This window comes from Gossypium hirsutum, chromosome A08 (genome assembly GCF_007990345.1).
Source record: "Gossypium hirsutum isolate 1008001.06 chromosome A08, Gossypium_hirsutum_v2.1, whole genome shotgun sequence".
NCBI classification, from domain to species: domain Eukaryota; kingdom Viridiplantae; phylum Streptophyta; class Magnoliopsida; order Malvales; family Malvaceae; genus Gossypium; species Gossypium hirsutum.
Genome location: NC_053431.1, coordinates 87,079,666 through 87,151,754, shown reverse-complemented (window position 1 = coordinate 87,151,754; position 72,089 = coordinate 87,079,666). Strand labels below are relative to the sequence as shown.

The 72,089-nt window shown below is 35.1% G+C and overlaps 1 protein-coding gene and 1 non-coding gene across 2 annotated transcripts; one reads left to right on the top strand and one right to left on the bottom strand.

Moving 5' to 3' along the window:
* Positions 1-35,561: 35,561 nt before the first annotated feature.
* On the bottom strand, positions 35,562-36,405 carry LOC107961408 (probable receptor-like protein kinase At4g10390). Its single transcript, XM_016897577.2, has 2 exons — positions 36,051-36,405; positions 35,562-35,923 (listed from the first exon to the last, which is right to left on the bottom strand). The coding sequence occupies exons 1-2, from the start codon at positions 36,403-36,405 to the stop codon at positions 35,562-35,564; spliced, it is 717 nt and encodes a 238-aa protein (XP_016753066.2).
* Positions 36,406-51,470: 15,065 nt separating this feature from the next.
* On the top strand, positions 51,471-51,577 carry LOC121205908 (small nucleolar RNA R71). The gene has a single exon (XR_005900981.1). It is a non-coding gene; the product is annotated as a small nucleolar RNA R71 (small nucleolar RNA).
* The last annotated feature ends 20,512 nt before the right edge of the window (positions 51,578-72,089 follow it).

Genomic DNA, 72,089 nt, shown 5'->3' with positions numbered 1-72,089 from the left:
CAATATCATACCAAGTACTACATCAACATTTCATATGCTACTCAACATGATATTTGAGGCATTTTCCATGGATGATTTCATTCTCGTTACATTCATGCAACTAAATGACATTCCCTCTATTCCACGATAAATCTTATGTACGTGACTTCAAGTATAATTATCACATAGGTTCAAGACTTACCAAGCAAAATTCCAAATATAAACATAACGTCTATTAGCCACAAACTCAAGACACTTACTCGTTCCGCTGTCCGTGATCAACTCAATAAGGTCGCACCCTTAGTGTCAATAGTGATTCAAAAACATATAGTAAGTCCGCACACTTAGTGTTATATAATCGAACTCGTACACTTAGTGCTATACAACTTGAACCCGCACACTTAGTGCTATACAATTTGAACCCGCACACTTAGTGCCAATTTCATGATCATAAATGTTTACACCCGCACACTTAGTGCCGAAATCAACAACTCAATACATCTCACCTCCTTTCTTTTTCATTCAATACTTTCATCACCCCATGCATACATGTATATATATATTTATCATTCCATTCAACATAATTACATAGACGTTATGACCATTTAAATCAATACAAAATATATGCTTAATGACTTACTTGTGTTGGGTAAGACGGTTCCAACTCGGCTACTCGATGATCTTTTCTTTGCCTTTGCTCGATTCTCCTCCTTTAACTCCTTGAGCTTAATCAATAAATCAACTAGTTTAACCGCCTTGCTAAATATTTACAATCCAATTACACATACATATGTATGTTAGTATATTCGGCAATCACCCTTACTAATCACCCATTTAGTCGATTGTAGGGAATTAAATATAATATCTCTAGGATGTACTCTACATGGCCGAATATACCATGTTAGTTTTTTAACATTTCCTATGTAATTACATATAGGTTTTTACACCTTAAGTTTCACACATTTCACCTTTTAATGCCTATTGCTCATCCCTTTGATCTTAACCTAAATGACAACTCCCTCTCCCCATATCTCAACCGAATTATCCATAACATCAAGACTAAAATTTTGCACCTTGAACTTCATACATTTATAAAAAATTCCATAACTCATTCGGCCCTATCAAGAACCATTTAACATGCTAGGAAAATAATCATAGAGGAAGAAATTAACATTCTCAATAAACTCACCTTTTGACCGAATGTACAAGGAGCCTCTAAACTACTCATCCAAAATCTCTACCCTATTCTAAGACTTAGTCATTCGGCATATAGCCCAAATCACCATAAAAAATCTCAACTTTCTTGACATTACCAAGAGTGCATCCACAATTTAGCTTAGCATATTATAAATCCAAATCAACAAATTCAAAGCTTACCTCCTATAGCTAAAGATGAATGCCGACTTGCTCTAGGTAAGTTCCCCTTATTTTTCTTCCTTGTTTCGGCCTTGGCAAGATGGAGAAGAAGATGAACACTCCTCTTCCCTTTTTCTCTTTTATTCAATTTTATTATAATTATTTTAAGCCATTTGTTAACTAAACAAAACATATTAAATTAGAATAAGTGGAGCACCATCACCCCTTGGCCGGCCACTCTTCATCTTTTGGGTAAATTGACATGCAAAACCACCCTTTTTGGTACATGCACTAATAGACCATTTTAAATTAGCCTATCATATCTCACCATGTCTCATATTGATCCCTATTTAATAATTTCTCATGCAATTGGCAAAATTAGAGAATGAAACTTCCACATACTCATGTACACACATAATAAGCATAGAATATATCAATTAATTATTTTTATGACTCGATTTTGTGGTCCCAAAACCACTTTTCGACTAGGGTCACACTAGGGCTGTCACAGTATGGGAATCATAAGAAGCAAAATGTGGGTTTTAAATTTCAGACTACTTTTGTGGCTAGTGTGGGAAATTTGAGATTTGTTAGACCCGAGTGCCAACGACGTGGTAGAAGTCACCTTGGTCCATGTATAACTAACGAATGTTACCAGTGTGGTTCTCCAGATCATTTTATTAGAGACTGTCCCGAGAGAATTGTGAAAGAAAAATTTTAGAGGAAGATCTTCAAGAAAAGGTGGGAATAAGGCAAGCAGAAAGAATGTAGTTAGAGATTCAGCATTTAAATCTGAAGCTAGAGCTCCAACTAGAGCTTATACCATAAGGGCGCGTGAAGATGCTTCATCTCCCAATGTGATCATTGGTATTTTCTCTCTTTATGATATTAATGTTATTGCTTTGATTGACCCTAGTTTCAGGACCACAAATCCGAGATAGAAATAATTATTTTATTATCATTTTAAGGTCTATGGCATGATTTCATGATTGTGTGAAAATTTCGTTTAGAAATTTTATCGATAGAGGGTCCAATTTGATATTTAGGACTAAATTGTAAAAGTTGTAAAATGTGTGTTCTGGTTCACAAAGGTACTAAGTACTTGTGAGTAATGGGTTTTTAAAGTAGAGGTAATTGGATAGTAATTAGACCATTATACTAGTTTGGACAAAAATACCTAAAGGAAGATAAAACACCATAGTTTTTAATTAAGGGCATTTTGGTCATTTAGTTATTAAAATGAATTAAAAACAAAATTAAAAGCTAATTTTTTGTCCATCTTCAACCCCTTGGCCGAATTTCACATGAGGAAGACATAGCTAGGGTTTTTCAAGCTTCCAAGCTCGATTGTAAGTCCATTTTAGCCCCGTTTTTAATGTTTTTTTTTACGTTTTTGGAGTCCCAGTAACTTGATTAAGCTTATTCTAGCAATAATTTAACCTAAGGTTTATATTTTGAAAAATACCCATAGGTGAAATGTGTTTATTTTGATGTTTTATGGTAGAATATGAAGCTTGAAATTCTGTTAAACAACTTTTTCTAAGCGATTTTACGTGAAAACGAGTAAAACGACATAATAGGTAAAAATACCTAATGTTCATAAGTACATGTTAGAGTGAGAATTTGATGTTGTCATACAAGGGAAAAATGATCAACATGTCATAAAACATAATAAAATAGGATCAAGTTTAATTTCCGAGCCTTGGGACAAAAGTGTAAATATGTAAAAGTTTAGGGGCAAAAAGTAAATTTACCAGATTTTGAGTCAAGGACTGTTTTAATAAATTTGAGTATTAAATAAGCTAAATTTGTTATTTTAGATCAAGGGAAACAAGATTCGAGTCGTGATCGAGGGAAAAATAAAGTTTACGAGGAATAGGCTTGATTTCTAACATTTTGTACCGAGGTAAGTTTAGGTGTAAATGTAGTAACATAATTGCCATTTTAAGTAATTTAATGTTATTTACATGATATGATGATTATTATCATGAAATATTATGCTTTGTGGATTACTATTTAGTAATATGCAAATTATGTGAGCTACTTGATAAATATGAAATGCTATCAAGTATCGGTTCTGACATTCCGTGGAAGACAACAAAGATGTGTAATTGAGGAAAATCTCATTTGAACCTTGGGAATAGATTAGGATACAAGTGACATGTCACTAGGATATTTGAGTTTCGAACTCGTTGAGTTGAGTCCTAGTTCACTTATGGATGCAAACGCCCGAGCTCGTTGAGTTGAGTCCGAGTTCACTTATGGGTGGGTTACATGGTAGCTTGGCTACATAATTTCCACAGGCTATTGAGTTTGTCTAGCTGCAGGTATGGGACTTATATGCATGCAATCCGTGTATCCAAATTATATTCCGATGTGTTCAATGGGTGAATCTTAAGTGAATAAGGAGAATACTTAAGACGAAGGTGACATGTTGGTAAGTGTGGTGTGTAACGCCCCCGTACCCGAGACCGTCGCCGGAGTCGAGCACGAGATGTTAACGGACTTAATTCATTAATTAAACAGCTCAAACAATTTATTTTAGAATTTCCAGACAAGCTGGCTAACTGCGTCACAGTCGCTAAAAAAATTCATATCTCAAGTTACAAAACTTAAAATCCAATTCCATAAATTTTCCTTGAAACTAGACTCATATATCTACTTACTAATTTTTTTCTAGAATTTTTTGTCAGGCCAATTAGTATAGTTTATTAGTTAAATTCTCCCCTGTTTCAAGGTTCGGGTACTCTGACCCCTGTGTATTACGAATCAGATATCTCCCTGTACAGAGTTTCAATGACTATACCATTTGTTTCTCATAAAACTAGACTCAATTAGGAATCCATACATATAAAATTTGAGTCCTAATTATTTTTACAAAATATATGGTGAATTTATAAATTCAGAATAGGGGATCCAGAAATTGCTCTGACCCTATTTCACCAAAACATAAATATCTCATAAAATACAACTTTTTTACCTATTTTGTTTCTTCCACATGAAAATAGATTCATTAAGATTCAATTAAATATTTTATTCATCATCTAATTCTATTTCTACTATTTTTAGTGATTTTTCAAATTCACGTCACTGCTGCTGTGTGATTCTGTTTTATATCCAATTTCACCATTTTATGGATTTCCATAGATTAGTTAACATATAAAGCATACGTGTTATCAAATATAATCTCGATTAGCCACTCCAATAGCTAATCATTCTCAAACATTTCCATGCCATCCATGAGCTATATCATAAGATTATATACACAAAAGGATTATAATGCTATACATGCCATATTCCCAAAATATGCAAGCCACCATACCGAGATGGTTCGTTGATAGTGTGAGCGTGCCTCTGACCGTCCTAATCTCCAAACCGCCTTGTCAAAACTACAAGGAATGGAAGAGAAGGAGTAAGCATAAATTCTTAGTAAGTTCACATGCAAATAACAAATAACTTAACAAAGCAATTATACCAACCAACATTAGCATAATATCACCAAAACATATATCACATTTCTATTCATCATTCATCGTCTTACTACATTATTGTTGTCGTATCAAGTCTCAACCCGAGGGTTAAGTACATACCTGTCCAAAGTGCCCATTCCACAAAACTTACCAATACGTCACTTGCATCTTGAGTATTCTTCCATTTCACTAGAGTTTTACCCGTTTAACACATCGGAATATAACTTGGATGCATGGAAAGTTTGCACATAGGTGCAACATATGTAGCCAAGCTACCATGTAACCCGCCCATAAGCGAACTCAGACTCAACTCAACGAGCTCGGGCGTTCGCATCCATAAGTGAATTCGGACTCAACTCAATGAGCTCAGATGCCTAGTTACATCTCACGAACTCAGACTCAACTCAACGAGTTCGGACGTTCGCATCCATAAGTGAACTCAGACTCAAGTCAACGAGCTCGGATGCCTAGTTACATCTCACGAACTCGGACTCAACTCAACGAGTTCGGACGTTCGCATCCATAAGTGAACTCGGACTCAACTCAACGAGTTCGTATGCCCAAATATCCGAATCTATTCCTAAGGTTCAACGAGATTCTTTTCAATTACACATTTCGATCGCCTTCTTTGAAATATAGAAATCAATATTTGCTAACATCTCATACTTATTAAATTGTTCACATAATTTGCATATCACCAAATAATAATTCACAAAATATCATATTTCATGATAATAAGTATCATGTCATATAAATAACATGAAATCTCTTAAAATAAAAATTATGTTACCTTATTTACACATGAACTTACCTCGTATGCGAAAATGGTCATTTTTACCATTTTGTCCACAACTTGGTATTTTGCCGATTTTAGCCCGAATTTCGATTTTCCTTGCTAATCAAGGCTTAAAAGTGTTGAAACCCTTGCTATGGTGGAGAGCAAAATTCAGCAACAACTTATGGAGAAGATGATCATTTTTTTGTTATTTTTCTCATTTTATTTCATTTAATATCCAAATGACCAAAATGCCCTTCCTTACTAAACTTTCAAAAATTCCATGTCCAATTTTTGTCCATAAACTTAGAAATTGGTCAAATTTCTATTTAAGACCTCCTAATTAATATTTCAAAGCAATTTCATACTAGAAACTTCTAGAATGCAAGTTTTACAACTTATTCAATTTAGTCCCTAACTTCAAATTAAGCACTTTATGCATAGAATTTCTTCACGAATTTTCACACAATCATGCAATCATATCACAGACTTCAAAATAATTATAAAATAATTATTTTTATCTCGGATTTGTGGTCCCAAAACCACTATTCCGATTAGGCCCTAATTCGAGATATCACATGGTGAATGAGAAAATTTGGACAGGTATGCGCTTAAACCCTCGGGTTGAGAACTTGGTATGATGAAATAGTGGTAAGATAGTAAATGCAAATGTAACATGAATGTCTTGGTGATATTTATACAAATGATGTTTTATGTTGGATTGCATGATTATGTTACTTGCTATTTACATGTGAACTTACTAAGCATTTATGCATACTCCCTCTTTTCCATTCTTTGTAGTTTTGACAAGCCAGCTCGAAAATTGGGAATGATCAGAGGCTCGCTCACACTATCCTTGGACCATTTTGGTATAGTGGCTTATATATTTTGAGTATGGCATGTATAACATTATAATCATTTTGTGTATTTGATCTTATGATATGACTATTGGGTGGTAAGGAAATGTTTGGTAATGATTAGCCATTGGAATGGCTAATTAAGATCATATTTGGTGTTATGTATACTTAATGTGCTATCTAATCCATGGAAATTCATAAAATAGGTGAAATTTTCTATAAAACAGTATCATACAACAGTAATGACGTGAGTTTAAAAACTCACTAAAAATAGTAGAGACAGAATTAGATGATGAATAAAATATGAAATTGAAGATTATTGAGTCTATATTCATATGGAAGAAACAAAACAATAAATGAGTTGTATTTTATGAGAAATTTGAGTTTTGGTGGAACAGGGTCAGAGCGATTATTGAATCCCCTATTATGACTTTAGAAATTCATTAAAAATTGTATAAAAATAATTAAGAGTTATGCCTTATATGTATAGATTCCTTGTTTAGTCTAATTTTAAAAGAAACAAACAGAATAGTCATCTAAATTTTGTATAGAGAGAAAAGTGATTCATAGTGAATAGAGGTCAGAGTAGTCGAACACTGAAATAGGGGAAACTTTAACTAATAAACTATACTAATTGGCCCGACCAAAAATTATGGAAAAAAAATAGTAAATAGATATATGAATCTAGTTTCAGGAAAAATTTACGGATTTAAATTTTGATTTTGTAACTCGAGATATGATTTTTTTTGCGACTGTGACATAGATGGGCAGATTATTACGAAAGGTAAAATAAATTGTTTGGAATTGTTTAAGTGATAATTTAAGTCTGTTAACGCCTCATGCTCGAGTCTGGCGACGGTCTCGGGTAAGGGGGTGTTAAATAAAATCCGAGCATCAGGTACCATCGGGATTACTTCAGCTGATTATGAGACCTGAATGGATATGGGATCGAGTCACGATGGATTTCATATCTGGTTTACCGTTAACACCGAGCAAGAAAGATGCAATCTGGGTTATTGTTGATAGATTGACAAAGTCAGCTCACTTTATTTCGGTCCGTACAGATTACTTGTAACACCCCTATCCCGTATCCGTCGCCGGAATAGGTAAAGGGGCATTACCAGACTTGAAACTCATATCCGAACAGTAAAAATTTTGAATATATATATATTTTTTTATAAAGAACGTTCCTTTAGGTAAATACTAAAGACAGTCAGAGATACAATTTAACTGCTATAAGTACACATTCAAAAGATGCCATTTTCGCATGGCTTATAAACATTAACCAAAATATTCTTCGGCTACTGGTCTATTCTTTACATGCCATAAAATAATTCAAAACGTAACAGTAACAAGCAGTGAATAGTGATAGTGTGACTAGTTGCTGACGATCCCCGAGCCTGTGGCTTCCAAATGAGATCTATAAAACAGAGGAAACAAAGTAAATGGAGTAAGCATTACAATGCTTAGTAAGTTTTAAGCAGTGTCAACAGATAACAATCAAATTATAACATAGTTGTTCGTATTTTTATTTCAGTCTTCCTTCGGGCATACCATCCCTTTACCGAATATGCCCATCTCATCATATATAATAGGCAGATAAATTCTTACTTGATAGTGATCTCTTATAAACATAGGTACATTATATATTTTCACCTAACTTTCCACATTTACCAAACGCACAATAATCATAGAACAGTCTTATTGCTTTACTCACATATGCATCACATAACGACCTCGTGATTTAGTCCAAATCAAGCTTAAATATAATCTCAAAATACATACCTGACCAGCTTAACGCATTGAACGTATTTATTACCAATTGTTACTGTGAAGTCGTATAATCTTATGCTTTACTCGAATCTTCAGCGAAACCTTTAGCTCGAATAGTCCCCACACGTAGTTATCGGGTCTTACCCGGACAAAATCTCCACACATAGTCATCGGGTCTTACCCGGACATAATCTCCACACGTAGTCATCGGGTCTTACCCGGAATATATTTCCAAGTTTCATGTACATTTAATCACATGTTACAACATTCACATCGACTGTCATATTTGTAATTCATTTGCCTCATCAAATATCTAACAATACACACCTTTCACATTTGGTCATTCGGCCACAATACACACACATCTCCTACATATTTCACACTAGCCATTCGGCTTTACCACATATACATATCTCATTCATATTTCACACTAGCCATTCGGCTTTACCACATATACATATCTCATACATATTTCACATTAGCCATTCGGCTTTACCACATATACATATCCCATACATATTTCACATTAGCCATTCGGCTTTACCACATATGCATATCTCATACATATTTCACATTAGCCATTCGGCTTTACCACATATGCATATCTCATACATATTTCACATTAGCCATTCGGCTTTACCACATATACATATCTCATACATATTTCACACTAGCCATTCGGCTTTACCACATATACATATCTCATATATATTTCACATTAGCTATTCGGCTTTACCACACACATATATATTTATATTGTACATCAATTTCAGCAATAGCTTATAAGCAACTCAAATAGTTTCATCAATGTTTACAACAAATTCACATATTCACTACAAGCTGTTTTCCTGAGCAATATTCACTAAATTATTTATAACTAGAGCTAAAAAACTCAAAATCAATTGCCGTTAATTTTCTCTGAATATAGACTCATATATCTTCCATACATAAAACTTTCAGAATTTTTGGTTTGTCTAATCAATACCAGATTTTTCTTAAAGTTTCCCCTATTTCACTGTTTGACTAATCTGACCAGTCTACACTACGAATCAAATTTCTCATTGTACAGAATTCAAAATATGTTCTATTTGATTTCATTTGAAACTAGACTCATTAAGGAGTCTAAGCATATAAATTTTATCTTATAAACATTTTTGTACAAATTATAATGATTTTCTAAAAACAGAATAGGGGATTTCGAAGTCATTCTGACACTGTCTCACACAACTTTAAATATCTCTTTATAGGAAATTTCTTTGCTTACACGGTCTCTTTTATAAGAAACTAGACTAATTAAGCTTTGATTACATATTTTATTCAGCCTATAATTCCATACCAACAATTTATAGTGATTTTCTAAAATCACGTTACTGCTGTTGTCCTAAGCAAATTATTACAATTTGCTCTTAAATTTCCAAGTCTAAACACTTATGAACTTACCATTTGAGTTTAAGACATATCATGGCCACATCATATCTTATTAAATCAACTCATTATGTCCTATTATGATTGAATTTACTCAACGTTTAATCACTTAAAACTTACCTCGGAAGTGGTCGATGACTAGATATCCACGGCTATTCGTTTACTTTCTCTTTTCCCCTATCCGACTTTGATCCTCTTTGCTCTTAAGCTTAAGTAAAACAATAGATTTGCTTAAGTACTTAACTAATATTATTCACTTAACAATCACATTTGGCAATCACATATCATTTAATCTATATCTAAAACAATAGATTTCAATATGTATCATATTTAATAAAACATGCCATGACTCGATTTCATGCTTATTTAATTTATATCTAATTCACATTCACAAGCAAGGAGTCACTTAATTTATCATGCTTCCTTATACATGAATTTAATCATATTGCCGAATGTCCTTATGTATACATGGTACATACATAAGGCATATATATATATACCTATATATGACCATACAATTTAAACATTTAATCATAATCGGCAAGCTTTATTTCAACTATTTAAGGTGCAAACATCAATTAACAAACAAACATTATCAACCCATTTTTATTACACGTTTTCCCCAACTTAACACCCCCAAATTATCAAACTTTAACAAGTTTAAAACTCATCTAATGACCATTTATAAACTAAGGCATCAACCATTCAAATTCAACTCATCACAACATGACCGAATACACATTTCTCCTACTTCCATTCTAAATAAAAGTTTATCAAGCTTCCATCTTCATTTAACTATGTACCATTTAGAACTATCAATACTTTACACCCTTTAACAAATTATAATCAATTGCCAAATGCATCTTTGACAATTTAAACCACGCAACTCAAATTCTTACAATTTAAGCTTAGAAATTTCTATTCATGTAAATTTTAGCAACATGGAGTCCATTAAACACTCCAAAATTCCATTTGAACAACAATTGTTCAACCTTTTAGCATAATTTCAATCTGGACAGCAAGCATTATTTAACATTCAGGCTGTTTTATTAGACCATCCGAATAGCTTAATTAACACTGATTTATAGCCCCTTGAACAATGAATTAAACCCATTCGATTAGCAACAAAAACTAATATTTAACAACCATTGTTTTCTTTTATTTCAAACATGCAGCAGACCAATTCCTCCACATATTACAGCACATTCAAATCAGCATTTACATGCTGGAACAATTTGTTTTCAAGCTGCAGTTTCCAGCAATCATTTATGCATTTAATTGTCAAATTGTTACGTCACTACTAACAACTGAAACTTAGTAAGAATAACATAATATTTTAGCTATTAGACTCAATTTATCAACCCCTAATCGGCATGAAAATAGAACCATTAATTTGTTCAAATTTTGGACAGCATAACGAAGGCACAAAATTGGACAGTAGTAATTTTTACAACTAATCAAAGAGCTTTTCTTTTCTACAACCCGTATTCATGCCTTCCAACCACAATCCATCATCATTTTTCTTTACAACAAAGTTAAAGATAGAGGGGAGCTTAGAAAGCTTACCAACTTAGGATACAACTCTTAAACAAGCTAAATCCTTAGTTTTCTTCAACATGCAAACTGTCTCCATTTTTCTTTTTGTTGCAGCCCTCTTCTTCTTCTTCGATGGATTACCGAGTTACTTGAAATTTCAGCTACCTAACTAGCTAAAATCATAGTTTTTCCTCCTTCTAGCCATCTTCTAAGTCAAAAATTAAAGCAACCCAACTTTCTTCTTCCTCCCTCAAGTCACGGCAATGGAGGAGCAAGGGTGAGACAACTTTTGTTTCTCCCCCCATCAACTAGTATTTTATTATTTCTCCCACAACATTTTAACACAAAATGTTTATAATATGTTTTAACCCATAGCATGGCCGACCACTACCTAACATTTTGGGTAATTTGACATGCAAGTACAAGCATTTCCTAACATGCATTAATAGATCCTTATAGATTAACCTATCACATTTCAAAAGTGTCACACATAAGTCCTATTTAATAAAATTCACTTTCAATTAACAAAATTCAAACATGAAATTTTCACACATGCATATATACATATAATAAGCATTAAGTATGACGGTTAATTATTTTTATGACTCAGTTTTATGGTCCCGAAACCACTTTCCGACTAGGGTCACATTAGGGGTGTCACATTACTCGCTCGATAAGCTAGCTGAATTGTACATTACTCAGATTGTAATATTACACGGGGTACCTATTTCTATTATTTCGGATAGAGATTCGAGGTTTACATCACGGTTTTGGAAAAAACTACAAGATGCATAAGGTACTAAATTACATTTTAGCACTGTTTTCCACCCTCAAACGGATGGTTAGTTGGAACGAATCATTCAAATATTTGAGGATATGTTGAGTTGTTGTGTTCTCGAGTTTGAGGGTACGTGGGAAAGATACTTGTCCCTGATCGAATTTGCGTACAATAATAGCTTTCAGTCGAGTATCAAGATGGCACCATATGAAGCCTTGTATGGTCGTAAATATCGTAGACCTTTGTACTGGACCGAGCTTTGTGAGAACAAGATATACGGGGTTGATTTGATGAAAGAGACTGAGCAGAAAGTAAAAGTGGGCAGTGAAAGTTTGAAAGCAGCGTCAGATCGCCAAAAATCATATGCGGATTTAAAGCGTAAAGACATAGAATTTTAGATAAGAGACCGAGTATTTTTTAAAGTCTCGCCATGAAATAAAATTCTTAGATTTGGTTGCAGAGGCAAGTTAAGTCCGAGATTTATTGGGCCGTATAAGATTGTAGAGCGGATTGGGCTGATTGCGTATAGATTACTGTTGCCACCTGAGCTAGAAAAGTTCCACAATTTTTTTCATGTTTCTATGCTCCAACGGTATAGATCCGATCCTTCTCATGTGGTTAGCCCATCCGAAATTGAGATTCAGTCTGATTTAACTTATGAGGAAGAACCGATTCATATTCTGGCTCGCGAAGTGAAAGAGTTGCGAAATAAGAGAATCTCATTGGTGAAAGTGCTTTGGCTTAAGCACGGGGTCGCGGAAGCAACTTGGGAGCTTGAGAATTCAATGAAAGAACGTTATCCAAACCTATTCATCGGTAAGATTTTCGGGGATGAAAATCCCTAAGGAGGGGAGAGTTGTAACAGCCCGATTTTGACTCTAATCTGAACGGTGGTTTCGAGACCACAAATCTGAGTCGAAAAAATATTTAAATATTATTTTCTGTGCTTAAAATGTATGAATTTGCTTGTATGAAAGTTTTATTTCAAAAATTTATCGTTTAGATGTCGATTTGATAAAAAGGGGTTTAATCGCGTAAAAAAATGAAAAGTGATTGGTTAATTATTAAAGTGTCAAAATTGCTTTGTTCTTTAAACATGGAGTCTTTATGTTGCAATTTGTCCATGAATAATAATGATGGACGGTTTTAATGCTTATATTATAAGGTTTTATATTTTGTTAATAAGGTTAATTTAGTAAATGTTTAATACATTATATTAAATAAAACATAAACTAAAATGTTATCATGCATTATTTTGTTCATCAAAGCCGAAACTAGGAAAAGAAAAGGGAAAGAAAGACCAAGCATATTCGGCCATTGTTGAGTCAAAATTCAAGGTATGTTTGAACTCGATTTTTGATAATTTTTACGTTTTTAAGATCGTTGCTTCGAATACTCTAAGACCCATGTAAGAATTTTTTTTAATTGATGAGATATTCATGAGTTACCATTGTTGATAGTTTGATAGATTTTGTGTTTAAAGATAGAAAATAAAAGATATGTGTTAGATTAACAAAATTTTTATTAGAAGTTTTGATGGAATTGAGTAATTAAGGCTAAATTGCAAAAATATTAAATTGAAGGGGTAGTTTGTATAATAGGTGAAATGTGAGGACTTATATAAGCTAGAGGAGTATTCGGCTAGAGCTTGTTGTTTTTAAATTTTATGTATTTGATGTGTTATGAATTTTTGGACTATAATGTCAAAGTGTGAAAAATAAGGAACAAAATGTAAATTTGCTCATTTATGTGTTTTGGGGTTTAATTGAATTGAATTTTATTTGAATAAGCTTAATTTGAATTTGAATAGATCAAGAACAAAAAGGATTGGGTTTGGATCAGGGAAAATAAAAAATCATTGAATTATCGATAATCTTTGTTTGTCGATATCCGAGGTAAGTTATTAAGCATATACTTTGTATCGATTTAAACAACCATAATATCTATGTAATTATGCTGAAATGAATGGTATATATATACATGTAGTGATGAAATCATCGAATGTAAAAAGAAGTGGGATGTATTGAGTTGTTGATTTTCAGCACTAAGTATGCGAGTTTAATTGTATAGCACTAAGTGAGCGAGTTTGATTATTAAGCACTAAGTGTGCGAACTTACTATATATTTTCGAATAACTATTAGCACTAAGTGTGCGACCTTATCGAGTAATCATGGACAGTGGAAAGAGTAAATACTTGGAGTTCGTGAGGAATAGCCGTTATCTTTATGTTCGAAATTGAGCTTGATAAGTCTTGAACCTATGTGGTGATTATATTTGAAATCAAATATATAAGATTAATTAGGGAATAGATGAAATGCTATTTAGATGTATAATTTAAATGAAAATAAAATGATATGTGGAAATGCATTAAATATCATATTGAATGTTATATGAAATGTTAATGATGACTTAGCTATTCGAGAGCATCTAATGATAAATGTGTGAATAGCTTTGTGCTAAAATCATTTTGAAGTTCGAATTAGATGGTGTTTGTGTTTGGAAGATATATGTTATATTGCAGAATGAAATGAAGTGTATTATGCATATATATTATGCATATATATTACATAATGATGGAATGCCATAATGTATTCGGCCTTGTATTTGGAATTGAAGAAATGCTTTATGGTTGAGTAATTATATATTGATTTTAGTTGAATCATAGTATTCGATTAAATGGTATTTGAGATATCAAGTTAAATTTTAGAGTTTAATGGCTTGTAACTTACTAAGCTAAATTAGCTTACACTGTGTTTGGATAATTGTTTTTGATTTATAGGTTTTGGTAATCGTTACGTGCTCGGGGATTGTCAGTGAAGCTCGTCATACTATCGTCTATAATTTGGTACCCTTGAAAGTTTAAGTTTAAACTTATGGCATGTATAAGCTATTCTATCTTTTGCATTACTTATGAATATTCTATATTAGTAGATTTAAGCCTATTATATATTTGACCAAGGTCTAAAATTATTTAAAGTTATGTTCGTGCTATAAATTGAATGAGGAATAGGTTTTGATGGTGGATTAATATTGGTTAAATTAAGATATATGTCTGGTAGAAGGAGTTGGTAATAAAATGATAAATGATATGGGAATTGAATACATTAGTGGTTGGTATGTGATCTTAAAATTTATTGTATTAAAATGGTCAATGCGTATGGTTTGTAATTAGCAAATAGGCATGTTTAGTCTTTAAATGATTTGCCAAGTATGTTTTATTTTTATAATAGCCATTTTTAATGTTGCACATTGTTTGAATAATATGCTATGTGAAATGTTTTATTTGGTTAATTAATACATGTATATAATTACGAAGTCAAAGAATTAATATTGATTTGAACTCGTTTGAACTTGGGAATTATAATTCGTGCACACAGTGTGATTAATAATTTAATATATTTATTTTACGAATATGATCTATGGAATTATGTGATTTCATGAATACTATGTTTTCTTCGGTAATACCTCGTAACCCCTCCGGTGACGGTTACGGGTTAGGGGTGTTATACACGGACTGTCACACGGTCGTGTGCCACATACGGTCACACCACACAACCATGTAGCCTATTTAATTTGGTACAGGTTTGTCCGACATGGTTTGAGTTTGTTACACGGCCTGAAGACACAATCGTGTGACCTTATTTCAAATTGCACACAATCTACGACATGACCATGTGACCCTATTTCGAATTACAGATAGTCGAGCACATGGTTTGGTGACATGATCATGTGACCCTAATTTGGAATTGTACATGATTTGCCATACTACCATGTCCCAGAGCCACACGGCATGCGCTATGTCACACGGTCTGGCCACATGGCCGTGTGACCTTTTTTTTATTTTTTTCTACATTTTTCTATTTTATTTCAAATTAGCCCCTGATCATTTTGAAATGGCTTTTAGGTTCTGTAACATCAATATAAGTTATAATTTACAAATGTTATGAATGATTATTGGTTTTCAATATTTGATATTTTAAGTTAATAATTGAATGGTTTTATGCTGTCATTTGATTAAGTACATGTAGTAATACTCTGTAACCCTAATCAGACGACGGATATGAGTTAGGGGTATTACACTTAACAACTCGATCGTCGACTTAACATCTAATGGCAATCTGGGACTGTAACACCCCATACCTGTAACCCACGTCTGAGCGGAATACGTGGCATTACCTAACTCGTTCTTATGCACACAAACGTTCCCCAAGTCACCAAAACTTGGTCCAAATTAGAAATTTTTCAATTTCTACTTTAAACTTCTCATTATGGGCCTACGAGTCCCAAATCGACCATTGAAAACTATTCGAGATCAACCCGGGTCCTTAAACCATCTATAGAAAATTTGACTTTGAAACAGGGCAGACGCCCGTGTGGAAGGGCAACACGCCCGTGTGGCCATTTCAACATGGTCATGTTGATGGCCTGAGTGGCTCACACGGCCTAAGTAATATAGGGACACGCCCGTGTCGTCCACCCATGTGGAATTAATTCTAAATGCACACCTACAGGGGTTTTCACACGGCTTGGCACACGCCCATGTCCCTGGCCCATGTCCTTCACATGGCCATGACATGCCTGTGTCCTAGCCTGTGTACGAAAACATGGACATTCTGTTTCTAACGTTAGCATCCTCACAATGTCACACAACCAAGGCATATGCCCATGTGCTAGGCCGTTTCCATCACACGGCTGAGACACATGGCCGTGTCTCTACCCATGTGTTTACTACCCTGTATATTGACTTGAAATTTTTACGTGTAGGGGACACATGACTGGACCACAAGCTCATGAGGCGGACCATGTGTCACACACGGCCTAGACACATGCCCGTGTGTCAACCCGTGTGGATGATATAAGGCTATTTACCAAGCCTCTTTGCCACCCTTACTTACACAACCTACACAAAAGTAGCCAAACCAATATAAGAATAACTTATTTAAACCAATCAGCCACAATAGACTACATATCAATTAAGCAATTACTCATTCATGAGAGTAACTTCATTTACGTATATCAACATGAATATTTTTCATCATTTAAGGATTAATACAAAACGAAGGGTTTCCAACCCAAGCCAACACGTTTGGCTAGCTCTCAATGACACAAATATAGTAAAGTCTAAGCCTTACACATGCCATATTCAAAAATATAAATCAAACTATACCAAATGCTTCGATTGATAGTGTAATCGATATCTCTGACTTCTTTTGGTCTTTGAGCTAGATAGGCGGCACTCCAAGAAAATGAAAAAGGAGAAGGAGTAAGCATAAAACTTAGTAAGTTGTACATAAATAAATATACAACATAACTTTACCATCCATCAACAAGTATCATAATACACAAGTGGCATAAGTAAAACTTACTCATCAATATTCAATACATCTCATATAGCATATATTGAGCTCACATTTCATACATACCATATAGGTACCTATACCACTCATAACACGGTTATACTTTCCTTGTTAACTTGAAATCATACTTTCATCGTTGATCCATTTGGAACATTATCAGATACTCATTTAGCCTCAAATAGGGGGTCAGGTGATGATGCCATGTCCCAGACATGGTCTTACACAAGTTCTAGCATATCTGTGCCGATGCCATGTCCCATACATGGTCTTACACTGACAAATCTCGTAGCTGATGCATGTCCCAGACATGTCTTACACTGGTTTACGTCTCGAGGCTGATACATATCCTAGACATGTCTTACACTAGCACTCATCTCAATGCTGATGCCATATCCCAGACATGGTTTACACAGCTTACACAAATGACCCAAAATTCATGGCATGAATATTCGATTTATTTTCTAAGGTTCAATCGGGAATTCTACTATCTCTATTCTCATCACATTTTCTCATTTCCGCAATTAAGCAATTTATGCTATAATAATTTCAATACAATTCAAATACATATATTATTAATGTAGTTGTACTATTTACATACAACTTACCTCGGATTACAAAATGTGGTGACTAGTCAATTTAGTCGATTTGTTTGGCTTTCCCCCGGTCTAGGTTTGGATTTGGAATTTCTTGATCTATAATAACAAAATGCACTTATTTAGTTACTTTATCAATCTAGGCACTCTACAATTCATAATTAGGCAAAATGACCAAGTTGCCCCTAGACTTTTGCAAAATGACCATTTTACCCCTAAGCCCAAAAATCGATTTTTATCATATTTCTTATTATCTTAAGTCTAGAAAAACCCTTTTCACTCTTATAGAAACTTCAAATTCCCACGATATCACACATTTATCATTTATTTTACAACTTATGCAAAATAGTCCTTTTAGGTGTTTTCATGCTAACACCTTTCACAAAAGTTGTTTATAACACACCCAAGACTTATTTTCTTCCATAAAAACTCAGAAAACATTAAAAATCCTTCCATGGCAAAACCCTACACTTTTAATCATTTTTCAAAATAGTAACCTCATTTGAAAGCTCATGCTTCAAGGGTCTCAAAAATGCAAAAATCTTCAACAAAAGGTCGGAAAATCACTTATTTTTGAGACAACTAAGTAGCTGAAATTTCAAGCTCCCAAAAGCCTTATTTTTTATGGTAAAATCGGTGAAGAAGGAGAGGTGAAAGAGATGATATCATCCTTTGATTATTTTATTTCTACTTTAGTCAAAAAGTCAAAAAATCAATTACCTAACACTGAAAATTTTCAATACATTGTCCCCTATGGCCGGCCACCCTATTTCTAAGGGTATAATTTCCCTTTAAAGGCCCCCAATATTTATTCCCTACCTATTTGACCCTTTAGCTATCAATTCAGGACATTTTCACTTTATGCGATTTAGTCCTTTTTCGTAATTGGGCTCACAAACGTTAAAATTACTTCACCAAATTTTCCATCCATTAATATAACCATGCTATAACATCAAAATAATAATGTAATAATTTATTTGACTCCAGATTTGTGGTCCCGAGACCATTATTTTGACTAGGCCCTAAATCGGGCTGTTACAGGGGCTCAAGTGTGACAGCCCAAAGTTGACCCTAGTCGGGAAGTGGTTTCGGGACCGCTAAACCGAGTCACCAAAATGTTTGAATGTGATACTTATTGTCTAGAATATGTAATTATGAATGTGTGAAAATTTCAAGCTTCAATTTGGTTGATTTCATGTGAATTTAGTTAATAGGACTTATGTGAGAAAATTTTAAAATGTGATAGGTCAATGTGTGAGGACCTATTAGTGCATGTGGACAAAGGGGGGGACTTGCATGTCAAATTTCCCCCCCTAATGAGTAGTGGCCGGCCATGACAAGGAATGATGGGCAAAACATGTCATGAAACATATTTTGTTAATGGAAGAATAAAATAAGGAGTATGGGTAATAAAGAAATGGAAACAAAAGAAAAAAAAAATGTGTGGTTGCCCCCCCATTGCCGTGAGCTAAAGAGAAGAAAGGAGAAAAATTTGTGTTCATCCTTTCTCACCTTCATTTAGCCTAAATTAGAAAGAAAAACAAAGAAAAAAATTTCTCATCCTTTGGTTCATCCTTGGCCAAAAATTTTAAGGAGGAAAGAAGAAGAAAGGTGAAGAGATTCGGCCATGCATGTAGCTAGGCTAAGGCATGTTTGATGATGTTCCATGAGATGCATGCATGTTTTAGTTGTTAGCTTGAGTTCTACCTAGCCCATGGTCTAAATCTTGCTATGTGATGGAAATGGCACTTGACCATGGATGCATCATTCTTGGTTGATGTTTGATGTTGTGGTGATGAGGCATGAGGATGAGTTAAGATTCGGCCTAGGTGGAGGTTGTGTTAATGCCATTGCATGCAAAATATGAAGCTTGTTAATGATGCATGTGATGATGGCTTGATGATTCTTGAACCTCCTTTTTAGCATTTTTGTGTGAGCACATATGTGCATTGGTTGCTAAATGGAGAAGAATCGGCTAGCAAGATGTGTGCTAAGGCCGAATGTAACTTTGCATGTTAATGAGCAATGCACGTGTTAAATTGATGAAAAGGGGGAGGATGCTTTACTAGTGTGTATTAAGTGTTGAAATCGACCCCGAAAATAGACATGCATATTCGGCCAAGGGGAAAGAAATTAGCTAATATGTTGTGTTGATGCATGATTTTTGCATGTATGAGACTTTAATGTCTAATGTATAAATATGGGCTAAGTGCCTTGTGTTCATCTTTTTGATGCCTAAATGATGAAATCAATTTATTTGTTTGATTAAGCTCAAGAGAAAAGGGGAAATAAATCCGATAAAGGGAAGGAAAAAGTGGTTGAATAGCTAGCGGAATCGTTCGACAACACCCGAGGTAAGTTCTTGAGTAAGAGAGCTTAAATTACAATGTGATTAAATCATGCTCTATGTGTGGCTATTGAGCCGAATGTGCAAGGACGATATGTGCCTTGTGTTTGAGTTTCGCAAATGAAAATGAAATATGAATGTGCATGATTAATTGAATGCTGTCCGGGCTAAGTCCCGAAGGCTTTGTGCTAAGTGAATATATCCGGACTAAGATCCGAAGGCCTTTGTGCGAGATACTAAATCCGGGTTAAGTCCCGAAGGCATTCGTGCGAGTTATTAAATCCGGGTTAAGTCCCGAAGGCATTTGTGCGAGTTGTTAAAACCGGGCTATGTCCCGAAGGCATTTGAACGAGGAGCTATATCCGGTTAAATCCCGAAGGTACGTGATTTGGTAATGAATGAGCTTGCTGTAAAATTCCAGCGAATACTCGAAAAACATCCCAATATGGGGATATGTTACGGATGTGTTGAATTTAATCGAGCCCTTACAAATAAATGTTCGCTCAGTTGATAAACGAGCTACCGGCCTTCGGCTAAGTTAGTCTATTGTGTATGTACATAAGGGTTGTGAATGTTGTGAAGCAAGTTTGATATCGGTAAATTGCGTATTATGAAATATTCCATTTAGCTAAATGTGTGTTATTCTTTGTTTATGCTGGAATTTCTTGCTCAAAACTTACTAAGCATAAATTGCTTACTTCGTTCCATTGCTCCTCTGTTTTATAGATTTTTTTGGGTTCTCCAGCTATCGGACTCGGGATCTTGACGTCGAAGTCGCCCACACTATCAAAGGCTCTTATGGGTACTCTTTTGGTTGAATTTTGATATGGCATGTATAGGACGACCCATTGTTGTTTTTCGAGTACTTTATGTGATGTATAAGTTTTGGATAGCCATGTGAAAATGGCTTATATGTGTTTAAGTATAATGTTATAATCATTTAGTGTGGATATGCTTGACAAGGATTGGCCACGGGGATGGTTAATCACTTTCATAAATTGTGCTATGTATGCAAAAAGGGCTAGTTGAACCATGAAATAGGTAAAGCCTACCTTAAAGGTAGATGCTGACAGCAGCAGTGACGTAGATTTGGAAAATCACTAAAAATAGTAGGAATGGAATTAAATAGTGAATTAATTATGTAAACAAACCTTGAAGAATCTACTTTCATAGGAAAGTAACGAAACAATCATATGGACAGTACAGTAAGAGATATTCGGGTTCTTGTGGAACAGGGCCAGAACAGTTTCTGGATTCCCTGTTCCGCCTTTGGAAATTCACTATAAATTGACCAGAGATAATTAGGGGTCATACCATATATGTATGGATTCCTCTCTGAGTCTAGTTTCCATAGAAACAAACGGCATCAGTATTGAAGCTCTGTGCAGAGAGATATCCAAGTCGTAATGGGAAAAGGTCAGTGTAGTCGACCCCTGTAACATGGGAGACTTTGACTAATAAACTGTACTAATTGGCCCGACCAAAAATTCTAGAAAAAAATACATAGGTGGGGAAATGAGTCTAGTTTCAGGGAAAAATCACAAAACTGATTTTCAAGTTGTGAAACTCAAGATATGATTTTTGAAGCGACTAGTACTCAGACTGGGCAGTGTCTGGAAAAATTTTTCAAAGTTTGTTAACATCTCGTGTCCGACTCCGGTGTCGGTCTCGGGTTCGGGGTGTTACATTTTATTGGTATCAGAGCTACGGTTTAGTCGATTCTAGGACTACCGTAATGTTTTGGGTCTAGCTATACATGCCATTTTATGTGATTACTTGATAGTGTGGTGATTTCTGACAATTGTAAATGTGTTTATTTATAGTAATGGATCCCGATCGTGACCGAGAGGTAGCTGATGATCTTGAGAGTGTAGCGCCTGCTCCCGCACAAGGGACAGTGCCGGCAGACTCTCAACCTAATGCTAGTAATCCGAATGATGAAGCTAGACAAGCATTCTATAGCGTGATGAATGATTGGTTTAACCAATACATTCGAACTAATATGGCTGTTCCACAACCTCCATTCCCGACAAATACTACCCCCGCACCTACAATACCACCGGTAACGGACCAAATAAGGTCAAATAAGCCCCCAGTTGACAGAATCCGAAAACATGGGGCTACTGAATTTAAGGCTATGGATAGCGATGATGCTGAGCAAGCTGAATTTTGGCTGGACAACACTATCCGGGTACTCGATGAGCTATCTTATACACCCGATGAATACCTAAAGTGTGCTATCTCCTTGCTACGTGATTCTGCCTACTATTGGTGGAGTACTCTGACTTCTATTGTGCCCCGAGAGCAAGTAACTTGGGAGTTTTTCCAAACTGAGTTTCGGAAAAAGTATATCAGTCAGAGATTTGTTGATCAAAAACGGAAGGAATTTCTTGAGCTTAAGCAAGGCTCCATGTCGGTTATTGATTACGAGCGAAAATTTGTTAGACTTAGCAAATACGCTCGGGAATGTGTTTCGTCCGAAGCTATTATGTGTAAACGCTTCGAGGATGGGCTGAATGAAGATATAAAAATGTTCGTTGGCGTTCTTGAAATACGAGAGTTCGTGGTACTTGTTGAACGAGCTTGTAAAGCCGAAGAGCTTAGAAAAGAAAAGCAAAGAGTTGATGAGGGAACTGGAGAGTTTCGTAAAAGATCCTCGGGAAGGTCTCTTCAACAGACATCGAAGAGATTTCGAGATGATGCGGGCCAGTTTAGAGGCACTTCGGGCCTTTTTGGACGAGATCGTGATCGACCCCCTGTGGGTACACGAGGCACTTCGGTCGCCAGTGTTGGGAATGAACGTCGAGACAGGACGAAATGCCGATATTGCGGTAAATGGCATTCGGGGAGTTGTAGATTTCCTGACCGCTCCTGTTACAAATGCGGATCAGTTGACCACTTCATTAAAGATTGCCCGAGGTTGTCGGGACAGAATGCAAATCAGAGTGGGAGACCGGGTGCTACCACTGCTCGAGGTAGACCATCTGGAAATATGGGCAATGCTAGTGGTGGTCAGAGAGGATCTAGAGATGATATAACCAGATCCGAAGCCCGTGCGCCTGCTAGAGCTTATGCTATACGTGCCCGCGAGGATGCTTCTTCGCCTGATGTTATTACCGGTACATTCACCCTCTTTGATACTAATGTAATTGCTTTGATTGACCCCGGTTCTACTCATTCTTACATATGTGAAACCTTAGCATCCAGTAAGACTTTACCTATTGAGTCTACTGAGTTCGTAATTCGGGTGTCAAATCCCTTGGGTCGTTACGAGCTTGTCATTGATTATCACCCGGGAAAGGCTAACGTGGTTGCGGACGCCTTAAGCCGGAAGTCATTGTTTGCTTTACGAGCGATGAACGTGCATTTGTCTGTTCTACCAGACAGTGTGTTAGTAGCTGAATTAAAAGCTAAACCATTATTGACTCACCAAATTCGTGAAGCTCAGAAAGTCAATGATGAATTGGTTGCAAAACGGGCTAAGTGTTTTCCGAACGAGGAATCGGAGTTTCAAATTGATGATGATGATTGTTTGAGGTTCAGAAATCGTTTGTGTGTTCCAAGGAATTCGGAACTCATTTCGATGATTCTGAACGAAGCCCATTGTAGCCGAATGTCAATTCACCCGGGGAGTACGAAAATGTACAACGATTTGAAACGTCAATTTTGGTGGCATGGTATGAAACGGGACATCTCCGACTTTGTCTCGAGATGTTTGATATGTCAACAAGTGAAAGCGGAACATCAAGTGCCTTCAGGATTACTCCAGCCGATCATGATACCCGAGTGGAAATGGGATCGAGTCACAATGGACTTTGTGTCCGGACTGCCCTTGTCAGCAAGTAAGAAGGATGCGATATGGGTTGTTGTTGATAGACTGACTAAGTCGGCTCATTTCATCCCCGTACGTACGGATTTTTCATTGGATAAACTAGCTGAATTGTACGTTTATCAAATTGTGAGATTACACGGGGTACCTGTTTCTATCGTGTCGGATAGAGATCCGAGATTCACCTCACGATTTTGGAAGAAATTGCAAGAAGCTCTGGGTACCAAGCTGCATTTTAGCACTGCTTTTCACCCCCAAACCGATGGTCAATCCGAGCGGATAATTCAGATACTTGAGGATATGTTGAGATGTTGCATCCTCGAGTTCAGTAGTTCATGGGAACGGTATTTACCTTTGATTGAATTCGCTTACAACAATAGTTTTCAATCAAGTATTAAGATGGCACCTTACGAGGCTTTGTACGGTCGTAAATGCCGTACACCATTGTTTTGGACCGAGCTCGGTGAAAGTAAAATTTTCGGAGTTGATTTGATTAAAGATGCTGAACAGAAAGTAAAGGTAATCCGTGAAAGTCTAAAGGTAGCCACGGATCGTCAGAAGTCGTACGCAGATTTGAAACGAAAAGACATCGAGTATCAAGTGGGAGACAAAGTGTTCCTTAAGGTTTCACCTTGGAAAAAGATACTCAGGTTCGGCCGTAAGGGCAAGTTGAGCCCAAGATTCATTGGGCCGTACGAAATCTCTGAACGAGTTGGTCCGGTTGCGTATAGATTGATTTTGCCCCCGGAGCTTGAAAAGATTCATGACGTCTTTCATGTTTCGATGCTTCGACGCTATCGATCTGATCCATCGCACATAATTAGCCCATCAGAGGTTGAAATTCAAGTCGACATGAGCTATGAAGAAGAACTGATGCGTATCCTAGCTCGTGAAGTGAAGGAGTTGCGAAACAAAAGAGTTCCGCTAGTAAAGGTGTTATGGCTCAAACACGGGATCGAGGAAGCTACTTGGGAGACCGAGAGCTCGATGAAAGAACGATACCCAAACCTATTTACCGGTAAGATTTTCGGGGACGAAAATTTCTTAAGTGGGGGAGAGTTGTGACAGCCCAAAGTTGACCCTAGTCGGGAAGTGGTTTCGGGACCGCTAAACCGAGTCACCAAAATGTTTGAATGTGATACTTATTGTCTAGAATATGTAATTATGAATGTGTGAAAATTTCAAGCTTCAATTTGGTTGATTTCATGTGAATTTAGTTAATAGGACTTATGTGAGAAAATTTTAAAATGTGATAGGTCAATGTGTGAGGACCTATTAGTGCATGTGGACAAAGGGGGGACTTTCATGTCAAATTTCCCTCCCTAATGAGTAGTGGCCGGCCATGACAAGGAATGATGGGCAAAACATGTCATGAAACATGTTTTGTTAATGGAAGAATAAAATAAGGAGTATGGGTAATAAAGAAATGGAAACAAAAGAAAAAAATGTGTGGTTGCCCCCCCATTGCCGTGAGCTAAAGAGAAGAAAGGAGAAAAATTTGTGTTCATCCTTTCTCACCTTCATTTAGCCTAAATTAGAAAGAAAAACAAAGAAAAAAATTTCTCATCCTTTGGTTCATCCTTGGCCAAAAATTTTAAGGAGGAAAGAAGAAGAAAGGTGAAGAGATTCGGCCATGCATGTAGCTAGGCTAAGGTATGTTTGATGATGTTCCATGAGATGCATGCATGTTTTAGTTGTTAGCTTGAGTTCTACCTAGCCCATGGTCTAAATCTTGCTATGTGATGGAAATGGCACTTGACCATGGATGCATCATTCTTGGTTGATGTTTGATGTTGTGGTGATGAGGCATGAGGATGAGTTAAGATTCGGCCTAGGTGGAGGTTGTGTTAATGCCATTGCATGCAAAATATGAAGCTTGTTAATGATGCATGTGATGATGGCTTGATGATTCTTGAACCTCCTTTTTAGCATTTTGTGTGAGCACATATGTGCATTGGTTGCTAAATGGAGAAGAATCGGCTAGCAAGATGTGTGCTAAGGCCGAATGTAACTTTGCATGTTAATGAGCAATGCACGTGTTAAATTGATGAAAAGGGGGAGGATGCTTTACTAGTGTGTATTAAGTGTTGAAATCGACCTCGAAAATAGACATGCATATTCGGCCAAGGGGAAAGAAATTAGCTAATATGTTGTGTTGATGCATGATTTTTGCATGTATGAGACTTTAATGTCTAATGTATAAATACGGGGTAAGTGCCTTGTGTTCATCTTTTTGATGCCTAAATGATGAAATCAATTTATTTGTTTGATTAAGCTCAAGAGCAAAGGGGAAATAAATCCGATAAAGGGAAGGAAAAAGTGGTTGAATAGCTAGCGGAATCGTTCGACAACACCCGAGGTAAGTTCTTGAGTAAGAGAGCTTAAATTACAATGTGATTACATCATGCTCTATGTGTGGCTATTGAGCCGAATGTGCAAGGACGATATGTGCCTTGTGTTTGAGTTTCGCAAATGAAAATGAAATATGAATGTGCATGATTAATTGAATGCTGTCCGGGCTAAGTCCCGAAGGCTTTGTGCTAAGTGAATATATCCGGACTAAGATCCGAAGGCCTTTGTGCGAGATACTAAATCCGGGTTAAGTCCCGAAGGCATTCGTGCGAGTTATTAAATCCGGGTTAAGTCCCGAAGGCATTTGTGCGAGTTGTTAAAACCGGGCTATGTCCCGAAGGCATTTGAACGAGGAGCTATATCCGGTTAAATCCCGAAGGTACGTGATTTGGTAATGAATGAGCTTGCTGTAAAATTCCAGCGAATACTCGAAAAACATCCCAATATGGGGATATGTTACGTATGTGTTGAATTTAATCGAGCCCTTACAAATAAATGTTCGCTCAGTTGATAAACGAGCTACCGGCCTTCGGCTAAGTTAGTCTATTGTGTATGTACATAAGGGTTGTGAATGTTGTGAAGCAAGTTTGATATCGGTAAATTGCGTATTATGAAATATTCCATTTAGCTAAATGTGTGTTATTCTTTGTTTATGCTGGAATTTCTTGCTCAAAACTTACTAAGCATAAATTGCTTACTTCGTTCCATTGCTCCTCTGTTTTATAGATTTTTTTTGGGTTCTCCAGCTATCGGACTCGGGATCTTGACGTCGAAGTCGCCCACACTATCAAAGGCTCTTATGGGTACTCTTTTGGTTGAATTTTGATATGGCATGTATAGGACGACCCATTGTTGTTTTTCGAGTACTTTATGTGATGTATAAGTTTTGGATAGCCATGTGAAAATGGCTTATATGTGTTTAAGTATAATGTTATAATCATTTAGTGTGGATATGCTTGACAAGGATTGGCCACGGGGATGGTTAATCACTTTCATAAATTGTGCTATGTATGCAAAAAGGGCTAGTTGAACCATGAAATAGGTAAAGCCTACCTTAAAGGTAGATGCTGACAGCAGCAGTGACGTAGATTTGGAAAATCACTAAAAATAGTAGGAATGGAATTAAATAGTGAATTAATTATGTAAACAAACCTTGAAGAATCTACTTTCATAGGAAAGTAACGAAACAATCATATGGACAGTACAGTAAGAGATATTCGGGTTCTTGTGGAACAGGGCCAGAACAGTTTCTGGATTCCCTGTTCCGCCTTTGGAAATTCACTATAAATTGACCAGAGATAATTAGGGGTCATACCATATATGTATGGATTCCACTCTGAGTCTAGTTTCCATAGAAACAAACGGCATCAGTATTGAAGCTCTGTGCAGAGAGATATCCAAGTCGTAATGGGAAAAGGTCAGTGTAGTCGACCCCTGTAACATGGGAGACTTTGACTAATAAACTGTACTAATTGGCCCGACCAAAAATTCTAGAAAAAATACATATGTGGGGACATGAGTCTAGTTTCAGGGAAAAATCACAAAACTTATTTTCGAGTTGTGAAACTCAAGATATGATTTTTGAAGCGACTAGTACTCAGACTGGGCAGTGTCTGGAAAAATTTTTCAAAGTTTGTTAACATCTCGTGTCCGACTCCGGTGTCGGTCTCGGGTTCGGGGTGTTACATCAAGTTTTGGTGATGATTTTAATTTTGTTAAGTAGTTGATGAGTATGTTATTTACTTATAAGGTAATTAGGTGGTATGCCATGAAATAGCTATGGATAGATGATGCTTATGTCTATGTCATACTTGCAATGATTTGGTAGATTTAGTGCATAAGTTATAAGCTAGATATGAAGCCAATTGTGATATGATTTGAATGGTTATATGAGTGCATGTTTGAATTGTTGATTGATGGTTAGACACTTAGGTACTGAATTGGTTTAACATGGAAGCTGGTCATGTAAATTAGTTTATAACTGTGGATAAATGTGAAATGATTAGTATGTGATTATGTTGGATATGAATAGGTATGTTCTTAGTTGATGATTTTTATGTCTATAATTGTATCTAAGAGGTACCATTTGAGTTTAGGTTATTTTGGAATGAAATAAACATTTTAAAGATAGAAATTTACCATTTTTGACCTTAAGTATCAATATTTTGGCAGTTGGTATCGAAACTTGACCATATGAACAATTTTGAAACAAACATAACTTCAAAATGGTATCGATATTTATAAGAGTATGATACTTTTCATTAAATATCAATACCCTTGTTTTACTTAACAAAAATAATCGTAATTTGGTATCGATATTTAATAAAGTATCGATACAGTATCAATACCCATCTATTAATTATCGATACCAACTTTAATATTTTGAAATTTTACAATTCAATCCTAGTTCATGCCTGAATTTCACAATTAAACCCTTGTAGACTTCAATTTATTACATTGCAATGTATGTGAATGGTACTTATATAAATTGCATTTTTTTCGTATTTCCTTGTAGCATCCAATTATTCGAGTTCGGCGAGTAGACCAAGTAAGGGGTGTTACATTACAATTCTTTGACAACACGTGACTAACAATATACCAATTTTAGCCATCGTAGGGATGCTATAATCTTCCCTATGCATAACTGACTCCAAAACTTAATTTTTCTTTGGATGTCAACGAAGACCTTAAAATTGTATTTTTAAAGGGATTTTAATTTTCTTTTTATAAAACGTGATTTTGTAGGTGATTGATCACACTTAACCAAAAATGGTCAATGTTGATTCTTATTTTAATTTAAAACCCTTGTGTTTTTCTAATAGAAAATTTCGATATTTTGAAAAAAGCCTAAAACTATTTTTTTTAATTTAAAGCGGAAAATGATTGATACAGTCTATGTGGATCTTAATGGTGTTAGTACTCTAAGGCTTCCTTTGGATGGGCAGTGGCTCTGGTGTGGTGAAATTTTTTACCTCACAGTTACAGTAACTAATTCCATCGCCACCGTTGTTTTTAACCTTATCAGAAGTATGCACACCGTTCATCCAAACTAAGCATAAGTATGATTATGACTTAACTTTTTCCAACTCATCTTTTCTTATATAAAAAATAATATCTTTATGTAATACTAAATATTTTCAATAATAATTTTAAAATATAAAGAAATATTTTAATTCTAGTTTTATTTTAAATCATTTTAATTATAATTTTTAATAACCTAATTTTTTTAATTAACATATATTAAATGAACAAATTGCGTGCATGAGTAACAAACTAATTATATACATTTTAGAGGGCAATTTACTAAAAAAAGCCCTTTTATTTCGTTATTTACCGAAATGGTCTGACTTTTTTATTATTTATAGCAAAGGACCATTTTCCCCGAAAACGCGTCCACGTCAGCGCGAAGTTAGGGTACGTGTCAGCAAAACACTTCCCCAAGGAAGCGGTTTGCCCTGTTTTTCTAGTTTTAGGGTTTTTGATCATTTTAGGGTTAGGGTTAAGGTTTAGTGGTTTAGGATTTTTAAGGTTTAAGGTTTTATTGTTTTTTAAGGAAAAAATTAATTTAATTAGAGTTAAGGGTTAATTAATTAAATTAACTATGAAATTAAAAAAATTAATTAAATTAGGGTTTAAGGTTTTTTAGGGTTAGGGTTTTTAATTAAAATATTTTTCCCTTAAAAAATACTAAAACCCTAAACTACTAAAACCTAATCCTAAAACAATCAAAAACCCTAACCTTAAAAAATCCTAAACCCTAATTTAATTGATTTTTTTAATTTCATAGTTAATTTAATTAATTAACCTTCAACTCTAATTAAATTAATTTTTCCCTTAAAAAATACTAAAATCCTAAACCTTAAAAACCCTAAACCATTAAACCCTAACCCTAACCTTAAAATAATCAAAAACCCTAATCCTAAAAAAACGGGGCAAAACGCTTCCTTGGGGGAGCGTTTTGCTGACACGTACCCTAACTTCGCGCTGACGTGGATGCACTTTCAGGGAAAATGGTCCTTTCCTGTAAATAATGAAAAAGTCAGACCATTTTGATAAATAACGAAATAAAAGGACTTTTTTTAGTAAATTGCCCCATTTTAGACATCTTCTTTTTAGAATTTATGGATTTTCAAAAAATTTCAATTTTAAGTGCATAACGTCCCAATCGATTGTCCGTACAATTATAGTGGTATATGAAAGAAAGCCCAAAACTAAAAGTTAATGTAACGTTCTAATTGGATTTAAATGAATTATTTGTATTTATATAGAGATGATATATTTAAATATCAATTGTATTGGTGGATCCCACTAAATTAAGTATAGTTGGAGCACTCAAATTACACTTTCTAGTTTTTAAGAGAGAAGAGAATTGGAGTAATTACGCAGATAATTATACCTAAATTCATTTTTAAAAAATATTTTTATACAAGTTATAAAAATTATATTATAAGTGTAACACCCCTCACCTGTATCCGACGCTAGGATAGGGTTCGCGGTGCTACCTGCCTTAAACTCAACGAACTGAATAAAACTGGACCATGAAATCTCAAACAATTTAAAAACTTCTCTTTTCACAAGCAATCTGTCTCGTATACGGGCTTATGAGGCCCAAAACATAGATCCGGGGTGATTCAGAACCCAACCGAGACCTCATGAAAAACTTAAAAAATTTCATGCATCAAGGCTCCACACGCCTATGTGGGTATAGAACACACGACCGTGTACTAGGGACATGCCCATGTCCCTAACCCGTCTCTGAAAACCTAGGCATTCTGTCAAAACCAGACGGCCCAAGAACGCGCCCGTGTTCTATAACCGTGTCCTTCCCACGGTCAAGACACATGGTCTTGTCTCTTGTCCGTGTACTACTAGCATGCATACTGACTTTATGACATGGCCCGGGTACACGTTCGTGTGGCCTGCCCGTGCACTAAAATGACTTTAAAGTTTTAAGTGCAGGGGATGCACGACCATAACACACACCCATGGGCGTGAGACGTGTGTCACACACGGCCTAGACACACAGGCGTGTGTCTTACCCGTGTGGACAAACTAGGCTATTTCCCAAGCCATTTTGTCACCCATTTTTCACAACCTACACAAGATCATGTCAATATACAAATTTCATCACAATGGACACCAATTCATCCATAGAAAGAACATTATATGCATTCATCAAAATGAATAATAACCATTATTCCAGGCTTGATACAAAGTGAAGGGCCTTTGACTTAAGCCAAAAATACATGAATAATTTTCTTAATACAACATCCTAGTCCAGCCCTATACATGCCACCTTCAATAATATAAATCAAACTATATCGAGTGCTGCGACTGATAGTGTGATCGATATCTTTGACTTTATGGGATCCTTAAGCTAGCCTGGCGATACTGAAATAAGAGGGAAAGGAAAGGGGGTAAGCATAAAGCTTAGTAAGTTGCATATAAATAAATATACAACAACAATCTCACCATTTACTATCATGCTTATAGCTCAAAGGTAACCATAACTTAACTTACTCATTATCATCTACTCGAGACTCATTTTCTAAATTAAGCTCGTTACTCATGCTTATCATATAGGTACCTGTAACACTCACAACATGATCCTCCTTTCTTTATCAAATTGAACTATAACTTTCACCATTGAACCGTTTGGAATACTATTGGATATTCTATGAACCTTCAACATGGAATATATTGCCGATGCCATGTCCCAGACATGGTCTTAGACTAGCTCTCATATATGCATGTTGATTCATGTCTTAGACATGTCTTACACTAGAACAACTCTTAGCCGATGTGTATCCCTGACACGTCTTACACTGGCTATCTCTGTTGAGACCGATGCATGTCCCAGACATGTCTTACTTTGGCACTCATCTCTGTACCGATGCCATGTCCTAGACATGGTCTTACACTGGCTCTCATTTATGCGTGCTGATGCATGTCCCAGACATGTCTTACACTAGACAACTCTTAGTCAATGCGTGTCCCAGACACATCTTACACTGGCGCACAAATCACCCAATATCTTGGCACGAATATCCAGTTCATATCCTAAGGTTTCAACAGGATATTTCTACTATCTTAAATCTTACAAGGCATTCTCAATTTATAACTTAACAACTCGTACAATATCAATTTAATGACAATATGAATACAAGTATTAACAGTGTAGTTGTATTATTTACATACAACTTACCTCGGACTGCAAAAAGTGCTTGACTAGACGGCTTAATCGGATTGCTTAGCTTTGCCTTGATCTAGGCTCAGTCTTGGCAAATCTTAATCTATATTAACAATATACATCCTTTTAGTCACTAAACATAGTTAAGCATTCATAAATTCATAACTTTGGTAAAATGACCATTTTGCGCCTAGGCCTTGGCAAAATGACCATTTTACCCCTATGCCCGAAAATCAATTTTTATCGAATTTCTTCATATTTCAAGCCTAGCTAAACTCTTTTTACTACTATAGAAATCCCAAATTCTCACTATTTCACCCACTAACCACCTATTTTACAACTTATGCAAAATAGTCCATTTAGGTGTTTTCATGCTAAAACCATTCACAAAAGTTGTTTATAACACAACTAGGACTCATATTCTTCCATAAAAACTCAGCATATATCACAAATACATACATGGAAAAATCCTAAACTCTTGACTATTTTGTAAGATATCACCCTCATTTGAAAGCTCATGCTTCAAGGGTCTCAAAAATATAAAAATCTTGAAGAAAACTCATTAAAATCACTTACTTATGAGTGCCTTAAGTTGTTGCAGATTTTTGAGCTTTCAAACCTCTTTTTTGGCTGATATTTTCGATGGTAGAGAAGAAGATGAGAAGGTGATATCATTTTTTTTCTTATTTTATTTCTATTTTAGTCAAATTAGCCACCAAACCCAACCAAACTTGGACTTTTTGACCAATTTGTCTCCCATGGCCGGTCAAGCACTTTAAAAAGGGTCTAATTGCCCTTTAAATACTCCAAATTTTGATTCTCTAGCTATTTAACACATTTGGGGTACTAGAATGCAACTTTTGCCTTTTATGCGATTTAGTTTTTTATCGCAATCAGGCCTGAAAACATTAAAATTAACTCACCAAATTTTTCATGCACTAATATAATCGTACCATAACCTCATAAAAAAATAACTTTTCTATCTTCAAATTTGTGGTCCCGAGACCACTGTTCCGACTAGGCCCTAAATCGGGTTGTTACAATAAGCATGAACATAAATGAGTGTTTAAGATGACCATGGAAAAAAATTATATATAAATCCTAAAAATATATATTATAAAAATAATGTGTATTTATAAAGTTATAACAAAAAAATATATTATTTAAGTCCTAATTTTTTTTAAAATTATGAGAAAATAAGTTTATAACATGTTATAAAAGTGTTATAATGTATTTATTTATAAAAAGTTATGGTTAAGAAGTATGGACATAACTTATTTATGTGTTTATGATATATATTATAAAAATGATATACTTATTCATGAAAAAAATTATAAGTTTTTTTTATCATAACTTATTTAAAAGTAATAATTGTCTAAAATTATGATATAAATTATATTATTTATAAGATGTGTTATGAAAGTTTTGGATAATTTATAAAAGGTTATATATTATATATATTATATTATTTTTTATATAACCTAGTATGATATAAGTCTTTCTCCAAATTAAGTTTATATAAGTTTTTATAATTAAAACTACATACTATTTGGATTGTAAACCTAAATATTATAAGGTTGATGCTAATTATGTAAATATATCATTTGAGAGAATAGTACTAGACACAAGAATAATAGGCAGCTTGCGAGAACTCTTTAATCTAAAACATTAAGGCTTTGAAATGTGGTTGAGAAGACATTTGTTGTTCTAAAAAAAATATTTCTCATATTAACAACATAACCTTAGTATAACATAAAACAAACTGGATCTATTAGCATGTTGCATATTTCATAACTTTAATTATAAGTGAAATTGAGATGATCCATACTTCGAAAAATACATGAAGGAGATCTTGATAATTTTAATTATGCATATTCAAATTCAGATGATGATGATGAGCTCGGTCAAAGACAAAGGGCATATGTTAAATATATTAAAGAGGGAATAGCTCAACAAATATGAACTAAACCAATTAGATAAATTTGAATATGATGCTTATTTTTCTTGTTTTTTTTAGTAATCGTATCGTTAATTACCTTTTTAGACTACCACAATAAATATAATTATTTGATTTTAATTTTTGTTACTTGTTTAGAAATTATTTGTATCATAGTAATATTTTTATAGTACCATTAAAAATAATTTTATAATAATTAGTATTTTTTAAAAATAAAAATTATGTAACTATGTAATTAGATTGTACAACTAAATATGATATAACAAATTACGATGAAATTACAATCTGTTAACTAAATACGTCAAGAAAATTACAAATTTTTATAATTACTACTCTAATAATTAGATTTTCAAATTGCATGGCCACCTAAATAAAAACTTCCGTACGAATGTTGCAAGTGGGATTCTTATTTTAAGAAAGCCATAACCGAATCTCTAAATTAAACAATCAATTTGAGGAAATGAAGCATTAAACAATCAAAATCCAATTCAGCTGTCCAATGTCTATCCACTTACAGTAAAACAAACTCGTATCCTAAATATTTCCACAATAATGTTGTTCCTTCTCTAATTCAGGGGCTTACTTTCTGCAGTAAATGCCTTGATTTTGACTTCGCAAATCTACTCACAAGAAAAATGTAGTAAACTAATTATGAACAATTTCAAATTTGAAAGCATAACCCCAAACACCCTCAATTAGCTGCTAATGGCAATCTTTGGCTTGTGTAAACAGGAAGCCGATGGAAGTGATTTTCTCCTTAATCATTTCAATGATTTGAGAAACAGAAGGTCTAACAGTGAGAGACTGGTGTAGGCAAAGTGCAGCAATTGAAAGCAAACACCTGGCTTCTTCCAAGTCAAACTCTCCAGCCAGACGTGGATCCACCAATTGTGCCCCTTTCTCCTCCGCCCCATGCTCACTTAAGTCCCTTAAATTGGGTGCCACAATTGAAGTCAACAGTTGTCCCTTTTCTGGACAAAAGGCCTTCATTCCAGCACGAGTTCCAAGATAATAACACCCAAGCCGTAAACATCGTTCTTTTTGGAGGCCAATCCAGTTCTCCAGTAATGAGGGTCAGTGTAACCTGGTGACCCAACCATTACTTGCTTCGTCCTGGAACAAGATGGCGGCACCACCGTTGAAGAAAACCCCATCTTCGCTGACCCGAAGTCGCACAGCTTGCAATTAAAATACTGGTCTAGCAAGACATTAGATGGCTTGATGTCCCCATGAACTATATGGAGGGTGCACTTTTCGTGAAGGTATTCGATTGCTTGAGCAAGTTGGAAAGCTATGGAAGTGCGGGTTTTCCATGAAAGCACTTCCTTTTCCCTTTCGTGTAGTTTCTCTTGTAAGTTCCCGTTAGGAGCGTACTCAAATACCATGAAGTTTCAGTTAGTAACACTACTCATTTCAATAATAGTAACTTCTTTTTTTCTTTTGAAAGAGTAAAGCAGTAGACTCATGTAACGTACCAAGATCATCGCAGTAACCAAGAAGCTTAACGATATTATCATGATGAAGTCGGAGTAAACTGTCCAGTTCCTGTTTGAACACTTGGTTTAGTAGATCACTAGCGGCATGGATCTTAACTGCTCCATGGCTAGAACCAGACAAGTTAGCCAAGTAAACATTGCTAAACCCACCCTGACCAATCACACGGGAGAAATCCTTAGTGGCAGCTTTAATCTCTTCCCATCTGAATTTCCTGACAAACCCTTCACCTTCGACGCCAAGATCGTTTCCCTTGATTTGATCAGGTTGAACGGTTGACGTCGATTTACGGCGTTCGAGTTTCCTGAGTCTGTAGCATCTGAATAACAACCCCATTGCAAACGACAAGGCAAGAAGCAAGACGAGAAACAGTGATGAGAAAAGCAATTCGAGGGTGAACGTGCGGTTGGGTTGTTTTTATAGGGGGTGTCGGCGGATCACTGTAAGTATGGGAAACAGGGGAAGGTAAGGAGAGGGAAGCGACGCAGAAAATGAGCATTGGGTTTGGTAGCACTAAAGAATAAGAAAATGGATGGGATGGACCTAATAAAGCGAGTACCAGCAGACAAATTTTGAAACACATGAAACAGATTTTGCTTCAAACATTAGATATGTCAGTAGTCAAAGGGCTCAAAGATGTAGCCATGGGAACGCACATAACTCGACAAAGCCCCGTAGGAAAGCAACAGAGGTGCCTCTCCTTTTAGCCTAATAACTTTTAAACCATTTCAATTTTGACCAACTGGCTATTCTAAATTTTCAATTTTTTAATAAAAAATTTGAAGGTCGACACTTAGACTTTCTTATGATTTCTTTCATTTAGTAAAATTTAAAAACAAATTGACCAATTTAATTTGTTTTTGGTATTTATAAGGTAAGTTTTACTATATATGTTTGGGATTTGTGATTGCTCTTTGGCCCTTCCTAACAATGTTGTCTCCAACATTCAAATTTAAATTTCTCATTAGAAATACAATATACATTGAATAGATATATACTTCATATTCATATCACAATAATATAAAACTAATATCATGTATTTTTTAAAATACTTTAAAGTTTATATTGTAATATGTATATTTTTATTTTGTAACACCCATAAAATTATTATACTTTAAAGGCAGTAATAAATCGAGATTGTGTATAATTGATTTTTCAATAAAATAAAATAAGGAAATGAAAGTGATAAAAGAGAAGGTTAAGGAGTATCAAAGAAAGTTGAATTGAGAAGTATCTTGTCGTATACTAAATTAAAGTAAGGACTAAATCATAAAGATGTAAAAGATTTTGAGGTTCAAGTACAATTATTTGAAATATGGGGGTTGAAGCATATATATGAGAAAATTAAAGGACCAAACATGAAAATAACACAATTTGTTATGAAATGAAATTGGTGTGTAAGGACCAAATTGAATAAGTGGATATATACGAAGGACCAAATCGCAATTTTATCAAAAGTGAGTAGTGATTCAAGGGGAATTTTAAAGAATCATGAAGGGTAAATTTATCATTACCTAAATTAGATAATTATATGGTGTAATAATTAAGGATGAAAAAATGTTGAAACATGATTGGTTGAATATTTTATTATAAGATATTTATTAATATTTTATTTAATTAAAGTTAGCATAAAAAGAAAGAAAGATGAATAAAGTTTTGTTTTCTTTACAATTTAGTCATTTTCCATCAAAATCCACTATTTTCACCTAGAAATCAAAAGAATTTTCATAGCCACCAAGAGAGAAAAATGATTAGAAGGATATTGTGAACAAGATATTACTTGGATTCAAGCAAATAGAAGTTGGAGCAGAGAGAAAATCAAGCTAAAGCTTGATTCCAAGAGAACAAGAAAGAGATTGAGAAAGTACATCAAGTGATGAAGAAAAAAGAAGAGCAAATGATTTGAGCTTGGAAAAGGTAAGTACACATGAATTCTCTTGTTATTTAAGGATTAAAAAGTAGACTTGGTGAAGTTTTGTGCTAAATTAGTAAAATAAAGTGTGAAACAATTTAATATGTGAAAAAGGAAAATATGATAAAAGTTTGATGAGTGTGTTATGAGATGATGAAATATGTATAAAGTATTGTAAATGTGAAATTGTGGAAATATATCGAATTTTTATGATGACAAGGAGTAAATTGTCAAACTTGAGAAAATATGTGGATGAAATAATAGAAGTGAAATGCATAATTAATATGTGAAACAAGATATTGAGAGAAATTATGTAATTAAAGTGTAACAAGAAAGAAAATTGATTTAATATGATTAATTAGTGAATATTAAACTTTTATGACAAAAAGGGACTAAATGGAAAAGTTGTGAAAGTTTACAAGAAAATATTTGATAAGTGAAGAATGTAGTAGAGAAAGCAAAAATACATGATTATTGTAATTCAAATTACGATTGTTCTTTAAGTCGTGGAAAGATAAGGATTAAATTGAAAAAGTGAAAAATTGTACTTAAATTGTGAAATTTTATATTGATAAATAGAATGTGTAAGAAAGTTGGATGAAATGTTATATATATGAAAAGTCAAAGTGAGATTGAATTACAAAGAATAATGAATAATAGAAATAATTATTAAATTATATTTATTATGTGAATTATTTTGATGAAATGAAAGAATTATGAAAAAGAAAAATGACTAAATTGCGAAATATGCAAAAGAGGCATGTGGGAAGCTACGGTAAATTTTATTAGTGAATATGAATTTTTTATAAAATAATGAATTATGTTTCAAGTGTCAAAGAAAGTCGATAGTTTTGTTTATTGAGTTGTTACAATAAGGACTAAATTGAACTAAATTCAAAATATACAAATTCTGTTCTAAAATGTGAAAATGAAGTGATTTCTGTCTTAATTTCCCAAAGTGGACAAGATGAGAACTATTAAGTAAGCAACACTTCCATCAACCAACCACCAGATATTTAGTCCAATTTTTACAATTTAATCCCTATACTAAAAAACTAATTAAGCAACACTTGCATCAACCAATCACCATAAAATTTAGCTAATCATTATCATTTTCATACAAGCAATAATCCCACATACAAGCAAATCATACCTCTAAATAGACACAAGAAATGGGTTAGCAAAAGTTTAGGGTTTTCTTGAAGATGCTTGAGGAAAATGAAAATGGAAGCAATGGTGATGAGGAATAACATTAAAGGTCAGATTTTTATCAATGAAAATGAAATGAAAATGAACTTTATTAATGTTTAAGGATTAAAAGGAAAATACAAGCAAAGTTGGATAACTGAACTTCAAATAAGATGAGGCTACAGTGGAAACTAACTATCAACTAACATGAAAAAAAAAAGAAAAATAACTAAACCCTAACTAAAGCTTGAAAAAGACAACTAAAACCCTAAGCTAAAAAGATTAAAGAACAAAGTTAAAAGTAGTCTTAATTTTTTCTTCTCAACCAAAAGTGGCTTTTAACATCTGATTGCAACCCAACATTTTGGACCAAAATGCCCTTGGATGTCTAATTTTTTATTTGGGTTGGTGTTGGACAAAGACTACCCCTATAGTCATTTTTCTTCTCATTAGGTACCGAAATCGCAATACTTAGGCTCTGGTATAGTGATATCTCAAGGAAACTAATGTTGACAACTTGAGTTTGAATGTTGACAGTTTACTTAACATGAATGCTTACTTTAAATCCTCCAATCTAAATAAAGGTATGGAACAAATTATAAGAGGTGGTTTCATTTAAGTAGTTAAAATTATTGGAAAGGGTGAAAGAAGATAATAACAAGAGCCTTTCAACCTATTTCAAAACTAGGTTTCATTGTTACTCTTTAAGATAGTGGTGGCAAAAGGAAGAAACTTATAGAAGAAAGTGACATTAAGGCATATATAAGAGATATTTACCGATACAACTTGTAGAATCTACCCGTTAGGTAGAAATTTTGTAAAGTGATGGAAGGAGAAGTATAAAAGATTTTGGAAACAATTTATAGTAGGGATAAGATGCAAGAGTCTAAAGAAGGATCTGATTCACAAATAAAAGAATGTGAGGGATTCAAAGATTCCATTTTAAAAGCCACTAATGTAAATATGTAGGAAATAAATGCCATAAATGAATAACAAGATGGATATCATAGCTCTTCTAGTGAAAATAGTGGGAAAAAAATAGAGATATTAGAATTATGATGATGATGGTGTGATGTGATGTCTCGTGATAAGTTTTATATTTATGATTGATCGTACTTGAAAACTAACGATTATCACGATAAAGATAAGCGCACCTATCGAGCAGTAGTATAGTTTATAGCAAGACCGAAATGTCGAACCCACAGGAACTAAAAGTACTAGTATTAATTTTTTATTATTATCTAGCCTAAAAATAATGGGATTTGCTTTACCTAAACTAATTAACTAAACTAAGAATTCACAGGAAGAAAATTGGGGAAATACTTTTGGGAAAACTGATTGATTTGGACATTACCCAATGAAAAATCCACCTAGACTTCACTTGTTATTTGACTCTGAATTAGACGATTTATTCACTTGACTTGATCCGTAGAAATCCCTAATTTATATTATTATCTCTCTTGAGACTAACAACATCTAATCCTAGGTTGATTAATTGAAATCTCTTTCTAATTAAAACCCCTAGTGTTGCATTCACTCGATCTATGGATTCCCTTATTAGGTTTGACCCTAATCTGGCAGATTTATGTCACCCTATGTCTAGGGGTGCAATCAACTCTACTTAATTATGCTAGATTTACTCTTAGACAGAGACTTTTGCTCCTCTGAATAAGCATATCAATACTTGAATCAATATCCTGGAATATTAAAGCAAGAATTAAGAACACATAATTAAGAACAAATCAAATATTTATCATATAATTCAGAAAATAATAACAAGATTCGTCTTAGGTTTCATTCCCCTTAGGTATTTAGGGGATTTAGTTCATGTGTAAAGGAAAACATCTTAGAAGAATAATAACAACAAAACATAAAAAAACCCAAAAACTCTTGAAAGAAATTGAAGGGAGATCTTCAGTCTTGAAGGAGAATCCGGTTTCTGAGATGGATCAATTGGCTTTCTTCGAGTAATTCCTTGCTTCCTACTCTGTCTGTCCCTTAAGTGCCTCCTCTAGGATGTTTAAATAGGCTTTAGGATGCTTCCAAACCCTCAAAGGTGGCCTTTTTCGAATAGAACTAAACTTGGGCTCGACAGGGACACGCCCGTGTGCAAGTGCTTCAAACCATGTTAGAGTCTATTGAATAGACACGGGTGTGTGGTCTACCCGTGTAAGGAAGTCTAGGTCGTGTTAGAGTCTGCTAAAACTACATGGGCGTGTGGTCTACCCATGCAAGGAAGTCCAGACAGTGTCGATTTCTCACGTTGACCCATTTTCTCCGTTTTTGACCCGTTTCTCGCTCTTTTTACTCTTCTATGCTCAGTTAAGTATATAACATAAAATTAAAGGATTAGGAGCATCAAATTCCATAAATCTAATGATAATTAATCCAAAAATGTGCTAAGCATGGGATAAAAATATGTATAAATTACGACTTATCAAATACCCCCACACTTAAGCGTTTGTTTGTCCTAAAGCAAAATCCTCAATTCACAATTAAGAATTCATTTTTCTCAACTTATAATTCCTATCAATAATATCTCAAAATAAACCATAAGTAATTATACATTGAGAATTTAACTAGAAGAACATCAAAGTTTCAAACATTCCAAGTTGAGCATTTTATCAAGAAAACATAGGTGTCTGTCCTTATCAAGTAATCACATTTGATTCAAAATATTACAGAATTCAACATCCTTACTAAAGATTCACTCAAATCACTCGAGGTGTTTAAGGACAACAAATTAAGCACACATCAGTCAATATGAAAAGTTATTACCATAGGCTTGCGTGAAAATCAAATCTCTACCACTATAAATTGAGATGATACATCAATCAAAAGGTCTTTAGAGGGTTGTAACGTGGCTTTGGTTAGGGGGTGTGGTCACAAGCTGAAAGAGAAGATTAGAATCGAGATTGAATTGAAAAATTACCTAACTAGAAAAAAGAAAAAAAACATGACTAACAAATTACATTCCTAATTAGATGATCCTAGAATTGAGCTTTTCTTCATGGATAACATCGTTTTAATCCAAGCATTACATGATTTTTTTTAGAACAAATCAAGTATTTAAAACTTTCCTAACTATAAAAAATAAAACATAGCTAAGCAATTTATTCAAATAAAATCTCGACAAAAATAGAGATCAAATTAATTGAGGGATTTCAACAATAATGGGTTATGGGTTAATATTGAGGGTAAATCAATAAATGGCTTGTTAGGCTCAAGGGGGTTCACTAAAGGTTAATTATGAGGGTAGAATTTTATGGAGTGAGTCGGTTAAACCTACGTGCCTTTATCATTTTGACATATCAAATCAAATGGTGTGGTTTTGACATACATAATCGAAGCAAGTTCTAGAATAACAAATCAATATTGACGCGCTCATAGCAACAATAAAAGTGAGCATGAAAGAAATAATATATGCTCTAAAGGCTCAAGATCTCATAAAAATTATGGCTTTTTGATGTTAATCCTATGAATTTCAACTCAAGATAATACCTAAACTTGGGGAAACAACCTAAAAATTTTTAATTTTCAAAAATCAACTTATCATGATTGATTATCTAATTCCTTAAAGTTTAAACAATCAATGCATAAATGCCTATATTTTAATTCAAGACATATCAATAAAAATAATAAATTAATCAAAATTCATTCTAATAGTGATATGAGTGAGTTATGTGAGAATAAGACAAAATTCAGGGATTTTTCTGATAATGATATAAATAACCCCCCACACTTAAGATGTACATTGTCCTCAATGTACAAAGATAGATTTACTGAAAAATATAGATATAAAATCATAAGATAGGGAGAGAAGTGAAATTTCCTGAATATTAAATGGATTCCTTGAATTAGAGTTATGGAAAGTAATCAGCCAAGGCAAGGATGAGATTGGAGGAGGATACTCCAGTGGTGGTAGAGGTTGCGTTCTACAAGTGCTGCGCCAAAAGAATATTATAACTAGTGGTAGCTATGGTTGTGGTCGAGCAGGGCATGGCAGTCGTGGAGGACCTTTTCCAGTGGAGTTGCAAATTCCTAAGTAATAAGAAGCTTTGGAGCTCTTTATAACTGCGATAGAATCAATAACTCTTTAGGAAATATAAAGTAGCATGATTACTCGTAAAAATATGGCCGAAAACATAAATTGTTCAATAGAAACTATAAAACCTAAGGATGAAGTAAAAATAAAATTAAAGATAAATAGAATAAAAAGTAGTTTTGAAAAGATAAAAGTAAAAACATAAAGATAATAAATAGAAATCTTCAAAAATCTTCATCGCCAGATGGTTCGCGAGGTGGGGGTGGCAATGAGATGTGAAGGTGCTGACAAATTTGATGTAAGGTTGCATCAATGTGATCAAATTGCTGAAAACATTGCTGCTGGAGTCGAGTGAGGCACTCAGAGATGTCAGAGAGTGAAGCCGCCACATGAACGAGATGATGAATAGGTGATGGCTGAGAGGGTGGATCCTTGTGAGGTGGAGGGACATCATCAGTAATGTCCTCTAGGTCCTCCTACTCGGCCGACTGGACGAGGCGGTACTGGAGAGGATCAAATCCATGTCGTCACTCGATCATTCTCATATAGAGCATACTCGAGATGCCCTGTGAGGACATCTGACTGATGAGGGTGAAGGAGGATGCTTGCGCCGCCGTATTGAGGAGACCAAAGTACCGTGCTAGGCGAGTCACATAAGGGCCGATAGAAATGATTCGCTTCCTATGCCGCTCCGTCTGATGGTGAATGGTAAGGGCAATGAAATAGGCGAGGTCGAATATGTGCTCATGTGCCATGCTCCATAAAAAAATAGGCGTCATTAGTGTTGACGGCACCGGTACTCTCTTGCCGTCCTATCAGGGTGTGGGCCAGGATAGCGTGTAAGTATCTCAATGATGGGGCGAGAGCTGATGCCTTGGAGCGGCTAGGATCATAAGTGGCTGAAGGAGGAACAAGGACCTTCCAGCAGTTTGAAGGAGAGTAATGGATGTGGCGATGGAGGCTGTCGAAGTCGTCGTCGTCCATTACTCCTCCGTGTATAGTCCTAATGTGACTCCGAACTCAGGCACACTCAACTGGTGAACTAAACCATCGAGACTGAACTGGACCGTTCTAGGATCATCAAACTCTGTCATAACGACTTGAAGATGGAAGGTCGAACAGAGTTCGAGTGTGAGCTCAAGGTACATCGGCTCGATGATCTCGAAGAAGAGTCCCCACGGGTCAGTAATCAGAAGAGCCTGGACTGTGTCAGCGAGTTGGATTTGCTCTAGTGCGGTCCAATCAATGCAACGGCCCACACCCAGGGGTCGGGCTCGTAGTATCTGGAATAGTTCCTCTTGAGGTCCCGGTAGAAATTAGAGGAATGGATTCCTGATTTTGGTGGTAGGACTCGAGGAGGATGCTACTCTTTTTTGCTTCTTTGATGCGGGGACGACAGTCTTCTTGCCTCTAGTGTTTGCCATAGTCTGCTGAAAGATAAAATATTTCAATATCAATAAACTAAAAACAAACACAGCATCAAGCAAACGTATCGAGAAGGTTATAAATAAATCATGTAACTTTTATTTCGATATGCCCTAATAATCACATCTGCAAAAAAAAAACTCATAGTATATGAATCGAAACTAAGTGTATGAATAGCCCAAAATAGGGTCTAGTTGGAACAGAGGTTTCGGGACCACAAAATCTGAGATAGAAATAATTATTTTATGATTATTTTGAGGTCTATGATATGATTTCATGATTGTGTGAAAATTTCGTGAAGAAATTCCATGCATAAAGTGCTCAATTTGAAGTTAGGGACTAAATTGAATAAGTTGCAGAACTTGCATTCTAGAAGTTTGTAGTATGAAATTGCTTTGAAATATTAATTAGGAGGTCTTAAATAGAAATTTGACCAGTTTCTAAGTGATGGACAAAAATTGGACATGGATGGAATTTTTGAAAGTTTAGTAAGGAAGGGCATTTTGGTCATTTGGTAATTAAAAGAAATAAAAAGGGAAAATAAAGCCAAAATTGACTCATCTTTTTCATGGAGGCCGAAATTAGTATGGGGGAAGCCATGGCTAGGGTTTTCAAGCTTTCCAAGCTCAATAGTAAGTCCGTTCTAACCCCGTTTTTCAAGTTCTTTACGTTTTTGGAATCCCGGTAATTTGATTAAGCTTATTCTAGCAATAATTTAAGCTAGGGTTCATATTTTGAAAAATACCCATAAATGAAATGTGTTTATTTTTCTATTTTATGATAGAATATGAGGTTTTAAACTATGTTAGACAACTTGTGCTACTCGGTTTTGAGTGAAAACGAGTAAAAGGACTTAATTAGTAAAAATACCTAATAGTCATAAGTATATGTTAGAGTGAGAATTTGATGTTGCCATAGAAGGGACAAGTGATCAGCATGTCATAAAACATAAGAATAAGGGATGAAGTTTAATTCCCGAGCCTAGGGGCAAAAGTGTAAATATGCAAAAGTTTAGGGGCAAAATTGTAATTTTTCCAAAGTTTGAGTTAAGGAATGTTTTGAATAGTACATTAATTAAATAAGTAAAATATGATGTTTTAGATCCCGAAAAACAAGATTTGAACCTAGAATGATAGAAAAATTGAAAATTGGGAAAGTTGGTAAAATGTCCGTTTTAGTATCGAGGTAAGTTCATATGTATAATAAGCATTAATTTATGCATGTTTCAATGTAAAATTGATATATTTATTATAATTTCCAAGGTGTTGAAAGTATGTAAGTTGGTATGATAATAATACAACAATAATGCTGTAATTTATATTTGAAAGTTAAATTTAGTGAATTAATTGAATTATGTTAAATAAATGATTATGGTGCCAAGTTTATGAATTGGTTTAAAAATATGTCTATGGTACATGAAGTGCATTGAATTATCATACATAAATGTGATTTCTATGATTATGGATATTATGGAAATTGTAAGTTCATATGATTTTTAATAAGGCAATATGTAATTTAATGTTATTGCCTTGATATTAAATGAGATCTAAGTTTATATGTAAGTAATACATCAATATTACTTGTATTATGATATTTTATAATAATATTGGAAATATGTTTGTGGATAATTACTTGATTGGTGAAATTGTTGGAAAAGAGAGAGAAATCCCGGTTGAACATTCGGAAAGATTGAATAATATAGATGGAACGTAGCTAGGTCACATGTATGGTGCTGAGTGCACATCATGTGTACAAGAGAGCTACAAGACATTATGATGTAGCTAGGTCACATGGGTGATACTATGTGTACACCATGTAGACAAGAGAGCTACAGGATATATGTAGCTAGGTCGCATGCGTGGTTCCAGGTGAAGGACACCATGTAGACAAGAGAGCTACGAGATAAATTGGCTAGGTCACATGGGTGGTACTGAGTGTTCACCATGTATACAAGAGAGCCGAACTATATGATGGGTGGAGCTATGTGCTAAAACCATCAAGTATTGAGGATTGATCCGAATTGTTCAACGGGAGACTCTCTATGTATTGCTTTGTGAGTTTTGTGATGAATAAGTGAAGGAACTTGGTTATGTGAATGATGTGTTCATTAAGTGACCAGGATGTGGTAAGGTTATAAACAAGTAAGTTATACATAAGGATGATTTTATGGTGACCTTGTGATCATGGGCCTATACTTGTGATGTATGAAATGTGGTGAAAATGATTTGTGATATGTATGTTAAAATGATGTTAATACAAAGAAAGTGTGAAAGAGTGAATTAGCAATAAAACTGTTTTGGACAGTAGCAGTGACGTGATTTTGAAAAGTCACCAAAAATAGTAGAAATTGAATCAGAGACTGAATGAGATATCAAATTAAAGATTAATGAGTCTATTTTCATATAAAAGAAACATAGCAATAAAAGGAGTTCTATATTTTGAGATATTTATGTTTTTGTGAGACTGGTTCAGAATGATTACGTGATCCCCTGTTCTGACTTTGGAAAATTACAAAAATTTGGATAAAAATAATTGTAGGCTTAAAATTATATTTTTAAAATCCCTAATGAGTCTATTTTCAAGATAAATCAACAACAACATTATCCGAGTTCTGTACTGTGAGATAATTAATTTTTAGTGAAGAGAGGTCAGAACTGTCAGAAAGTGAAACAGGGGAAATTTTAATGAATAAACTGTAGTAATTGGCTAAACCAAAAATTATGAAAATTTATGGTGTAAATATATGTGAGTCTATTTTCAGGTGAAATTTACGGATCTTAATTTTGAGCTCTGTAGCTTGAATTATAAATAAGTAAGTGACTATGACTCATGTGGACAGTTTGATGTGAGCATTTATTAGTAAATTGTGAAATCGTACTTACAAGAATGCTATATAAATTAAGGATGTGGAATGGAGGGGAGGAGGAGGAAAATAAATATATGTGGAATACATGGAAACTATGGTATATGAAATATTGATATAATGAAATACATGATATGTGTTTATAAGAAAACAGAAAGAGAATGATATGTATCATGACGTGTATATATATATGACTAGTCTCAATGTAATGCTTGTTGGGTATGGAGTTGAATTGAAATGTTTCAGGAAAACATGTTATTTTGCGCATCTGAATTGTGGTATTTTATAAAGATATGATCTAGTTTTAAATATGAATGCTTGATGATTAAGCTGAAGATATTTGGTAAGATGATAATCTTGGTATAAATGTATAAGTGGTACTATAATAAACAAGGTAAAATGAGTATGAGAGACACATGTATGATTACATACAAATGCTATGTTTGTGGTTTAATTGAGAATATTTAATCATTAAATGAATACCATGTTATATGCTTTTGATTTTGTATAAGTGTGTAAGAGATTAAGGTTGACCAAAGCTTGGAAAATAGCCTAGGTATATTCCACACAGGCAGAGACACGACCATGTGTCTCAGCCATGTATGGAACATGACTTTGGGACACGGGCGTGTAGAGCCTTAAAGCATGAAATTTCCAAGATTTTCATAAGTTCTCGGTTTAGTCCCGAACCCTTTCTAAAGTATGTTTTGGGCTTCGTAGACTCAAATAAGGGACTATGTGTAAGTGAATGAATGTTTTGAAATATGAATGAAATTTTATAGCCTGTATTTTAGTTTAATGTTTGTATGTTTTTCCGGTAACGCCTCGTACCTTATCCCAGCCTTGGGTACGGGTAAGGGGTGTTACAGTGTATACCAAACTAATTGGAACCATCCAATGCACTTAAAAGTGAAGAATAAGAAAGAAAATCCTAACATAATTAACTACTAACCAAACTGAAAACCATCAGAAGAACCTATTATTTAGGACAGTAAATGAAATAAAAAAATCAGAATAAAAATCAAGCTATTCTATACTTGTTGTTAAAATGAATGTAATAATAATAGACATAAATAAGAAAGAATACTGATAATAAAACTAAAGTTAAAAGAATAATAATCAAAAGCAAAAGAATAAAAAATATAGTAAACTAGAGAATAAAGAAGTTAAAGAACATGGGAACTGAAAGTTCGTGGTGGTCGGAGGGTTGGTCGGCGGTACGAGCGTTGGTTGTGCAAGGGTGATGTGGGTCAGCCACGGGCGTGGGAAGTGGGGCGCACAAGTGTGAGAAGAGAGGAGAGGGGAAAGAGATAAGGGAGAAAATGGAAAAGAAATGAGAGCTAGGGGTGGCCGGTCGATGGGGAGGAAGAGATTTCGGCGGCTAGGGTTAGGGTATTTGGGGAAGGGGTGATGAATAGTGGGGGTTTATATAGATATGGGGGCACATGGGCGTGCCCTATTTTAGCCCGTGTGTTTCGTGATTTTCAAATTTGGGTGTATCTAAGATTCAGCCCACGCCCGTGTTCTTTGGGCGTGTTGGTGCACACGGCCGTGTCGCATGGCCGTGTCCTACTTCGTTCACTTCTTCCACACCCATGTATATATGCGCACGCTCGTGTTATTTTGACAGTTTCGACCACGGGTGGTGGGCACGAGCGTGTCGCACGCCCGTTTTAATTTCTCGATTTCTACTATGGCTTATAGACACGGGCGTGTCGAACGCCCGTGTTGATTTGGCTGAATTGCCCACAGCTACGTCACACGGCCGTAGCAATGTATCGAATCCCATATTTTAGGAAAAATTACTCTATTTCACACGGCCATATCACACAGTCGTGTCTCCGCTCGTAGTATGAGCATAGCCTAAAGCACGCCCGTGTGCCTGGCCGTGCGGATTTGGAAAAACTGCGTTCAAGGACTTAGTTAATGATTTAGATGTTAAAAAAATAAAAAAATCAACACTGTCAATGCTTTGGTTGCCTCCCGGGAAGCGCTTATTTAGAGTCTAAGCTCGACTTACCTCTCTGTTGCGTGGTCATGGTGGTGCGAGGAGTTTACACTTCTCATTCCTACTATCAATTTTATCAAAATAAGGTTTTAGATGAGTACTATTTACCTTGAAAGTGCCAAATTTGGAATGAGTTACCTCGACTGTACTGTATGGGAAAATGTTAAATACCGTAAAAGGGATTGCTTCATTAGGGTCAGAAGTGGTAATACGAGGGTCTGCTTCATCTAATAGTACTTTGTCTCTTAACCTTAAGTTGATTTGGTGAAACATTGAATCCGTCATGGTGTGGTTTTTGTTTATCGTGTGTTCTTGGTTTCTGTGTCCGCTAGTCATCTAGTTCCTCAATTTGTAGCCTTTGTTCTTCACAGATGAGTCATTTGTTGTTACTTGAACATGGCTTATGTTTGCTCTTCGAACGTGTTTCCTGCAAAAAAGGTTGCACCACATGATCATTATTAGTAGCATGGTTTATACAACCACCCTCAGTATTTGATGTGTTACTCAAATTACAAGCTTGTAGAGTGATTGTTTCATCACCCATACAAAGTGTGAGTTCACCTATACCAACATCAATAATAGTTCTAGCAATTGCTAAAAAGGACCTTCCTAAAATTAAAGGTACGCCACTATCCTCTCCTATGTCTAGAACAACAAAATCAATTGGGAATATAAATTTGTCAATTTTAACAAGTACATCTTCAATAATACCCCTAGAAAATCTGATTGTTTTATCTACCAATTGAATGCTCATCCTAGTTTGACATTAATACTAGCCCCTAAATCAGCCAAAGCATTGTTAACGTTTAAACTACCAATGAAACAAGGAATTGTAAAACTCCCTGGATCTTTCAATTTTTTGGGTAGCTTATTCTGTAGAATGGCTGAGCAAACTGTGTTCAACTCTACATGCGACGCCTCATCAAACTTTCGCTTGTTTGCTAAAAGCTCCTTTAAAAATTTAACTGCGTTGGGCATCTGTGAAAGAGCTTCAATAAATGGTAAGTTAATGTGTAATTTCTTTAATAGTTTAAGGAATTTACTAAATTGTTCGTCCGTGTGGTCTTTCCTTGTCGTACTGGGGTATGGCACATGAGGTTTGTACTCTCTACTTACCGGTTTTTGCTCATTGTGGTCCATCTCACCTTTACCTTTACTTACCACAATTCCTTGCCTTGGTTCAGGTTCAGGTTCAACTAACCCTTATTCATCTTGAACGGTAATCGCATTAAGCTGCTCCATTGGGTTAGTTTCAGTATTACTCGGCAAATTACCTTGTGGTCGTTCAGAAATCAATTTAGCAAGCTGGCCTATCTGAGTTTTGAGCCCTTGGATTGACGCTTGTTGATTCTTAAATGCTGTGTCGGTAATCTAAAAATGAGTTTCTGACACCGAGATAAATTTTGTTAGCATCTCCTTAAGGTTCGGTTTCTTTTCCTGCTGGTAAGGTGGTTGTTGAAAGCTTGGGGGATGTTATGGCCTTTGATTTCCTTAAACACCCCACGAGAAGTTGGGATGGTTCCTCCAACCTGCATTATAAGTATTATTGTATGGGTTATTTTGAGGTCTAGAATTATTGTTACCCATATACTGAACTTGTTCCTCCTCTGTGCTAGGGTTGAAGGATCAATATTCTGTGTGTACTCCTCCTCCATTTGCATCGCACCTCATCACTGGATGTACCTGAGTAGAACCATATAAACCATCATTCTTTTTATTTAAAAGTTCTACCTAGTTAGATAGCATAGTGACTGCATCGAGGTTGAAAACACCGGCTGCTTTTGTCGGCTTTGTTCTCATGACTTGCCACTAATAGTTATTTAGTGACATCTCTTCAATAAATTCGTAAGCCTCTTTAGGTGTTTTGTTGTTTAAAGTACCACTGGCGGCTGCGTCGATAAGTTGCCCTATTGAGGGGTTCACACTGTTGTAAAAAGTCTAAATCTGCAACCATAGAGGTAACCCATGGTGAGGGCACCTTTTCAATAGATCCTTGTATCTCTCCCATGCATCATAGAGTGTTTCTAGATCCATCTGCACAAAAAAAGAGATATCATTCCTCAACTTAGCTGTTTTAGCCAGCGAAAAATATTTAAGTAAGAATTTTTCGGTCATTTGTTTCCAAGTAGTGATTGACCCTCGTGGTAACGAGTTCAACCATTGTTTAGCTTTGTTTCTCAACGAAAAGGGAAACAGCCGAAGGTGAATTGTATCGTCAGAAAAGCCATTGATCTTAAAAGTGTAGCAAAACTCCAGAAAATTCACCAAATGAGTGTTTGGATCCTCGTCCTGCAAACCATCAAACTGAACAAACTGTTGTATCATTTGAACTATGTTAGGGTTCAGTTCAAAATTATTTGTAGCAATAACAGGTCTAACTATACTCGATTCGGCTCCTGTTAAAGTAGGTTTAGCATAATCATACAAAGTACAAGGAGCAGGATTCTGATTTATTGGATTTGCAGTAACCACAGGAGGAAGCTGATTATTCTGATTTTCAGCCATCTCCTTGGTTGTATTATGGATATTTTCCTCTTGTCCTTCCTCTATGTTTCTTAGGTTTCGCCTTATTTCTCTTAGGTTTCTATAAGCTGTGCTTTCAATCTCACTATCAAAAAGTAATGGTCTTGACGGGTTTCTTCTAGTCATAAACTATAAAAAACTTGTCAGAAGAAAACAAAATAAAATTTAGTAAAATTAACAAAACTAAAATAAAATTGAAATTGCAATAAAATAAACGGCTAAAGTAATAAAAATTAAGTGTTCTAATATCTTAGTTCCCTAGAAACCGTGCCAAAAAATTGATGTGATGTCTCGTGATAAGTTTTATATTTATGATTGATCGTACTTGAAAACTAACTATTATCACGATAAAGGCAAGCGCACCTATCGAGCAGTAGTATAGTTTAGAGCAAGACCAGAATGTCGAACCCGCAGGAACTAAAAGTACTAGTATTAACTTTCTTTTTATTATCTAGCCTAAAAATAATGGGATTTACTTACCTAAACTAATTAACTAAACTAAGAATGCACAGGAAGAAAATTGGGGAAATACTTTTGGGAAAACTGATTGATTTGGACAATACCCAAGGAAAAATCCACCTAGACTTCACTTGTTATTTAACTCTGAATTAGATGATTTATTCACTTGACTTGATCCATAGAAATCCCTAATTTATATTATTATCTCTCTCGAGACTAACAACGTCTAACCTTAGGTTGATTGATTGAAATCTCTTTCTAATTAAAACCCCTAGTGTTGCATTAACTCGATCAATGGATTCCCTTATTAGGTTTGACCACTATAAGAAAATAGACTTTTAGTTGCGCTTTTAATTGCCACTAAAATTTTTTGCGGCGTTTTTTAAAACACCGCTATAGGTAACGCCACAAAAATTTGTGGCGTTTATGTAAAAAAAACGCCGCTAAAGTCGTGGCTTTTAGCGGCGTTTGTTAAAAAATCGCTGCTAAAAGCCACGACTTTTAGCGGCGTTTTTTGGGAAAGCGCCGCTAAAAGTCGTGGCTTTTAGCAGCGTTTGTTGGGAAAGTGCCGCTAAAAGTCATGTCTTTTAGCGGCGTTTGTTGGGGAAAGCACCGCTAAAAGTCATGGCTTTTAGCGGCGTTTTTTTTGGAAAACATCGCTAATTTTGACAGATTTGGAATATATTTTTTTCACCAATATCCAGCCCTTCCTGCATTAAAATCCAACCGAATACAACAAATATAGTATAAAATGCAGCCAAAAATAGCAAATTTAGCATAAAAATACAACCAAAAACATTAATTCTAAATGATACTTCAAATTTAACGAAAGATATATGATATAATTAATAAATAAAGTATAATTTAAAATATTCTTACAATAATGTTAAACGTGACAAAGTTAAAAACATTCTTAAAATGAGAAATTTAATGTCTAAGATGGCGGCTTTTGCGATTGCTAAAACATCTGCATCATCTCCTGAAGCTGTAGCTGGAGGTCATCGTACTTTTTGCTCTGCTCTGCTGCCATCGTTGCTGCCTCTGCCTCTCTCGGTCGTGCCTCTGCGTCCCTCGCTGCTGTCGTTATCTCCCTCTCTGCTGCCTCTGCTCTAAGTTGTTGCTGGAGTTCTTCATATTTTCGTTGAACCTCGACAATTTGCTCAACCGTGTTCGCTTGCATCTGAGCTATCTGGTCTCTTAACCTCTGAACTTCAGCTTGAGCTTGACTTCTGGAAGGCATGTATTGCTGGGAGCCGGATCCAAAATATTGGGTCGGGGTAACACCAGATCCTTGAAATCGAACCCGACCGTACCTTTCAGGACCCAAAACTTTAGTGATAATTCTGTTATCAATGTTCTCAAGATTAACAGAACTATCAGTCGAAGCAATCGCTTCATATTCCACCTTTTTCTCCTTTAGTTTCTCCTAAAAAAGCAATTAAACAGTTAGAAACGAAGTATATAATAAAAATGAATACAACATAACTTCACATTATTTAAAACTACTAATGATGAATTGAATTAAACAATTATAATTAAATATTATAAATATTTAGAAAAAATAAAATATTATTAAGTAAATATACCATAATTTCTCCAGCTTCGGATGTCATAGGAGATCCATCTTTCTTCCTATGCATAATCTCAAAAAGCTGAAGGCGTCCAACTTTTTGTCCAGATTTGACTTCATACAATATAGTAGTAAAAATATTATTTAATACTAGAAAGTTATTAATATTTATAAGAATTAATAAATTCATAATACCTCGGTCTCAGCTACAGAAGCAAAACTTCTCGACCTTGCCGTGTGCGTGAATTTTTGTTTTTTCCTGTTGCTTGTTCCAACCCGCTCACGGTCCTACATAATGAAATTATTATTACGTATATAGTAAACACTATATATAAGAGTTTGGAAATACCCAATACCTCTCATTTCTTTGAATTCTAGAATTTAACTGCATCTTTCCATTGGTACCTTAGCATTCCCGGCGGGACATTTCTCAATTTTTCCTCGAGGCTTATGTCTTTCTTAAAATATTGTTTTTTTAAAGTGCTTTTATTGTCTCTCCATTTTTTACCCAATGCCTTCTTGATATAATCATCGAAGACCTCAAAAGCAAATCTCTCCTAAAAAAAACACAAGTTTAGAATGTAAATATAAATGAAACTTAAACCAAAGTATTATAAATTACATTCACATTTTGTTACCTTAATATTAGCGAGAGCATGATTTTTGTTGCTATCAGGCATGTGATGCCATGATTCGTAGTTGATGGGCAACATATTGGCATTTCGTGCTAAAATGCCCAAATAGCCTGCTAAAAGTCGAGCTTCAAATCCAACAGGCTGACCATGAGTATTTCTACTTATTTTGACACGCTTGACAAGATCTAAGTCGTATAAATCTCTAAGCAGCGTACGTCCTCGAACTCTGCGCATCCCAGCACTTTCAGCTGAAAAATGATATTCTATTATTTATTAAAATTGACAAATAAATCAATAATAAAAGTCAACACATGTAAAATGAACTTAACATTACTTTGAAATTCTTCAGGCTCATCAAGTGTCTCCGGCACATTCGAAGATCCAACAACTGTCTGTTGTTCACTATTTCCTTCTTCCGAATTTGGAGTATTCTGGACAATACTTAAATCTCGTAATCTTCTTCTACGCATTTTTCCTGCAATACACATAAAATAGTTAAAGTTTTAGTAACAAATTCAACAATAATAGTACATATAAAATAGTTAAATTATATAACATGACCAAGATTAAAATTATAATATTACATATAATTAAAAAATCGTAAAATCTTACTATATCATTATTCGTAAATATCTTCATCCACATCATGTCGAACCCATTGATGTTGTGTACTAGTACTAGGGATATTTTCATCTAAGTTTTGTTCTAGAAAAGGTAATGTTTCTGATCTTTCGTTGATGTCATCTCTACTTCCATTACCCATGTCAAACAAGTCTCTAGGGGTGTTCCGGAGTACAACATACCAACCCTCATCAGTTGGATCTTTTGAATAAAAAACTTGTTTCACTTGAGAGGAAAATACATATGGCTCGTCCATCAATTGTTGTCCAGTTTGAATAAAGCGAGAGAAATTCACCATTGTAAAACCAAATTGATCTTTTTTAATTCTTTGAGCAGTATTAACATCAGCCCAATCACACCGAAATAAGACAACTTTCCATCTACCATAGTAATCTAACTCAATAATGTCGGTAAAAAGTCCATAATACTCCACATTACCCTCAACCGGATTACTGTCCCTAGAACTAGCATAACTTGTAATTGAAGAATTAACAACAACTCCACAATTTTGAGTTTTCCACATTCTCTCGCGATACTTTGTATGAAATCTGTATCCATTGATAAGGAAGGTACTATATCTTTTTATTACTCTGTTCGGACCTTGGGAAAGCCATTTAACTTCGTCATTGACGTCCTTCCCACTCCAAACCTATTGAATCGAAAGTAAATTGAATAATTATAAATGTTTTATGTAAAAAAATTCTTATTTGATTAACTAAATTTCGCGAATATATGTAACTTATTAACTTTAGTTACATACCATTTGGCTTAACCATTCATGAAAATATTCTGTGAATAACTTATTAATCTCTCGATGTTGTAATCTTTGAGAGCGTGCACGAGATCTCAAAATTTATTTGTACTCACTATGTTAAAAATAAGTTTAATTGGTCAGAAGATAAACAAATCAAAATGACAAATATGTAAGGAATTTTAGAACTTACTTGCGTAACGGTTCAACTAAATCGTGGTGAAAAAATACATATCGATGTGCTTGTATCCACGATATATCATCTAATTCTGCAATTTCAACTTTTCCGATTGGTTCTCCATAACTTTGGAATAAATAAGTTTTGGCCAAGTTATGATCATTGACCCCAGCATTTCTAGTTGGTCTATTCAATCGTGTTTCAACATCTTCTAAATATCTAGAATAGAAGGTCATGCACTCCTCAACCAAGTAGCCTTCAGCAATTGATCCTTCTGGATAACGCTTATTGCGACAATAAGATTTCAATTTTCTTAGGAACCTAAACACGATATACAATAATTATCAAAAGTTGTAACTAAATGTATAGAAGAAGGAAGGTGGATTACATCCATCGATAAAAAATCGGTCCACCAAGTATTGCTTCGTGAGGGAGATGGATTACCAGGTGCACCATAATAATGAAGAAGGAAGGTGGAAAGATCTTCTCCAAATTGCATAAAGTCAAAGCAGCTCCATCCTGTACTTTCTTAAGTTCTTCAACATCCAAAACTTTGCCACAAATAGCTTTCATTATATTGGATAGTTCAATTATACAGGACGTCACATTTTTTGACATGCAACACCGTAAAGCAATTGGGAGTAAATCTTGCATCAAGATGTGGTAATCATGTGATTTTAATGAATATAATCTTCGATCTTTAAGACTCACACATCGAGATATATTTGACGCATATGCATTTGGGACCTTTATATCCTTCAACACCATGCAAAACACCTCTTTCTCTTTCTTTGACATTGAAAAAATAGAAGGCGGCAACCGACATTTCCCATTCGGAAGTACTTCAGGATGAAGATCACGCCGAATTCTCATGTCAACTAAATCAAGTCGACTCTGAAGATTGTCTTTTGATTTTCCATCGACATTTAAAATTGTCCCAATTATGTTCTCGCAGACATTCTTCACAATATGCATGACATCAAGATTGTGGCGTAAAATGTTGTGCTCCCAATAAGGCAACTAAAAAAAATACTCATTTTTTTCCACAAGTCCGCCTCATTAGGATCATCCTCTTCGTTAGATTCATCATCAGATTCATCCCTCGATCTTCTCTGTAATGCCCCATACCTGAGACCGTTTCCGGAGTCGAACACGAGGTGTTAACGGACTTAATTCATTTACTTACACAGTTCATTTTAAAATTTCCAGACAAGCTGGCTAACTGCATCACAATTACTTTAAAAATCATATCTCGAGTTCCAAAACTCAAAAACCAATTCCGTAAATTTTCCCTGAAACTAGACTCATATTTCCATCCACAAATTTTTTTCTAGAATTTTTGGTTGGGCCAATTAGTACAGTTTATTAGTTAAAGTCTCCCCTGTTTCAGGGTTTGACTACTCTGACCTTCATGCATTACGACTTAGATATCTCCCTGTACAGGGCTTCAATGCTTATGAAATTTATTTCTAATGAAACTAGACTCAAAAATGAATCTGTAAATATAAGGCATGACTTCTAATTATCTCTGGTTAATTTATAGTGAATTTCCAAAGTCAGAACAGGGAATCCAGAAATCGCTCTGGCCCTATTTCACGAAAACTTAAACATCTCATAAAATATGGCTCATATGGTCGTTCCGTTTCTTTCATATGAAAATAGACTCATCAAGATTCGATTACATAATTTATTCATTTTCTAATTACATTTATACTATTTTTAGTGATTTTTCAAACTCACATCACTGCTGCTGTCAGCATCTAGTTTAAGGTAAATTTCACCTATTTCATAGTTTTCCATGAGTCAACTAGCCATTTGTCATACATAGCACCAAAATGATTATGATTGACCATTCTAATGGCTAATCATTACCAAGCATTTCCATACCACTCAATGAACAATATACAAAATGATTATAATGCTATGCTCAAAATATGTATAAGCCATTTTCGCATGGCTATCCGAATATATACATTACCAAAAGGTACTTGATTAACAACAGAGGTCAGTCCTATACATGCCATTATCAAAGTTCAACTAAAAGAGTACCAAAAGGGCTTTGATAGTGTGGACGACTTCGACTTTGACACTCCCGAGTCCGATAGCTGACGAACAAAATCTATAAAACAGAGAATCAAAGCAACAGAATAAGCATTTTAATGCTTAGTAAGTTTAAGTAATGAAATTATTTACGACTAAAGTATAGCGTTCATATGACTAAATGAATGATTGCATATACGCATATTCCCAAAATCACACTTACTTCACGGTTCAACCAGTATATTAATACACAAGGGATCAAACCTAACTAAGGCCGAAAGTTTGTTAATCAATTGAGCGGATACTATTTAAAAGAAAATCAACTTTCCGATGCATATACGAAACATACCTTATTGTTTGGATTTTATGAGCGTATTAATTGAAATTATTACAGCAAGATCGCTCATTTCCAAACCCAAGTACCTTCGGGATTTAACCGAATATAGCAAATCGCACAAATGCCTTCGGGACTTAGCCCGGATATAGTAACTCGCACAAATGCCTTCGGGACTTAGCCCGGATATAGTCACTAGCACAAAATGCCTTCGGGTCTTAGCTCGGATATCGTCACTAGCGCAAATGCCTTCGGGACTTGACCCGGATATAGTCACTAGCACAAAGTGCCTTCGGATCTTAGCCCGGATATCATCCGAATAATCATGCACATATATCAATAAATCATAACACATCTATTTTTCATTTTCGTTACTAGAACTCAAACACAAGACACTTATCAACCATTACCATTTTCGGCTCAATAGCCACATACAAAGAGCATGATCTCTTTACACATTCGGCTACTAGTCATAGTATAAACTAATTACCTCGATATATAATTCAAGTAGAATCATTATATCGTCGTTTATTTGTTATGATTATATGTCATGGCTTAATCAAATCATAAACTAAGTTCCATTACTCAAAGACTTACCTCGAATGTTGTCGAATGACTTCAACGGCTATTCGATTACTTTTTCCTTTCCTTTATCGGACTTAGTTCCCCTTTGCCCTTGAGCTTAATAAAACAAATGAATTTATTCAATTACTTATCCAACTTTACTATATACAAATATCTATTTATTAAGATTCATTTCAAACTAAATATTAGGCAACCGATCATATATTCTCCCCATAGTGATATTCAAACATTGTAGCCAAAGAATCACAATTATCGAATGTTTAACTATGATCAGACATATGATATTGCCCATATGTCTTAAGCTAATTACCGAACCTATTGCCCCAATTCATGTACATATCGAATATAGTAATCCTTACTTGAACTATTAGCCAACCTTATCAAATGAACAATTATACTTAAAATACCATATATATGTATATCTACATAAGTGCATAGATACTATGTTACCAACAATTATTTCCTTGCTTAGTAGCCGAACCAATATACAAATTAATTCATACAGTCAAACGAATCAATAATAGACTACCCTTAATCGTATCTACCCGTCACATTTACTCTACTTAAACCGAATGAACTTGCACATAAAGTCCTTGGCCGAACCTCTCTAAACACAAGTCAACCAAAATCTTAATATTTATCTTGTGTATAACCTTATTTACCTTCCAATAATCATAACAATATCAAACTCTTAATATTTATGTACAAAGCCAAATCTTAATATGATCCAACCTCCAACTCATTCATTTCAATCACTCACACGGCATTTGTTCAATTCATTAGACAAATCTATGTTTGACCATTGTACTCATGAGCATTAAAATTTATAATTTGACTAACTTAAACCCTTCTCTTCAACAATTCTTCATAAAACATAAAGACTATAACTCAATCTCATCCTTTAATAACTAAAACCGAATGCTCAAACCATCACCAAGATTTCAAAATTTTGACATGGGTTATGTAAGAAATTAGCTAATTAACTAGAAACAAGCTTAAAATTTTTAAAAAAATCTAACACAATTTACTAACCTCCCTTAGGCTTAAAGTGACCGAAACCTTCTCTTCTTCCTCCCTCAAGTCACGGCAATGGAGGAGCAAGGATGAAACAACTTTGGTTTCTCCTCCCACTCACCTCATGTTTTGGTATTCTTAATTCATTATTTTATTTTGTAAACTAAAAATGTTAATAGAAAAATACATATTATCAATAATAGCCCATACCATGGCCGGCCACTACTTATCATAAATGGAAATTTGACATGCAAATCCATCATTTTTACAACATGCATTAATAGATCCTTATAGATTAACCTATCACATTTCAAAAGTGTCACACATAAGTCCTATTAACTAAATTCACATGCAATCGACTAAATCGAAGCTTAAAACTTTCACACATTCATATTCACATATTTTAGACAATAAATATCATATTCAAATACTTCGGTGACTCGGTTTAGCGGTCCCGAAACCACTTTCTGACTAGGGTCAATTTAGGGCTGTCACAACTCTCCCCCACTTAAGAAATTTTCGTCCCCGAAAATCTTACCGGTAAATAGGTTTGGGTATCGTTCTTTCATAGAGTTCTCGATTTCCCAAGTTGCTTCTTCGATCCCGTGTTTGAGCCATAACACCTTTACTAACGGAACCCTTTTGTTTCGCAACTCTTTTACTTCACGAGCTAGGATACGAATTGGTTCTTCTTCATAACTCATATCAGATTGAATTTCAACCTCGGAGGGATTAATTATGTGCGAAGGATTAGATCTGTATCGTCGAAGCATCGAAACATGAAAATCGTTGTGAATCTTTTCGAGATCAGGGGGTAAAATCAATCTATATGCCACTGGACTAACTCGTTCGGATATTTCATACGGCCCTATGAACCTCAGACTCAGTTTGCCCTTTCAGCCAAATCTGAGTATCTTTTTTCAAGGTGAAACTTTAAGAAACACTTTGTCTCCCACCTGATACTCAATATCTCTTCGTTTTAAATCCGCGTACGACTTTTGATGATCTGATGCTGCCTTCAGACTTTCACGAATTATTTTTACTTTCTGCTCAGCATCTTTAATCAAATCAACTCCGAAAATTTTACTTTCACCGAGATCAGTCCAAAACAATGGTGTACGGCATTTACAACCGTACAAAGCCTCGTAAGGAGCCATCTTAATACTTGATTGAAAACTATTGTTGTAAGTGAATTCAATCAAAGGTAAATACCGCTCCCATGAACCACTAAACTCAAGGATGCAACATCTCGGATTGACCATCCGTCTGGGGGTGAAAAGCGGTGCTAAAATGCAACTTGGTACCCAAAGCTTCTTGCAATTTCTTCCAAAATCGCGAGGTGAATCTCGGATCTCTATCCGACACAATAGAAATAGGTACCCCGTGTAATCTTACAATCTGAGAAACATACAATTCAGCTAGTTTATCCAGTGAATAATCCGTACGTACGGGAATAAAATGAGTCGACTTAGTCAGTCTATCAACAACAACCCAAATCGCATCTTTCTTATTTGCTGACAACGGCAACCTAGATACAAAATCCATCGTGACTCGATCCCATTTCCATTCAGGTATCATGATTGGCTGAAGTAAACCTGTAGGCACTTGATGTTCCGCTTTCACTTGTTGACATATTAAACACTTCGAAACAAAATCGGAAATGTCTCGTTTCATACCATGCCACCAAAACTGACGTCTCAGATCGTTGTACATTTTCGTACTCCCCGGGTGAATTGACATTTGGCTACAATGAGCTTCGTTCAGAATCATCGAAATAAGTTCTGAATTTCTTGGAACACACAAACGACTTCTGAACCTCAAACAATCGTCATCGTCAATTTGAAACTCTGATTCCATATTCGAAACACATTCAGCCCATTTTGCAACCAATTCATCATCGACTTTCTGAGCTTCACGAATTTGATGAATCAACAAGGGTTTGGCCTTTAATTCTGCTACTAACACATTGTTGGATAGAACAGACAAGTGTACATTCATCACTCGTAAAGCAAACAGTGATTTACGACTTAAAGCATCCGCAACCACATTAGCCTTTCCCGGGTAATAGTCAATGACAAGCTCATAATCTTTTAACAACTCAAGCCAACGTCTTTGTCGTAGATTCAAATCTCTTTGAGTCATCAAATATTTGAGACTTTTGTGATCCGAAAATACATGGCACCTCTCACCAAATAAGTAATGTCGCCATATTTTCAGAGCGAATACGATGGCAGCTAGTTCGAGATCATGGGTTGGATAATTTCTCTCATGTGGCTTCAATTGTCTCGACGCATAAGCTACAACTCGACCTTCTTGCATCAATACACAACCCAACCCAAGTAAGGATGCATCACTGTAAATGACAAACTCTTTGCCTGATTCGGGCTGCACTAGTACTGGAGCTTCAGTCAAATAAGTTTTCAGTTGATCGAAACTTTTCTGACATTTTCTGTCCATTCAAACTTAACATCTTCTGAAGTAATTTCGCTATTGGTGTGGCTATCATCAAGAAACCCTTACAAACCGTCTGTAGTAACCGGCAAGTCCCAAAAAGCTCCGAACCTCAGTAATATTTCTCGGAGGCTTCCAGTTAAGTATGGCCGATATTTTTCTCGGATCAACTCGAATACCCGATGCAGATACCACATGACCCAAGAAGCTAACCTCTCTTAACCAAAACTCACACTTACTAAACTTAGCATATAACTGCTTATCCCGTAAAATTTGCAACACTAATCCCAGGTGTTCAGCATGATCGGTTTCATTTCTTGAATAGACCAAAATATCATCGATAAACACAACTACAAACCGATCCAAATACGGTCTGAAGATCCGATTCATCAAATCCATAAATACCGCCGGGGCATTAGTGAGTCCAAACGGCATCACTAAAAACTCGTAGTGACCGTATCTCGTTCTGAAAGCAGTTTTGGGTATATCTGAGTCTCGAACTCGCAACTGATAATAACCCGATCTCAAATCTATCTTTGAAAATACTGAGGCTCCCTTTAGTTGATCAAACAAATCATCAATACGCGGTAACGAATATTTATTCTTTATTGTCACTTTATTCAGCTGACGATAGTCGATGCACAATCTCATGGTTCCGTCCTTCTTTTTCACAAACAATACTGGTGCACCCCAAGGTGAGAAACTTGGTCGAGCGAAACCTCTATCCATCAACTCTTGCAACTGAGCTTTCAATTCCTTTAATTCCGTTGGTTCCATACGATACGGAGCTATCGAAATCGGTGTAGTCCCAGGTACAAGTTCAATGCCAAACTCTACCTCCCGAACAGGTGGTAACCCCGGTAATTCTTCGGGAAAAACATCCGAATATTCACAACCCACTGGTACCGATTCAAGCTTCTTTTCTGATTCTTTATTATCAAGTACGTATGCAAGATACGCTTCACACCCTTTTTTCACATATTTTTGAGCTAACATTGAGGATATTATTGTTGGCAATCCATTCAAAACAGTAGCTTCAACTCGGATTATCTCATTATTCGCACACCTCAAATTAATAGTTTTACTTTTGCAATTCACAACTGCATCATGTACGGTCAACCAATCCAAACCGAGAATAACATCAAATTCATCAAACGATAAAAGCATCAAGTCAGCCGGAAAATAGGAACCTCGAATTACTAGGGGGCATTTCTTACACACCTTATCAACAAGCACATAATGACCCAAGGGATTCGACACTCTAATAATGAACTCAGTAGACTCAACGGGTAAAGTCTTACTGGATGCTAAAGTTTCACATATATAAGAATGAGTAGAACCATGGTCAATCAAAGCAATCACATCAGTATCAAAGAGAGTGAATGTACCGGTAATAACATCAGGCGAAGAAGCATCCTCGCGTGCACGTATAGCATAAGCTCTAGCAGGAGCACGAGCCTTAGATCTGGTTGTAGCATCTCTAGATCCTCTCTGACTGCCACTAGCATTCCCCGTATTTCTAGATGGTCTACCCCGAGCAGTAGCAGCACCTGGTTTCCCACTCTGATTTACATTTTGTTCAGACAGTCTCGGGCAATCCTTGATAAAGTGGTCAGCTGATCCGCACTTATAACAGGAGCGGTCATGGAATCTACAACTCCCCGAATGCCATTTACCACAATACTGGCACTCTGTTCTATCTCGACGATCATTTCCAACACTGGCAACCGAAGTGACTCGTGTACTCACAGGGGGTCGATCACGATCTCGTCTAGAAAAACCCGAAGTGTCTTTAGATCGGCCTAAATCATCTCTAATTTCTTCGATAACTGTTGAAAGGGCTTCCCAAAGATCTCTTACGAAACTCCTTTGCTCCCATATCAGCTTTCTTTCTCCTTACTGAGCTCTTTGGCTTGCAAGCTCGCTCGATAAGTACCACAAATTCTCTAATTTCTAAAATGCCAACATACAGTTTTATATCTTCGTTCAGTCCATCTTCGAAACGTTTGCACATTACAGCTTCTGAGGAAATGCATTTTCGAGCGTACCGGCTAAGTCTTACAAACTTTCGTTCATAATCAGTAACCGACATAGAACCTTGTTTAAGTTCAAGAAATTCTTTCCGTTTTTGATCAATGAATCTCTGGCTGATATACTTTTTTCGAAACTCGGTTTGGAAAAACTCCCAAGTTACTTGCTCTCTAGGCACAACCGAAATCAACGTATTCCACCAATAGTAGGCAGAATCACGTAGCAAGGAGATAGTACACTTTAGGCATTCATTGGGTGTGCAAGATAGTTCATCAAGTACCCGAATAGTGTTGTCCAACCAAAATTCAGCTTGCTCGGCATCATCGCTGTCCGTAGCTTTAAATTCAGTAGCCCCGTGTTTTCAGATTCGGTCAACTGGGGGCTTATTTAATCTCATCTGGTCAGTTACCGGAGGTATCGCAGGTGCAGGGGTTGTATTAGTCAGGAGTGGGGGTTGTGGAACAGCCGTATTAGTTCGAATATACTGATTGAACCAATCATTCATCACGCTGTAAAAAGCCTGTCTAGCTTCATCATTCTGATTACTAGCAATAGGTTGAGAGTCCACCGGCACTGTCCCTTGTGCGGGAGCAGGTGCTACACTCTCAAGATCATCAGCTACCGCTCGGTTGGGATCGGGATCCATTACTATAAGTAAACACATTTTTAACTGTCAGAAATCACCACACTATCAAATAAACACATAATGGCATGTATAGTTAGACCCGAACGTATTACGGTAATCCTAGAATCGACTAAACCATAGCTCTGATACCAATAAAATTGTAACGCCCCGTACCCGAGACCATTTCCGGAGTCGAACACGAGGTGTTAACGGACTTAATTCATTTACTTACACAGTTCATTTTAAAATTTCCAGACAAGCTGGCTAACTGCATCACAGTTACTTTAAAAATCATATCTCGAGTTCCAAAACTTGAAAACTGATTCCGTAAATTTTTCCTGAAACTAGACTCATATGTCCATCCATAAATTGTTTTCTAGAATTTATGGTCTGACCAATTAGTACAGTTTATTAGTTAAATTCTCCCCTGTTTCAGGGTTCAACTACTCTGACCTTCATACATTACAACTTAGATATCTCTCTGTACAGGGCTTCAATGCTTATTCCATTTGTTTCTAATGAAACTAGACTCAAAAAGGAATCTGTAAATATGAGGCATGACTTCTAATTATCTCTGGTTAATTTATAGTGAATTTCCAAAGTCAGAACAGGGAATCCAGAAATCGCTCTGGCCCCGTTTCACGAAAACATAAACATCTCATAAAATATGGCTCATATGGTCATTCCGTTTCTTTCATATGAAAATAGACTCATCAAGATTCGATTACATAATTTATTCATTTTCTAATTACATTTATACTATTTTTAGTGATTTTTCAAACTCACATCACTGCTGCTGTCAGCATCTAGTTTAAGGTAAATTTCACATATTTCATAGTTTTCCATGAGTCAACTAGCCATTTGTCATACATAGCACCAAAATGATTGTGATTGACCATTCCAATGGCTAATCATTACCAAGCATTTCCATACCACTCAATGAACAATATACAAAATGATTATAATGCTATGCTCAAAATATGTATAAGCCATTTTCGCATGGCTATCCGAATATATACATTACCAAAAGGTACTTGATTAACAAAAGAGGTCAGTCCTATACATGCCATTATCAAAGTTCAACTAAAAGAGTACCAAAAGGGCTTTGATAGTGTGGACGACTTCAACTTTGACACTCCCGAGTCCGATAGCTGACGAACAAAATCTATAAAACAGAGAATCAAAGCAACAGAATAAGCATTTTAATACTTAGTAAGTTTAAGTAATGAAATTATTTACGACTAAAGTATAGCGTTCATATGACTAAATGAATGATTGCATATACGCATATTCTTAAAATCACACTTACTTCACGCTTCAACCAGTATATTAATACACAAGGGATCAAACCTAACTAAGGCCGGAAGTTTGTTAATCAATTGAGCGAATACTATTTAAAAGAAAATCAACTTTCTGATGCATATACGAAACATACCTTATTGTTTGGATTTTATGAGCGTATTAATTGAAATTATTATAGCAAGATCGCTCATTTCCAAACCCAAGTACCTTCGGGATTTAACCGGATATAGCAAATCGCACAAATGCCTTCGGGACTTAGCCCGGATATAGTAACTCGCACAAATGCCTTCGGGACTTAGCCCTGATATAGTCACTAGCACAAAATACCTTCGAGTCTTAGCCCGGATATCGTCACTAGCGCAAATGCCTTCGGGACTTAACCCGGATATAGTCACTAGCACAAAGTGCCTTCGGGTCTAAGCTCGAATATCATCCGAATAATCATGCACATATATCAATAAATCATAACACATCTATTTTTCATTTTCGTTACTAGAACTCAAACACAAGACACTTATCAACCATTACCATTTTCGGCTTAATAGCCACATACAAAGAGCATGATCTCTTTACACATTCGGCTACTAGTCATAGTATAAACTAATTACCTCGATATATAATTCAAGTAGAATCATTATATCGTCATTTATTTGTTATGATTATATGTCATGGCTTAATCAAATCATAAACTAAGTTCCATTACTCAAAGACTTACCTCGAATGTTGTCGAATGACTTCAACGGCTATTCGATTACTTTTTCCTTTCCTTTATCGGACTTAGTTCCCCTTTGCCCTTGAGCTTAATAAAACAAATGAATTTATTCAATTACTTATCCAACTTTAATATATACAAATATCTATTTATTAAGATTCATTTCAAACTAAATATTAGGCAACCGATCATATATTCTCCCCATAGTGATATTCAAACATTGTAGCCAAAGAATCACAATTATCGAATGTTTAACTATGATCGGACATATGATATTGCCCGTATGTCTTAAGCTAATTACCGAACCTATTGCCCCAATTCATGTACATATCGAATATAGTAATCCTTACTTGAACTATTAGCCAACCTTATCAAATGAACAATTATACTTAAAATACCATATATATGTATATCTACATAAGTGCATAGATACTATGTTACCAACAATTATTTCCTTGCTTAGTAGCTGAACCAATATACAAATTAATTCATACAGTCAAACGAATCAATAATAGACTACCCTTAATCATATCTACCCGTCACATTTACTCTACTTAAACCGAATGAACTTGCACATAAAGTCCTTGGCCGAACCTCTCTAAACACAAGTCAACCAAAATCTTAATATTTATCTTGTGTATAACCTTATTTACCTTCCAATAATCATAACAATATCAAACTCTTAATATTTATGTACAAAGCCAAATCTTAATATGATCCAACCTCCAACTCATTCATTTCAATCACTCACACGGCATTTGTTCAATTCATTAGACAAATCTATGTTTGACCATTGTACTCATGAGCATTAAAATTTATAATTTGACTAACTTAAATCCTTCTCTTCAACAATTCTTCATAAAACATAAAGACTATAACCCAATCTCATCCTTTAATAACTAAAACCGAATGCTCAAACCATCACCAAGATTTCAAAATTTTGACATGGGTTATGTAAGAAATTAGCTAATTAACTAGAAACAAGCTTAAAATTTAAAAAAAAAATCTAACACAATTTACTAACCTCCCTTAGGCTTAAAGTGACCGAAACCTTCTCTTCTTCCTCCCTCAAGACACGGCAATGGAGGAGCAAGGATGAAACAACTTTGCTTTCTCCTCCCACTCACCTCATGTTTTATTATTCTTAATTCATTATTTTATTTTGTAAACTAAAAATGTTAATAGAAAAATACATATTATCAATAATAGCCCATACCATGGCCGGCCACTACTTATCATAAATGGAAATTTGACATGCAAATCCATCATTTTTACAACATGCATTAATAGATCCTTATAGATTAACCTATCACATTTCAAAAGTGTCACACATAAGTCCTATTAACTAAATTCACATGCAATCGACTAAATCGAAGCTTAAAACTTTCACACATTCATATTCACATATTTTAGACAATAAATATCATATTCAAATACTTCGGTGACTCGGTTTAGTGGTCCCGAAACCACTTTCCGACTAGGGTCAATTTAGGGCTGTCACATTCTCCTTGTTTGCGTGATAGGTGGTTGATTCATCTTCCCGTAACTAAAGTTGATATCTTTTAACATAAACAAGATTTCAGATCCAACGGTCTGCTCAGGAGCTCCTCTGTACTCTTCAGTACCGTCAAATAGAGTCCTCTGAAATCTAAATTTATGATTTCCATCTAACCACCGACAATGGCCCATGTAAGAGAACTTCTTCCCATTATACAACCACTTCGAACAAGTTTGTGCAGCACAACAAGGACAGGCATAACGTCCTTTAGTACTCCAACTCGATAAATTAGCATAAGCCGGGAAATCATTAATTGTCCACAATAAAGCGCACGTAAATTAAAGTTCTCCTTTCTGAATACATCATATGTCTCAACACCCGACCATAATTGTTTTAACTTTTCAATAAGTGGCTGCCAATAGATGTCAATATCATTTCCGGGACATTTCTCTCCAGGGATAATCTTTGATAAAATAAATGAAGATTGATTCATGCAAATCCATGGAGGCAAATTGTAAGGAACAAGCACTACAAGCAAAGTACTGTATGAAGTACTCATGATTTCAAAAGGATTAAAGCCATCAACTGCTAGCCCAAGCCTCACATTCTAAAGATCGCTTGCAAAGCTTGGAAATTTATTGTCAAACGATTTCCAAGCTAAAGAATCAGCATGATGCCTTAATAATCCATCATCGGTTCGTTGATCATTATGCCACCTCATAGAATCGGCCGTCTTTGACGACATGAAAAGCCTTTGAAGTCTTAGTATTAGGGGAAAATATCACATAACCTTAACTGGCTTCTTTCTTAAATGTGCCCCACCTTCATCCCCATTCACATCTTCTGTATTCCCGTTCATCCAATGAGACTTACTGCAAACATGACAAGACTGCTGGTTCTTCTGATCACCCCAGTACAACATGCAGTCATTTGGGAAACTATGAATTTTATCGTACCCAAGGCCCAAATCTTTTATTAGTCTCTTCATATCTTGACAAGACTGGGGGATTTTTGCAAACGGAAACATCTTTCTCAGAAACTCTAGCAGCATTGTAAAAGAGTTTCCGGTCCACCCTCCCAAACATTTTAAGTGAAATAGACGAATACAAAAAGACAATTTCGAATATTTTGATCCCTCATAAAGTTCTTCGTTCATTTCGTTAAGTAAATTGTAGAACTTCGCCGCTTCTTCATTTGGCTCCTCATCAGGTACACTTGTTCCCGTTTCGCAAAAAACATTTCCACCAATATTACAATCGTCGGATGCAATAAAGTTAGGTGGAAACGATTGCTCACCATGACTGTGCATATTAAATGCATCCCGCAACATACCTTCCATATCATCTTCTCTAACATACTGAGGGTAAGTAATATCAGGATAAGTCGGATTAATCATTGAAGAAGTTCCAGTAGATGTACACTCTCCATGGAAAATCCATTTTTTATACCCCCGAATAAAGCCATCAACAATTAGATGTTCGTAGACAACTTCACGAAAATGCCAATTGATGTTGCCAACACTTGACAAATTGTTTGAATATGTTGAAATTTCCATATATTTTATTTTTTTATAAATTGTTTAGGATTTGATTGAATTTTGTGATGAAAATATTTTTAATAAGATTTTTGTATGATTCATTTTATAATCACTATAGCTATCATTAAAATAATTTTCACTTGTTGAGAGGGCGTAAAAAGATAAATTTGAATTATAATAGGGTTAATATTTGATATATTGACGGTATGTTTTTTTCACGAGTAATTTTAAAAACTTAACATATGTCTTTATTTTTTAGTATTTTGCTCAATTTAAAATTTTATCGAGTAAAGCAAAATGAAATTTGAGTCGTATCGAATAAAATTGAGTGAAATTATTCGAATTCAATTAAAAAAGAAAACATATCAAATTAAAAACTTATTTTAGTGTAACTAATTTAAAAATACTTTCAAAAGCCAAAAATTTAAAATTAATTTGGAAACAAAATAGTTCTGCTCCAAACAGAACCAGCAACTAAATCTTTACAAAATCGCAACCCCAAAATATTAATTTTTCCAAAATCATCATGATAAAACTATTATTGATTAGAATTTTGAAATAAAACGTATCTTAATAATTTGAACAACCTGGTCTACTCCACTCTCACCAGCAAACAGAGGCTGGAGTCAAAAAAGTAATATTTGTTAAGTAATTTAATGTGAAAATGCATAGAAATAAGGAAAAAAATTTAGCAACGAAACCTATACCTAGAACAGATGTCAATGGCTGTGGTGTATTTAGTTGCACCGAATATTAATTTAGGTGCTCGATAGTACCTAGAACAGATGTAAGATTATAAGAGTAGCACCAAATATATTTCAATTTAAGCAAATATAAAAACTTTATCTATATCAGTACCAAATATTAATTCGAAGATTAAATGGCAACTTCAGTTGAACCAATAGTTGCAGGAGGAGCAGGAAACAGTAACTGAAATACATACAACATTAATTCACTAATACAGACACATGGAACTATATCCTAGAAGTCAAAACACAAGGAATTAAAGTATATGTACCATATTTAGTATACAATATAATTTTACTTCATATATATTACTTCATATAATTATTATAGTAATAATTAAATTTATTAACAATCGTCATAGTACAAAAATAGGGTAGAAAAAATTTGCTTTTGGTTAAAAGCAGTCAAACAAATATTTTTGTACAAAATTAATTCAAATACTATGATATATTAATTTGGTAATAGGTACTCGGTATCATGAAGTTTAGTACATTAGTTAATATTGTAAAATAGAACAATTTCTAAGTAAATCTTGACAAAATAACCCAAACAAGAAGGAATTATATAACCAACCTGCAGTGTACAAGAAGTAACAGATAGGCATTTGATACTTGATAAGGATGCTAACAAACTGATACAAAAATTATCAATCTGAATGGCTGATCATTTTTTCAATTGCTCCCTAAAATGCATTGCTTTATCAAATTAGATTCAATACACAGAACATAAATGTAAAAGTAATTAAGTAAAAAACTTACTTGCGTCTCAGAAACAGATATAGAAGAATGACCCTGAAAAAGTTTAAAAATTAAATGTCAGCAAAATCCAACTGATTTGTACCAAAATAGATCATCTTCAAACTACAACCATCTAAATTGAAAATTGATATAAGGCATAATGTGAGTAATCCAGCCAATGTTCAAGATCAAGTGATGGAGAATTGAAAGACAATGACATTTCCTTAGT

What these genes read in the sequence shown, in the direction of transcription:
- LOC107961408 (XM_016897577.2), bottom strand. Translation starts at nt 36,405, where the DNA reads ATGGGGTTGTTATTCAGATGCTACAGACTCAGGAAACTCGAACGCCGT. An exon ending in TGGTTACTGCGATGATCTTG is followed by an intron (nt 35,924 to 36,050) that starts GTACGTTACATG and finishes GGAACTTACAAG; the next exon opens with AGAAACTACACGAAAGGGAA.